Consider the following 58,797-nt stretch of genomic DNA (forward strand, 5'->3'; position numbering starts at 1 on the left):
ATGTTATTTTTGAAGATTCCCACCAAATTTGTAGTATCCTGAATAATCACTTTTCTTCAATTGGGGAAAATCTTGCAAGTAATATTCCTCCCGCAACAAAACACTTTTCTGAATTTTTAGGCCCACCAAATTCTAGCTCAATGTTTCTCGCTCCAACTTATAATCAGGAGATAATTAATATTGTCTCTGATTTTAGTTCTAAAAAAAGTACAGGACATGATGACATCAATAAATTTCTTCTTAAGGGGGTAATATCGTCAATTGCGGATCCCCTAACTCATATTTTCAATCTGTCACTTCTTAACGGCATTGTCCCCGAGAGCATGAAAATTGCAAAAGTCATTCCCTTGTTTAAAAAGGGTGATAAATTAGATGTTAATAATTATCGCCCTATTTCTTTGTTATCTACATTGTCGAAAATACTTGAAAAGATTATTTATAAAAGAACTGTAAATTTTTTCAAATCAAATAATATTCTTTCAAATTCCCAATTTGGATTTAGGGAAAAGCATAGCACCACACATGCTTTATTGAGTTTCATTGAAAAAGCGGCACATTCAATCGATAAATCTTCTCATTTAATTGGTTTGTTCCTGGACTTCTCCAAGGCCTTCGACACCATTAATCATGATATTTTACTTAACAAATTACATCATTATGGAGTGCGTGGGAAGGCCTTGGAGTGGTTCAAAAGCTACCTCTTGAATAGGAAGCAATATGTCTTTTTAAACGGTTGCAATTCTCAAATGAAAAAAAATAATTGTGGAGTTCCCCAGGGTAGTATTTTAGGCCCGATTTTGTTTATAGTTTATATTAATGATTTTTGTAGATCATCAGACGTTCTTTCTTTCATTCTCTTTGCGGACGACTCTAACTTATTTTTTTCACATAAAAATCCTCTTCACCTTGCTAATATAATCAACTCTGAACTAGAAAATGTTACCGAATGGATAAGAGCAAATAAATTGTCACTAAATCTTCAAAAAACAAAATACATGTTGTTTAGCAACTCCATAAATACACTTCCTGTTGATATTATTTTGGATGGAACTCCCTTGGAAAATGTATCCCATATTAAGTTTCTTGGAATAACAGTCGATAATAAGCTCTCATGGAAATTTCACATAGATAACATATGTAAAACTATTTCACGCAACATTGGTATAATTAACAAGCTTAAATTTTGTTTACCATTATCGTCCCTGCTTACATTATATTCATCCCTTATATTGCCTTATTTAAATTATGGAATTTTAGCGTGGGGTAACACACAACAAACACTCTTAGACAAATTACTCCTATTACAAAAGAAGTCTCTACGTATTATATGTCACACGGCATATTTGTCTCATACTGACCCATTATTTTTTTAACATAGAATATTGAAAATTAAGGACTTATATTTGTTTAATCTCGGTCAGTTTATGTATAACTATAACAACAACAACCTCCCAAATGTATTCAATTCAATGTTTCCAAAAAATCAATCCATTCACAACTATCCAACAAGGCGATTGGGTGAATTTCATTTACCACTTTTAAGAACTTTGCGGGCTCAGAACACATTTATATACGATGGACCGAAGTTATGGAACTCACTTCATAATGATATAACGAATGCAAAATCTTTGAACTCTTTTAAGACTAAATTCAAATTATCTCTATTAAAACCTTATAATATACTCCCAAATTAATTTTAATTCATCATTTCTGTCAAGTCATCATCATTATTATGTCAAGTCATCATCATTATTACTTTAAACTAAAATTAAAACATAAAATTATTATCCTTTTTTTATTAAAAAAATCTGACACAAGTCCTTCTCAGATGTGCTCATTATTGTGTCTATCCTCTCCTCTATTTTCTCCTCTCCAGTCCGCTTATCCGCCTTCCTACCGGTTATTTGTTTAACGGCATCAATCACATTTTTCGTGCATTATATTCTTTCCAGGTTATTTTATATATTTTTTCTCCTCTTATACACATCATTGAATCCAGTTTGCTTGAGTCCACGACGGCATGTGTTCTATCTACGTACAGCAGCACCCATCCATCTACTCAGGGCATTCTCCCCCTTTTTCCCTTTTTTTTTCTTCTCAAGTTTTTCTGGGGGGGGGGGGGGTGGGAAGGGTAGATATTTTTAGGACGGGTTGTTTTGTCCTTCACCAAACTGTATATTTTTTATTACTTTGTATTTATTTTGTGAGTATTTCCCTCTCATTTATTCATTCTTTTCTCATTTGATTATCTGTATTTATACTTTGTTATTTTGTTATTTGTTGTGTTATCTATTTCTTGAGGGGCCCACATTGTACAAGCATTGCTTTTTAGTGGGTCCCTCCATTTCCATCTTAATTTAATTTCTATTGAAAAATAGTATATATATTTAAAACCTACAATGTGTTGCCCAAATCGTCTAAGTGTTTTTTTTTTTCACTACATATGTATAATTAATTTTGTTTGCAACGGATACAAATATTTATGTTTTATATATGGTATACAATTTGTTTTTGTTTGATGGAAGTGAAATAAATGAATTTGAATTTGAAATATTTACAATAAATATTTTTTATTGTGGCTTTCAAAGGGGAGAGGGGCCGGGGCACGAGTCAGATGTGCCCCCCTTGATCAATCTGCCAGTGCGCTTAACAAACCTTAAAAATAATCACAGAGCTCTTCCTGCTGAGCATCGCCAGTCCACCCTCATCTTTTTTCCTCTCTGTCCCTGCATGTTTTTTCTTTTTCTTTTACAATAGGCCTAACATTAATTATGAGTTGATCATATTGGAAACTCTAAATTACAAGCTCTGCTTTCATTTTCTCTTCAAATTCTTTTCTTTCTCTGTGTTCGTCTTTAATCTGCAACTTCAAGTAATGACCTATATTTTGGATCCTTCATTTTATGGTATCTGTACCAAGATGACCTTCATTTGGTACATCCATGGTACACAATTATAATCTCATCCTGTTAAACATCTGTTTTTTAAAGCATGTTTAGTTTCTCTCTTTTTTATAATCATGACGCATATTATTCGTGTTAATAATATAAGAAAACTATAAATTACACAAGCACTGCTTCTTGTGTTCTTCTCTAATCTGCAACTTTAAATGATATAACCATTTAAAAAATGTCTATTGAATTATAATTGTATTATTATTGTACTATTGTATCCTTTATGTTTCTTACTTGTCGGATATCAAACTGTAGGCCTTTTATATATTGCAGGATATGAAAATAAACCAAACTGAAACATGAACAGTCGATTCCTAACACTTTCTGTAGTATGCGGGATACCGGGATTATCAACTTTTTTAAAATAGTTTTTCCGACATTTAAAGAAAATCTGTCTTATTTACAGAAAAGTTGAGTATAAACACATTATGAAAAGTCTTTCCACATCATTTCCGTTATATATTGGTGCATTTAAATTCAGAAAAAACGACATATTTCCGTTTCGTTTAATAATTTCATGGAGCAAATTATACAGAAATGGCACTTGTCTGCATTGCAGACGAATGCTAAAGGGACTAGCAAGATGGCGGCAGCCAAGTGACTACGTAGGTGCCATGAGCCTAATTACATCAGGAGGGCTAAAGATATTCGTTCGACCAACCTCATTCGAATTTTTTCAATTTGATATTGCTGATTGACAAAAGTATATGAATATGATTCAAAATCTAACACTGATTCTAGAAATGGTAACTACTGAACTTCCTTTGCCCAAATTGGCAAGATATATCAATGATTTGGAACTATTTTTTGACTGGCGGAAGAATTGGGGCTATTTTACTGTTTCAGGTGATGAATTTGATCCCATCATAGTTATCTTCATAAATGGCGATTTATTTTTAAAATGAGCTGGCTACGATACCCTTCTCTGGTCAGATATGGAATGTCAGATATATATCCTATCCAAAGGTAGTAAACATTCGACCCTCTAATTTCACATTTATTTTTTATGAATTTTTCTTAAGTGCCATTTTAACACACAAGTCTATGGGGAATGTTTTACGCGCGTGACACCTGTACGATCGCGGGCGACACTTCTTCACGCACTATCAGGTTTCCCCTTCCTTTTATTTCCGTGGGCGCTCCATGCACGGAATTTCCGTGGCTCCATATGCCACGGAAATATGCTCCATGCAAGCAAGGTCAAGAGGGATCAAACCAGAGGAACTAACGATAGGCCAGCGATGTCACCCACTCACTATATTCTGAAGTCGGGTTTAACTTAAACCTCGGCTTAAGTCCGGTCTAACTCCAGTCTAAATCTCACTTTAGTTATAGGCCTAAGTATAACTTTAATGTTATTATTTCACTTCCGAATTCAGTTGATGAAATAATATTCAACTTTTAGAGGAGAAGGCGGGGTGGGGTGGAATTGATCTAATGCAGGGGCGGATCCATAACTTCTAAGTCTTCTTCTGAATGATGAACATTTACGATACGACAAACTTGACAAGATTAAAAAAAAGTTTTTTTTCGCTCATGTCCGGCATTTGTGAAAAATGAGGAAAACGTTAAAATGTCATCACTTTCTTATCTTATATCAAATTTTAAAGAAATTTCGAGCGTTATATGCTTGTTTGAAATTACTCTGGGCATATTGATTCAAATCAGCACTTTTTTCTTGATTGGACTTGGCCTTTAAATCTTTCTTTAAGTCTTCAAGGTATCACACAGTGTAAAAAGATCCAAAAAGAGAAGATTTTCAGTTTAGCAGTGAGCGAACGTAATAGTGATAATTCGAATATTCTTACCAGCTATTAGTTAGTTTAAATCCATTATAGCATTACATTTATTAACAGGATGTCCTTAAAGAAATGGTGAAATGAAATGAACGTGGATGGGACCTTAGGGAGGTGTAAAATGTATGAGATAACTAATGCTGCAACTGTTACAACAAAGGCATAGCCTATGAAAAAAAATTATGAAATAAATATGATTTCATGTAAACACTGGAAATTAGAGACAAGGCATCCTTCATGACGGCAAGTATTTAATTACATATTTTCCAAAATATGGCCAAACTTTTGATTCAATAAATTCGCGTTACTTGCAATTAGATTCTTGATACTGATTTTCTTTTCGTTTTTTGCTTAATTGTTCAATTTGTAGTAGATAGATAGGACGGTTATTAGATTTAGCCAGAAATCATTCATTTTGATGTTATAAAATATCGATATATTATAGATATCTCTATCATCATTATCATCATCATGATCATGATCATCATCATAATCATCATCATTATCATCATCACCATCATTATATCTGGTGATAGATGATGAGAAAAATTAGCTATTGGAAGCCAAGGAATGGCGCCATGAAAACATAACACACAAAAAATACATCAGTGTGCTTATATCAGTCTTTTCTTTCTTTCTTGTGTACAAACATTGAATTGAGCTTATTTACACCACAACTTGATTGTCCTCTTGTGCCTAAACCGTACATATATACCAGAACAGTTTAACTTAAGACCTTACTTGAAAATGTATTATTATCACCATCACTGATTACTCACCATCATTATTAGTAGCAGCAGCATCAATTTATTTCGTTATCACCATGGTCATAATCACAATTATTACATTTTGATAACAACCACCAGCACAACCAGCACAATCAGCAACACCACCACCACCATCATCATCGTCATCATCACCACCACCACCACCGTCCACCACCATCATCACCACCGTCATTTTCATCATCATCATCATCATCACCACCACCACTACCACTACCACCGTCATTTTCATCATCATCATCATCACCATCATCAGTCATCATCTTCATCACCACCATTTTCATTGTCATCATTATCATCATCATCAGCAGCAGCAGCACAACCACTATCATCATCATCGTCACCATCCTCACCACCATCATCATCTTCAAAATCATCAGCCTTAATATGTTTGGCAGCATTACGGGTATGAACGTATCGATATTTACAAGTCTTGGAAAAAAGCTCCTCGATTATAATACTTTGAGACATTTTTTTTTTATTTTGGTCCGATTAAAAAAAGCCCTAACCGCTTCAATAATACACCAGCAAATATATTGATATAATATTGATATTCTCTTATCAATCTGATTTGAAATCTGTCTCGGGCATACAATATGGAGAATTTTACCCCTCCCCCCAAAAAAAAATGTGCCAATAAAACCAATTACATAATGAAATAGACACCAACTGTCGACAAAAACCTCTCAGCTATCCATTGTGATTTCACTTGCTTGCATTTTCAAATGAATTGGTGCGCGGTAGAAAGTGTTTGCGAATGGATTGAAAAAATACGCTATTGTCTGACACTTGTGGGGATTAGGCTATGATGGGCTAATGGTTTTAATGTCTTTTCCTCGATCTCTAGTAATTTCTGGTTCACCTTGTTTTAATAACTCTTTTATGCTGCTGGTGACAAATAGCACCAATTATTCACTTACGGTACATCAATGTGAGTTTCAATATTCCTCTGGCGCGTTCAGAGCTATGGTTCAGCAATTCAACGCACAATCTTTTGCTAATTTTGGTGAGTGTGGTTTCGCTTCTTTTTAATAGCTTTCTCTTGGAAGTCATATAACTACAACAATTGACAACACAAAAAAAATAAAAATGGTGGACGATGATAAATATTCAGCAATCGCAAGTGAAGTACTGTCTAATACGTTGAGGGCCGCGGTGGTTGGTGTAATTTACAAATCTTCCGCAGTTTCTGGATGGGCTTGGTTCAAAGGTGATGATGTTGTCTGTGATCCTTCAACATTTCTGTACGGACTTTGATGGGCAGGAGGTTGTGTCTGGTGTGTTGTATCAGAGGTTCTATCAGTTTGCTTTGAGGGTTCCGTTGTCTGGCGTACTTCATCCGTAACCATTGAATGGCTTTTGGTTGTTGGCATGTTGGATAGCGTTGTCTGATGCCTTTCATCTGCAGTTTCGGAGTGACTTAGGTTCGAAGGTTTCGACGTCTGTTCCATATCATTGGCAGTTTCTGTACGGCCTTCTGTTGGTGTTCTAGGGCTTGAATGATTTTCATCATTAATTCCGAGTTGATTGCCGCTGGTGGGCGTTGGGCGGGAAGAAAGTTGAGTCTCTTCGATACCATTATCGTCAAAGAAACTTAATGATGGCCCATCGCTGGCATACAGCGAGTCAAAAGAGGAGTAGTCTAGTGGAGTGTCATCGAGTGCAGACTGTGAAGGGCGATTTGGTTCAGCAGGAGGTTCTGCAGTAATATTTAATTTCAAAAGAAAATGTCACATTATGTATGTGTCAATAATGTGCCCATGTGGAAGGCTTATTATATCAGAGGCATGTGATGCGATGACAGACGCCGACAAAAAGAATGCAATACATGCGATTCCTGAAAAAAAAAGGATCCTTGTTTGTATGTTCTTGTCAGTAAACTGTATTTTGTTTTTATTATTTATTACAATAATGATAAACAATTATCTTGACCCCCAGATACATTATGGCGACCGAGGAAATGAAACAAAATTCTATGGTATTACAAATTATCATCTATTTTTTTTTTAACTGAATATAAACAGCTACAAAATTATCCGTTCAAAGGAGGAGTCCATTCTCGCAGTTCTTTTTTTGTCAGCAAATGGGTTACTGAAGAGTGTCCAAATGTTGTTATACCACAATTCACTCTTTACAGATTTATCATTGCACATGATGTACTATTCCTTTTACTTTGGCTATTATTATATTTTTTTGGCTATTCCATTCGCCTACCGATAGCAGCGATTGGTCAATCGTTCATCCAACTGTGATGAGAAGGGTCTCTCGATATTTGCATGAGACAAAGTAAGTTTTGCTTGGAATATGATTCATGACGGTGATAAAGCACTGTAATCAATAAATAGTTTACCCTCTTTAAATTGCACATGATGCTTGACAAAAGGGTAGTGGCGTGAGCTTGATATTTTTTTCCTGAGACAGAGCCCCACGCCCGAAGAAACGTTACTGCCTTAAAGCTTACCAGTTTGAACGTTCGGGAGATAAACAGGATCTTCATACCAAGAAAAGGAAGAGGATGATAGATCAGTGACATCAGGAGGAGAGTCAATATGATCAGGATCTGGTACCGGTAAATCTTCACGGACAGAAATTTCTAATGAACACAAAAATTAAGAAAATATTAATGTTGGAAACTAAGGCGGAGAGCTGCGAGCACAAGCACAAGTACGAGGCCAGACTGTCCGAGTTCAAGGTCAAGCGAAAGACCTAAGGTCAATTCTCTTGGTAAACTACTTCGGACCTCCAAGGCCGAGGAGACGTCCGAGACCAAGGAGAAATTCAATGCGACATTTGCCCTCGATCGAGGTCGGATTCGAGGTCAAGGATGGCCTCGGGGAACGCAACAGTTCAATCGATCTTCCATCTAAAGTTCTGTTAATTTCTTGTTACAATTCCTATTTCTGGAATATTTCATGACCACCTACGTAACGCCCTCGTCCGGTACCTACCCGAGGCCAAGGAAAAGGACTTTCGACCTGCAAGGCCAATGACTAGACGTGGAGTAGGAGCACAACACTAAAAAAGGTCAAAGTAAGCCATGGGACTATGATTTTAAGTCAATTGAGAAATCCAAACACGCTCCGTGTTTTTTTAATAGTGGAAATGAAAAAGAAATGATTCAAGTCATCAATCATTAACATTAGGCCTCTAATATACCTCGTATTCATATTTTGCCACTCAATAAAATGTAGATCTCATGACGTCTATCAAGTCACATTTTTCTTAGACAGAATCCTGATATGATTAATGATATGATATGAAAGAAGATATGATATGAATATGAAATGATATGAAAGAAGATATTAAATATAACCTTTTTATGAAATGGAAAAAAAAGGAAGAGTGGTATAGATATGCCGCCTTTTCGCAGAACTATGGAAAACATGCAAAGATGGTATGCACATACTATATATATTTAAGAGATTCAAATAATCACCTTCGCATGTTGGTAGTTCGGCGGACCAATGTCCATTTTCCAGGCAGACCAGACTATTGGTAGCCCCTTGTAGAATATAGTCTGCTCGGCAGTGGAATATCCTTATATCTCCAATGTTCCTTCCATAACCATAGACCCCCTCCATCAAAGCATGGTTTGGTGTTGTCAGCTCTGGACACTTGTTAACTACCAGATGGAAAGGCAAACATATCTCATACAGCGATAATAGACCACCTTTGTAAATTATATCACTTTGTTTCATTTATTATTTCATTATTGGAGTTCTCGGAAAAAAAACAGAGCAATTAGGCCTAAGGTATATATTACTCTGAATAAAGTGATATTTCCGTATCTTTTAAAATTATTCATATCATGATAACATTCGTATTAATTCATATTTACTGCTTTAACAAATTATTTGTTTTGTTTTAATTTAACCATATGGTAAATAACATAAGACCAACACAAAACAATTCCAATTGCTGAAAGGATCGCCTTGTCAAGATTCGATGCAATGCTATACACCACGCTCCCGACGGCCTTAATCCACCATCTTCACCCCATCCCAATGCATCTGCCAATTTACCCTCCTATCTGGAGCTGGGATCGATTTAAATTGCTATTTGTGTACAAAAATTTCACAGAATGAGAAAAATGTCATTCCTTTTTAATCTAAAAAGATGGCTTACTTAAGGTTATCGATTGACTTCACACCAGCCCGCGCCTCATTAATTCGATTTAGAATTTCGTGCGCCCAAAATTACCCCGAGTCGGGTACGAGTTGTAGCATTCATGCCTTTTCAAAGGCTGGTGGGACTGTTGGAGTGTCATCATCTGGACATAGGCCTAAATGATAATTGTAACAACGAATGATGAAGTACATTTCCCTACCTCCCCCATGCCCCTTACTAAAAACCTTACTTTTACACATAGGAAGATCTCCTGACCATTTGCCATCGGTACATGTGAGTGTCCTTGATCCAACTAGGCGGTAATCTTCTCCGCATCCAAATGAAACTGTAGTATCGGCTAAAACGATTTCACCGGGTTGATGTCCTGAACTGTATCTCCCATATTCAGGGGCTACAGGAACTTCACATTCAGCAGCTGCAATTGGGAAGTACAGAAATTGATGGTGAGACGCAACATCATGATATGATCACAAGGAAAATCATTGTGTTTCGGTTATGAAATTTTATTAATATTCCGTCTTGCCTTGTCTAATTTATTTTACACTATCTGAATCGTTGTTTTGTATATATAATGATTAAATTGTCATGATTGTATTGATTTTTGTAAAGTGCATAAACATACGAAGCTTGACCCCATTAGTATTTTCAATTATTCTATTGAACAATGTTAATTTCTATTTGTATTTGATAAATCTTAATCATTCACATAAACAAGCGATGCTATCCAGTGAGTTCTTTTTTTAATTTATGTCATTCATATTCTGATTTGTTCCTACTTACTTTGCCAATTTGTTTCAAATGAAGAAGAATAAATTCCATCAATCCATCAATCAATAAAAATTGACAAATTATCATTTTGTAAGAACGTTATTGTGGCTCCCATGTAATTAAACGAAAAAACCTTAGTGGCGTCAACGTTGTTCATGATCATTCCATACGCAGATTCATACTTTATTTCATAATTCTTGCTTGTAATCAATCGTTGTTTTGCTTGTATTAAAGATCAAGTCCACCCCAGAAAAATATTGATTTGAATAAATAGAGAAAACTCAGACAAGCATTATGCTGAAAATTTCATCAAAATCGGATGTAAAATAAGTAAGTTATGACATATTAAATTTTCACTTATTTTTCATAAAATAGTTATATGTCCCTCACTCACTATTCCTTTTGTTCTTTATTGTTTGAATTACACAGTATTTCAATTTTTACAGATTTGACAAGAAGGACCAACTTGACTGAACAAAAAAAAAAGTTAAACAATGGTAATTCCACATGTTAAAGTAGAAATAAAAAATTTGTTTCACAGGACAATGAGGAGAAAATTATAATATTTTATATTTCATATAATAAAATACAAGATAAATAGTGAGTGAGTGATGTCATCAAGTCCCTCATTTGCATACCGACAGGGAATTGGTATAAATGTTTTGTGAAATTAAGCGAGCTTTTACAATTTCGTAACTATCTTATTTTACATCCGATTTTGATGAAATTTTCATTGTTATGCTTGTTGGATTTTCTCTTTTTATTCAAATAAACCTTTTGTTGGGGTGGTCACTTGTCCTTTAAGTATCAAATAAAGAGGTCTTTATTAACCATTATATTTAATTGAGTAAGTGAAATAAGAATCACCTCCAGGTCGTCTTACAGGGCCTACCCCCCCCCCGTGCTAAACCCCAAATCCGCGCCTTAGCAACAACTTCATCTTCGATTTGGCACTTATCTGTTTATAATGTATGCATTATCGGGTGCAAGCGAGAATCGTATGAAAGCCATCTTTTGGGAGAAAAATCAGATATTTTATTTACTGCTTTCAATAAAATTATTTCAATGCTGCCTTCAGTGATTTACCTGACTTTTAACCATCATTCTCGTTAAAAATACTTTTTAAGACAATCATTTATCGCAATCAGTGTTCGTTTGAGTTCCATTTCTCTCGAGATATAGTGATAAGTGCTGACAATAACAACAACAAAAACAAACTGTTTGTGCGTATCCCCTGAACTATTACAAATTTTTCATTTTGATAAAATGCTAAGACAATTTATTGTTTAAAAACAACCATGATGAAACTATAGTCCGTTGCAAGATTTCTTAAGGTTATAGGCAGAGACCTACCTTTAAAGAGCACATAGACGCTGTGAGATAATGGTGACCATGTGCAGGTGTACATGCCGGAAAAATTAGTAGATATTGGTTCCAACCTTTTCCGATGCAATCTGGGGCGGTGCCAATGCTGAAAAAAAAAACGAATTCTTCATACTTTTACTAAAGTAGAATAAAAGTGATAATGATAAAAAGTTGTATAAACAGACCAGTCGTAATGATGTAATCATTAATAATATACACCTGCTATTACAAAAGTTCATTATCCGAACGTGCAGATTGCGGGAAAATAAAACAAGTGGAGCAACTAGCTTAGGGCAATCTCGCCTATAGCAGCAGTGCTGACGTTGATAACGGCTATAGAATAATCATACACAAAAACCATTCATATGAAGATAACATGGATAAAGTACTATGATCATTAAACTTAAATGACATTTGATCTTATGTGACCGAAAACTTGTGCAAGACGATCAGTGATACTTGATTTTCCTTATGTCCACATTTCATGAACTATATCCATAAACTTTCAAAAGTATTATGATGGCAATTCAAAAAATATCCCCAACACGGCCAAAGTTCATTGACCTTGGTCATGTGACCTGAAACTCACGCAGATGTTCACTGACGCTTTATTACTTTTGTGTTCAACTTTCATGAAATAGATCCATATACTTTTAGAATTATTATATTTAAGAAACTTAACCTTCGATGGGGATTTTGATGTTGATCCCCCCCCCCTTGGTGTAAGTTCTTTGACCCTAAATGTCATTTGACCTTGATGTTCGGTTTGATTACCCTGAAGTCCAATAAGTTTCATTAACTAGGTCCATTAAAAAGTGAGAATTTTAATAATTTAAAGTGAGAATTTTTATAATTATTTAGCAAAATTAATATTAGCATTCCTATTTCTTCTGGAATTGTGCCGGAATAATGTAACCTGGATGACAAAAGAGGGTGTTTCAAAAGAGATTCAATCATTAAAAAATAAACCTTCTTCTGGTATAGATGGCATTACTGCTCAAATACTAAAAATGTCTGCACCAGCCATACTTCCATTATTAACTTTTTTTAATCAATAAATCACTACTAGACAGTACGTTCCCACATAAATACAAAATAGCAAAAGTTACTGTATTCCAGTTTACAAATCAGGTGATAAAATTAATCTTGTAACTGTAAACCAATCTCCATTTTATCTTCTATTTGAAAAATTATATAAAGACTAGCTTGTATCCAACCAACTTGTTTGTTTGTATCTATTTCCATATAAAAAATAAAATATATATGCTCAATTTAACATAACGTACAGTTGAAGGATGGCCCATTTCAGCGGTATTAATAAAATACCACTGTTCTTCCATGGGGTCCTTTAAAACATAAATACATGCATATAAAACAAATATACACCAATATAAATAAAACTCAATTGAATGCATGGCAGGAAGGAAAATCACCCAATCCTAACCACCCATTAAAAACTTAATTTGTACATGAAAGAAAATGAAATACTCTGTGTGGAACAGTCCGGATTTATAGAAAGAAACACTCAGCAATGACTTTTGAAAGTCACAGATGACTGGCTCAAGGCAATTGGCGAGGGTCTTTAATGGGGGCAGTATTCATCGACCTGAAAAAGGCCTTCGACACTGGAGGTTGAAATCCTTATGAAGAAGCTAGCGAAGATTGGTGTTTCAGAAGATGCTTTGCACTGGTGTGAGAGTTATTCATATAACCGGAACATATGTACATGTACCGAGAATATTACATAAAAATGATGTCTCAAGTATAGAGTATGGGATTCCGCAGGGTTTAACCCTAGTAACAGGGGTGTGAGTGGTCACAAATAAAAAGATCTGAAAAAAGCTGAAGAGTATTGAAAAAGTCTGAAATAGAAAGAGCTCCCATACTTTTTGTACAGAGGAAAGCCAAATATAAGCTGAAAATCATAACAAAAACATCTGAAATCAGATAAAAATCTGAACTCTCACACCCCTGCCTAGTAATTTAAAGTAATTTAAAGTATACAGTTATACTTCCCTTATTTGATTATGCTGATATTGTATACGAATCATCAAATAAGAAATATACTGAATGTCTTCAAAAAATTAAGAACAGAGCTGGCCGTATTATTTTGAATGCTAAAACGCAAAAATCGAATATCTAGGCCTATAGAGAAATACACCAACGACTTGAATGGAGGTATTACAATTACGAAGAAATATCCATGTATATACAATGGTGTTCAAATCATTGAACGGCCTGGCTCCATTATACTTAGCAGATTCATTTCAATATTGTAACTACTTATATCATTTAAGAACCGTAGGTAATGTAATTTATGCCCAAACCAAATATAGAAAATTGCCGTAGAATGTTTATATGTTGAGGTTCACGCCAATATAAACTCCTCAAAAAAAGTTTGGAAATCTGACTTTGATCGATAATCATTCCTTGGTTCTAGTGAATATCAATGTGCAATTAATATCAATAAATAGATCATTTAAATTTCTTTAAAATGATACCCTACATGATATGAGTATGGTTCACATAGAGGTGCAGTGCTTTGAAATGTGGGGCAAGGTCAAAATTCAAAAGTTGCAAAATGACACCATATTGAAAGTCACTGTTTTTTTCCCCCGTGGTGATGAGTGACTTTCCCAGCCGTTTCTTTTGATTTTGATCGATAATCCCTCCTCGGTTTTAGTAAATATCAATGTGTAACTGATATCAATTTAAATTTCCTTAAAATGATACCCTACATGATATGATTATGGTTCACATGGATGTGCAGTGCCTTGAAATGTGGGGCAAGGTTAAAATTCAAAGGTTGCAAAATGACACAATATTGAAAAGTCACTGTTCTTTTTTCCGTGGTGATGAGTGAGTTTCTCAGCAGTTTCATGCACCTTAACATCAACATTAACATAGAATCAAATACATAACAAACAAACAAACAAACATGCATGGGTATTTCAAACCACGACTCAAACCATCTCCATAGAACCATCACTACATAAACCACAACAAAAAATACAAAGCAGGGGGCTTGATTTGAATGGATTTTCATCTCTACATGTATTGACACAGACAAAAGAATCATGTTCTGTATTGACCCTTCATGACTATTTCTGCTCGTTTTGCAGCTTTTCAATTCAGACCTCATCCAACACTTTTGAATCCTGCTCTTTTCGTGATGGCATGATCATAACAAGCATGGTTTCATTTTAAAGAGAATTAAATGATCTTTTGAATAATGTCAAATATGCATTGTGTAAAATTGGGAGTTGGGAGAAATCAATGGCCAAACTCAAATTTCCTAACTTTTTTTGAGGGGTTTATATAATGACTTACCTTTAGATATGAAATGTATATAAAACTTAACAACATTTATTACTTCTCTGAGCTCTAAGATTTCAAATTACTTTGATCTCTGAGCAACGCGTTGTTTTGACGGGAAGGGGGGGGGGTGTATTTGCTTGAAGCTTGAACTCATAACTTTAACTTTAAATTTTGTTTTATGTCTATGGTCTAGTTTTTATTACTTTAGGTTTTGTTTAACAGTGCTCTTTTGTGCTTGTTAATAATGTTTATAATACAATTTGATCTATTCTATTACGTTCTGGATCCCTAGGCAGAACAGAGGGGTAATAATTACCACTCTGAGTGGGCAATCCAGCCATTCATATGTATTCATTTTATTTTGTAATTATATGTGATGCATTTTGCATGTTTTTATGAATGGAAAATAAATGCAATACAATATGGTACTTTCTTAGTTATGATATCATTTCAAAAACTGAACCTTGGTTAAGATTTGATGTTGACGACGCCGTCGCCGCCGTCGGAAAAGCGGCGCCTATAGTCTCACTCTGCTATGCAGGTGACACAAAAATCAATATAAGAACCTCATTTAGTTTTATTATTTTAATAGAAATGTTCCCCCCCCCCTTGGGAATCCTGAATCCACACCTGGTTCCATATAAGCATGCTTTGAAAAATTAGTATCTGAATATAAAGACGGCCAAAGTCCATTTTTGGCAAAATTTAGTTAAATATGGAAAATTGTTCCTAATAAAATGATTCAGCTTTTTGTATAAAATCAATGATAAATCTGAAATCGTCTCAGAAAATGCCTTAAATAAAGAAGAAAAATTTGGTATGAGTGTAAGAAAATTCCAGGACTTGGGCTTTTCTTGCATTCGTATCATAGCACCCTCTCTCATTTAATACTTCTACTACTTACTTCAGAAGTCTACCATATATGTATATATGAATGTAAGAATGACCCAAGTCCATATAATTAAAAACGACCCATTTCCACCAGACAAAAGGCCCCGCCCACGAGTAACGTGAATATTAGTGTTCGTACAAATATACACTTAAATTTGTTTTATGATGTTCTCTGATGTCATTTGGGCGAATAAACTTTAATTTAAAAAATATAATTTTTTTCCGATTTTTTCGAAATGACCTCCTATGGACTTGGGCCTTTTTATATTCATAAAACTTAAAGGACAAAATGTTAGGCCTACTTAGTCATTACCTTTAAATCTCTATCATTCCTTAGAGGAGTTGTTAATCGAGGCCGTGTAAAGCTAAACCTTGGGATTTTGCAAACAACGTCGAGATGTCTCGTATCTCCTCGATGTACGTACACCACAACTGTACCATTAGGAGCTACCTCACGCCTGGCACCAGCGAATAACACCTTGGTCTGAACCTCTCCTGACAAGAAATATTTGGACCATGATGAAACAAAATATGAAATTAGTTGATAAATTGAAATCCATTTTAGATTAAAATAGTGCACCCTGACTGAAAAACACATTAAAAAACCCGTCAGTAACAATTAACCCTCTTTGTCCGTCCGCATCGGCCTTGACCATAGGCCTATACAGACTCTTACCAAGATAATTTCATAGGACAATTCATTCTAACGTCATACTCATACCGGTGAAAGCAACCCCAAACCGGCCAAATATTTTACCGCTATTCCCATTGACAACCTTCGGTAGTTTGGAGTCGGTTTTGTTGATATGACTGTGTCGCATTGGACAATCATATAAGGTTGTGCATGATCCTGTACAAGACACGCTACCCACCTAAGTTTGTTCGGATCGCCCAAAAATTCCATGACGGCATGGTTACTCACAATTAACGTGGTCAATGGTGTCAAGGTATAATGTATGTTATCTTTTCCCACTTTCTTTAGGCTCTTTTATGTATATATATATATATATAGAGAGAGAGAGAGAGAGGGGGGGGGAGAGAGAGAAAGAGAGAGAACAATGGTAGGCGTAGCTTAAATCAAGGTTCCCCAGAGTTATCTACCCTTTGGAAAAATTGGTGATGCCGAAAATATGTCTCTGCCGGGAATCGAACCCGGGCCCCCAGCTTTGAACGCCGGTGCCTTAACTACTAGACCACAGAGGCGGGTTGGTGGCTAGGGCGACCCCGATCCGATTGACCGTCAGATATACAGATTTTCGACACTATACCAATTATAATTTCCCTTGTCGGGTGAAGGTGGGTTTTGAACAATGACAAGCCGCCATGCCTCAGCTGGATATACAAATGTGTGAATTATACATGTACAACAGCTTTGGCAACTCTTTTATTTAAATATTGTAAAGAAATGAATGAAGAGAACAATGGTAGGCGTAGGCGTTTCCTATGTGGTCTAGTGGTTAAGGCACCGGCGTTCAAAGCTGGGGGCCGGGGTTCGATTCCCGGCAGAGAAATTTTTTTCGGCATCACCAATTTTTCCAAAGGGTAGGTAGATAGCTCTGGGGAACCTTGATTTAAGCTACGCCTACCATAGTTCTCTTCATTCATTTCTTTACAATATTTAAATAAAAGAGTTGCCAAAGCTGTTGTACATGTATAAATTCACACATTTATATATATATATATATATATATATATATATATATATATATATATATAAATATATATATATATATATATATATATATATATATCTATACATATATATACATATACATTTATATATATACATATATATATATATATATATATATATATATATATATATATACACACAACAAAAAAAGTAAATCCCCCCTAAATGAAATTGCTGTAACTTTTGAACGGAATTATTTTGAGATATGATATTTTGTAGGTGGTTTTCTACACTCATTGAGCAACTCCTGGTGAAAAATGAGAGTGAACGGTCATGGATGAGTAAAAAAAAGATTGAATAAAAAATGACCATTTTTGAAAGTCACAAGAGTCGTTTTTCAGATTGTGCAATTACAAAGTTGGGCAAAAGTTGTTTTTAGGTGAATTTTATGGTGTTAAGCGGTTTTACTATCCATCTTTTAGCCAGTCCACACACAATTTTGAGATCGAATGTTAATGGTTCAGTGAGCACAATGTATTACAAGGGCCCCCTCCCCACTTTTTTCGAAAAGCATGTAAAAAAAAAAAACAACAACAACAACATACGATTGTGATTTTGTGCATGGTCAGCCCCCCCCCCTCCCCCACTTTGAAAACCGTTCCGCGGCCCCTGTATTGTGACGTATCATCATTGGGGTTTATGGTAGTATCCTCTACAACTTGTTAGATCATGTTAACATTTGAAAATGTTCTCCCCCGATTATAGGCCCCTCCCCCATTTTAAAATTCTGGATCCACCACTGATTTGTTCACAAATTAAACTGATCATGAGAAATTGTTAGGAAAAGAATACATTTATACAGTATAAAGAGTATTCATTCCTAAGTTTTCGAATGTGCTCGCTCAACCATGTAAATGTGTAAAGTTCGGAAAGTGTGTGGTGATAGAAATGATGGATGATAAAAACTACAGCAATTAAAGTCACATTTGAATCCGAATTTGCCCCCAATATTCACTTTATTACCCTTTAACCCTAATTCTCCCTCAACAATTTTCGCGATATATCTGCTGCGCAAAATTTTTTGACCTCGCCGCGCACTGACTTTTTACTTTCAAGTCTCGCGCAAATTTTGAGACCAAATTTGTGACGCCCGGGTACGCGGTTACGACATTACGCAACATTATGTAAGTGAATGTCAGACCCCAAATTGCTCATAAACGTGATTTCATGTACAAATCCAATGCAGATTGTGTATTAGCCAAAATTCATGAATGTATCATTATTTCTACTTTTACTGATAAACTTAATTAATTTTGCCTTGTTTATGATCAGAATTAATTCTGGAACGATTTCCATCGAAAAAACAATAAAAAACAAAAAGTAAAAAAAACTGAGAAATACATAAGAAATTTTAAAAAACAATAATAAAATACATAAGAAATCGGTCTTGGTACCAAAATGTTTTTCATTCACAATGGTTAGGAATGCTTTAAAGAATATTTTCACAAAAAATAGCATTCTAGGAGCTTTATTTAGTGAATCAGATCAAAAAGTATGATTTCATGAATAAATTAGCATAATTAATTCATATTTAAAAAAATATATGAATTTAGTGAAATTTACCAATGCAACTGCGTAGATTACGTCATTCTCTACCATCATGCAAATTTTCGTTGTGATCGCGCAATCCGCGGCTAAGATCTTAAGGGGGGGGGGGCAAATCCCCCCCCCCCCCGGAATGACAAGAATCAAAAATACCCCGGGAGATTTAGGGTTAAAATGAGTCTGTGACATTGAAAATACCAATTTTCCCACTTTGATGCGTGCTCACTCATCCATAAATAACAAATCGATTTCATTTTCGTACAGAATTCTGCCCATAGGTTGATAAACATTACTGCCAAATGACATTGCTAAAGACAGCCTTGAAAAAAAGTTCCACTATATTGAATAAGGGGTTACTTATTCTTAAACATATGCACCCATAATGTACACAAGTCTATGAAAGAGGAAGTCAAAATTTTAACAAATATGAAATGAGGGTTTATTTCATGGCCGGTTTTTGTTACTTCTGCCAACAGTTATTTCATGAAACTTCGCAAATGGCTTCAGAGTAACACTATCCAAAAGGCACGCACACCAAAATAACCATTCGATACGGCACAGAGTGGGGCCAAGGCCTTGAACTTTCTTCTCATTTGCATAATTTTCGAATGCTGTGTGCTCACTGATGCATTAAACACCAGGATTTTCATACAAATCAAATCGAATGAACTATGCAAGGAGGTTTGTGATACATATCCAGAGTTAAAAATTGCATTTTTTTCAATAACGTAAATAAGAGCTTATCACATTCCACATGTTCATTCAAGCGTGAATGTTTAATCAAACGCCTTTGAATCATTGAAGCATGTTAATTGGTCATGCACATAACGAAAAATTTGATAAAAGATCATTTTTAGTTACCAAAATGAAAAAATACTTGCCTATGATATTTGAAAATCGTATTTTTTGTTTTCAATAAATGTTCATTGAACCGTGAAACGATGAATATTGTTAAAGATACTCTTCCCCAAAAAAACTGTCATCATATTCTATCATTTTTATTGATGAAAATGTGTAAAAAATCCAATTATAGCAAATTTGGACTTTTGTTTATTCAACCGTGAAATTTAGCCCCAAAAATGTATCGTCTTTTAGAAAGTACCGTTTAAAAGCCATCTGACTATTTTTCATGATGAGAATGTGGAATCAGTTCCAATAAAATGGAATCAAAGTCATGATTTTTGGCTTGTGACTTTTGAAAAGTGACATTTTTGCCTTCTGACGGTGCTCACTGAAGCATGACGTAAAATACGTCCATAACATTTACTCAGAGGGTAGCTTATAAAATTATACCTACACGCTCATGTAAAAATATATCAAAAACTCGCATTGGTTCGGAAATTATTGATGTTTGTTCAAGGGGGACTTACCTTTTTGTTGTGTATATTTAATGACTGTACGAAACTGCAGTTACTAAAAAGTGCTCAACTACATGTACATGTAGAAGCTTAATGTAGTATAATAATAGGGTGGAGCGAGTTGCTTAGATTTTAGTTGTACAGACTGTTTCCCCCTGAGGGTTCATCAGTAACAAAATCAAATTTAATGTTGAACTAAAGTACAGCTAAATAGAACAATAACTCAAGTGCAGTCAGGCATACAAACAAAAGACAAAAAGTACGGGGAACTGTTCAAAACTTACCTACACCCGACAAAGGAAATTTAATTGGTGGTGTCAAGGATCTGTTTATCTGACAGTCAATCGGATCGGAGTCGCCTTAGCCGCTAACCTCTCTCTGTGGTCTAGTGGTTAAGGGACCGGCATTCGAAGCTGGGGGCTAGGGTTCGATTCCCGGCAGAGAATTTTTTTTTCGGCATCACCAGATTTTCCAAGTGGCAGATTGCTCTGAGGAACCTTGATTTAAGCTACGCCTACCATTGTTCTCTTCATTCAGCTCTTTCACAATATATTCAAATACAAGAGTTGCCAAAGCTGTTGTACATGTATAAGTTTTCACATTTATATAAACCCCTCAAAAAATGTTTGGAAATCTGTGTTTGGCCATTGATTTCCCCAAACTCCCAATTTCACACAATGCATATTTTACATCATTCAAAAAATCATTTAATTTTTTTTTTTATGAAACCATGCTTGCTATGATCATGCCATTATGAAAAGAGCAGGATTCAAAAGTGTTGGATGAGGTCTGAATTGAAAAGCTGCAAAACGAGCAAAAATAGAATGGAAATCTGTGGTTGGCCATTAATATCTCCCAATTTTACCCAATGCATATTTGACATGTTTGATATTATTCAAAAGATCATTTAATTCTCTTTAAAATGATACCATGCTTGTTATGATCATGCCATCACGAAAAGAGCAGGATTCAAAAGTGTTGGATGAGGTCTGAATTGAAAAGCTGCAAAACGAGCAGAAATAGTCATGAAGGGTCAATACAGAACATGATTCTTTTGTCTGTAGACGGGTCAATATACGACCAAAAATACCCTCACCCGGAACAAATTGCAGCAAATTATTTTTCAACGGCTTTTTTGTATATTTGATCTCAAGAATAACATACTAAAAATCTACTAAAATTCGCATCCGGGAAAGTGGTTATTTTCAAGATGGCGTCCAAGATGGCCGACATTCACTGAAAATGGATACATCTGACTCATTATCCACCCTAGAATCCTATTTCGATTCATATTCCATGGTCTAGGGGGTAAAACAAATGTTGATACAGGTTAGAGTGAATTGTAAACCCTCCAGTGTACCTGGCAAATCCAAGATGGCGCCAAAAATGGCTGCCGTAGGCTGAAAATCCACAATTCATCTAAGTGGCTTTAATTTGGTTTTTATTCAATGGTTTTAAGGGTGAAGTAGTAGATTGGAACAAGTTAAAAGGACAGCCAGTGGTATGGTGTGTCAAAAATCCAAGGAGGTGTCCAAAAATCCAAGATGGCTTCCCAAAATAAAGTTTAAAATGGCTGTTGACAATTGAAATGGACAGAGTTTATTTCATATCCACCTGAGACATAATGATTTTGGTGTCTAGCCCATGTTTTCAATGGTCAAATAAGACACTAAGACAAGGACAGTCAGTGGTCCAGTATGTTCAAAAATCCAAGATGGCTTCCAAAAATGGAGTCTGAAATTGTTGTTGCTACTTAAGAAAAAAACCGACATAGTTTCTCAATATTCAGAAATATGATTTTTGTGTCTATAACATGGTTAAATGGGTCAAATAATACATTGGGACAAGTTATAAGGAAATTCAGTAGTCTGGTATGTGCAAAAATCCGTGATGGATTCCAAAAATTGATTCTGAAATGGCTGCTAATACTTAAAGCGGACATAGCTCATTTCATTTTGGCCTGGGAAATGTTATTTTGATGTCTAAACCACTGGTTTAAAGGGTCATTTCATACATTAGGGCAATTTACACGGACAGTCAGTGGCCTGGTAATTCAAAAAATCTACATTGGCTTCCAAAAATTAATTATAAATTGACTGATGTTACTTAAAGCGGACACAGTGTATTTCATATCGGCTTGGGAGATGCGATTTTGGTGTCTAAACCACTGGTTTCAAGGGTCAAAATAATACATTAGGACAAGTTTTAAGGACAGTCAGTGGTCTGGAATGACCCGAAATCCAACATGGCTTCCAAAAACTAAAATGGCAGCTGATACTTAAAAGTGGCATAGCTCATTTTTTATCCGCCTGTGATATTTGATTTCGGTGTCTAAAATATGGTTTCAAGGGTCAAAATTACGACAAGTCAAGTGACAGTCAGTGGACTAGTATGTCAAAAATTCCAAGTAAGATATTGGGTTAAGTTTAAAGGACAGCCAGGTGTCCAAAAATCGAAGATGGCTTTAAAAACAGGGGTTTAATATGACTGTTGTTACTTGAGGATATTATTTTGGTGTCTACACTAGGGTTTCAAGGGCCAAAAATACTTTGGGACTGGTTACCATGATAATATGCAGTTATCCATTTTTCCTTAAAATCCAAGTTGGCTTCAAAAATGGGTTCCAAAGTGACTGCTGTTACTTAAAATGGACATAGAAATGATGAAATTTTAGAATCCATCATGGATTTTTTTTTGACAAAATGTAATACAAACCATCCTTGTTGCTTGTCCAAATGTATTATTTGATCGTTCATCCCACAATTTAGACCCCGACATCATTTCTTACAGATAGATATTGTAAGAATGGCCATTATTGAGTGATATGAGTCGTTTTAGATGCCTTTTTGAAAAGCCTCTTGGATATTTAGGCAAACTTGACAACTGCATATCAATGTTACCAGTCCAAACGTATTATTTTAACCGTGAGGACTCCGAAATCACATCTCCTTGGTGGATTTTAAATGAACTATGTCCATTTTTTTAATATAAGCAGTCATTTTAGACTTCGATTTTGGAAGCCATCTTGGATTTTGGACATACTGGACCACTGACTGTCCTTTTCACTAATTTTCTGACTTTTAAACCCATGGTATAGACATCAAAATCATATGCCCTTGACGGATATTACATGAACTATGTCCATTTGTAAATACCAGCGGCTAATTTACACTATTTTTTAAACCACCATGGAATTTTTTACATACTTGACCACCCATCGTCCTTGTAACTTATCCCAATGTATTTAACCATGGTATAGGCACACAAATCATATTCCCGGATATTGAACAAACTATGTTGGTTTTGTTTAAGTAGCAACAGCATATTCTGCTCCATTTTTGGAAGCCATCTTGGATTTGTGAACATACAGGACCACTGACTGTCCTTGTAACTTGTTCCAATGTATTATTTGACCATTTAAACCATCTTTTAGACACCAAAATCATATTTCCCAGGTGGATATGTTATGAGCTATGTCTATTTAAGTATTAACAACCATTTTAAACTCAATTTTTGAAAGCCGTCTTGGATTTTTGGACATTATAATTATAGCCTAATAACTTGTCCCGATGTACTACTTCACCATTAAAACCATTGAATGGAAGCCAAATTAAAGCCACTTAAGTTAGTAATGGATGAATTGTGGATTTTTTTTAGACTACGGCAGCCATTTTGGGCGAAATCTTGGATTTTCCTGGTACCCTAGAATGCTAATATTCACTCTAACAAGTATCAATATATTCGTTCACCCACTGGACCATGAAATATGAACCGAAGTAGGACTGTAGGGTGGATAATGAGTGAGTTATATCCATTTTTAGTGAATGGCGGCCATCTTGGACGCCATCTTGAAAATAACTACTTTCCCGTATGCGGATTTTTGTAGATTTTTAGTATGTTTTTCCTGAGGTCAAATACTGCCAGAAACAGTTGAAAAATCATTTGTTGCAATTTGTTCCAGGTCTAATCATATATTGACCCGACTGTGTCAGTAGAGATGAAAATCCATTCAAATCTTGGACGCCATCTTGAAAATAACTACTTTCCCGTATGCGGATTTTGGTAGATTTTTAGTATGTTTTTCCTGAGGTCAAATACTGCCAGAAACAGTTGAAAAATCATTTGTTGCAATTTGTTCCAGGTCAAATCATATATTGACCCGACTGTGTCAGTAGAGATGAAAATCCATTTAAATCAAGCCCCTGCTTCTGTAGTGATGGTTCTGTGAGATAACATGGTTTGAGTCGTGGTTTGAAATACTCATGCATGTTTGTTTGTTTGTTACGTGTTTGCTTGTGCAGAGGGGTGTTTGATTCCATGTTAATGTTGACGTTGAGGTGCATGAAAATAATTAAGAGAAACCGCTGAGAAACTCACTCATCACCACTGAAAAAAAGCCTGTGACTTACAATATTATGTCATTTTGCAAATTTTGAATGTTGATCTTGCCACACATTTTAAGGCACTGCACCTCCATGTGAACCATAATCATATCATGTAGGGTACTATTTTAAAGAAAATTAAATGAGCTATTCATTGTTATTAATTACACATTGATATTTACTAAAACGATGATGAATTATCGATCAAAATCAAAAGAAACCGCTGAGAAACTCACTCATTACCACGAAAAAAAAGAACAGTGAATTTCAATATTGTGTCATTTTGCAACTTTTGCATTTTGACCTTGCCCCACATTTCAAGACGCTGCACCTCCATGTGAACCATAATCATATCATGTAGGGTATCATTTTAAAGAAAATTAAATGTTCTATTTTTTGATCCTATTAACGCATTGATATTTACTAAAACCGAGGAGGGATTACCTATCAAAGAGAGATTTCTAAACTTTTTTTGAGGAGTTTATATATATATATATATATATATATATATATGTGTGTGTGTGTGAGGGTGTGTGTGTGTGGGGGGTGTGGGGGTGTGAAACATTTGTCAATCCGTACGTGTCAACTAGCAACTTCTGATAATATGTTTTAACAAATATTTGGTGTTAAAAGGGATTTGAATCGTATACTCACGGCATTCTGGTTCTTGTCCTATCCACTGTCCTTGGCAAGTTCGTCGTTGATCACCGAACAACATTTTCTTTCCAGGATCTTTGCATCGAGCAATCAAGAATGATCCGTCCGGTAAGACATGGTTCGAATAATATATGGTGACTGGCTTCCTCGCGTCTCCATTTACAAACTGACGAACATCCCACCTATTTCGCGGGACTGAACAAGGTTTTTCTAGAAGATACAAATTAGAATATCAGGAATTGTGAAAACATGATAATCAAGCATGCATCTGTTTAAAGGATAGGCCTAAAGAGCATTGCTTTGCGATGGATCTTGTGTTACATGTCTGAAAGGTCAAGTCCACCCCGAAAAAAATGTTGATAGGAATAAAAACAGAAAATACAAGAAGCGTAACATTGAACAATTTATCAAAATCGGATGTAAAAAAAAGGATGACATTTTGAAGTTTAAAAACAGTTAAATGCACATCTTGGTTGGTATGCAAATTCGTGGACTGATGGCATCACCAACTCCCTATTTCTTTTCTATCTTGATATATGAATTTTCTCCTAATCATTCTGCGAATCAAAGACTTATTCCTCTTTGAATATATGCGCCGTGTAGGATTCATTTCTGGGTCGCACTGCGATACCGCCTTAAAAGTATTCTTTTATTTATCTTTTGAAATTTTCAGTTTTATTTAATAAGGGTGATCTCATCAATTACAAAAACTACTATCCTTGAGGGTCCTGACAAAAAAATCAATATATAAAATATTTACAAAGAATACATTAATCAAAATGGCATGTACAGGCATCAAAGTATTACCAAAAACAAATTCATATGATAAACATTAAAATACAATCAAATATTACAATTGAATTGCAAAAAAAGGTTACCGTATAAAGTTAAGACAAGAGGACAAATTAAGGCAATTGGAAATAACCAAAGACGACGCTGTTGTGAAAATACAAATTTAATGGCAAACAACAGGAGGGCTTCGTCGAAAAATGTAAACCGGAACAGTAATTTCTTCTCAAGTTTAGGAGCTGACAAAGAAATTGCATGTAAGTCGTTTGTCCAGAGTCAAGGGATGAACAGTTGTTTTGATTCACTGATATTTTCGACAAAGAATTCTTTGGCTGTTCATTGTTAAAAGGGGCTTTGACATTTCATTTTATGTTCTTGAATCCGTCGTGCGACGTAAGAGAAACCTCCGCTTTGGGTGGGGAAAGGCAAACTTTCGCCAACTTCAGCGAAGCTGGTGACATTTTTAATAGCGAGGGTGACGTGACAGAGTGTTCTATGAGGCGCCTGGCTAGACGCATGAAATTCCCGCACAGCAAAAACTGTGGTGTTAACCGGTGTACATAAAGGACCACACCAGTCATTTTACTCCGGTGTTAAATTGACTCCCTAACCTATAGGGTTAGGGAGTCGAGTCGAGTCGAGTTGTTGTGCTATGCTGTTTCATTTTCGATTTTGGACTATCTTTTGGATTTATATAGGAATTAGGATTTATACCTTGGATCCTTTTGGATTTTGCTATTGCTAATTTTGGGGAAATTCGGATTGCAGAAGGGTAAGCTGACATTTTTGGGCCTTTCACGCACTCTGCACTTAGATATAGCGAGGGTTTGAATTTCCCGCCAAACCACAATGGCGGGCGCCACTAACGTGGCGGAGAATCTAGCTCACCGCAAGCCTCCAGAAGAGGAGGGAGGTTTTCAAGTAATAAGAAAACTAAAATTAGCCAAGAAAAGAATGAGAGAAGGTAGTTTAAGTGATGTTGAAGAGCTGGCAGCGGATACCGATTTTGGCACACCGCCGTCAACTCCTTTCAAAACAGGAATAAATGCCCCAAAAGCAGACCTCCTAAAGGTACTCTTAGTACCCATTGATAGAAATAAAAACCTTAGTGTAGTTAATGAACTAACTGTCAAGAAGGATATTGGAAAGGCTTGCAGGTCTCCCCCTGACTTCATTAAGTTTGTACGAGGTGGGAAGGGTCTCTTAGTAAAGTGTAAAAATGACAAGCAACGTAAAGCCTTAACTCAGATACCAGAGATTGGCAATATTCCAGTCAAAATAGAGGAAAAAACCTATGCCTCGAAAGGGGTCATATTTGGAATTTCTCTAGAAACTTCTGAGGAAGATATTCTGAAGGAGCTAGAACAAAGCAGAGTAGTGAAGGTTGAGAGAATGAAGAAACGAATTGAGGGTGATTTGAAGCCCCTAAAGACAGTAATATTGTTCTTCTCTACCCCCCAAATAAGTTCCAGAACATGTTGAATTTTGCTTCCAGAAAATAAGAGTCAAGGAATACATTCCACCAGCACCCAGGTGCTTTAAATGCCAAAGATACGGGCATTTAGCAAGTGGATGTAGTGCTAAGGAAAGGTGCCCCAGATGTGGCCTAGGACATTCGGTAGAAAATTGCGAACTGGAGCGACAACATTTCAAATGTGTAAATTGCAATGGTAATCATTCGGCTGCTTATAAAGGTTGTGAGGCATCAAAAGAAGCACAAGAAGTGCAGCAAATTAAAGTACAAAATCGCATCTCATATGCGCAAGCAGTGAGACTACGCTCCGAACAAAACGAGGAAATTAAGCAGGGAAAACGTTTTGTAAACAAGGCAGAAATTAAAAAAGTAACAAATCCAATTAATAGAATAAACACTCAGAAAGGAAATGCAGTTTCTGATCAAACCGAAATGGAAATCGTCTCGGATTCGCAATTTTCTACCAAAACAGAGGTGACAAGTAAAATGTCTGAGAATGTAGGCCAAACGCATAGTAATTTCTTGAAAGGTGCTTCAGACATCACACTTATTTCTTTCTTTATTAGACTAATCAGAATAGTAACAAAGCCTGACTGTAATCCATTTGATGAAATAACACATATTTTGAAAGATACTCTGGGTTTACATCCCACAGACGTTGATTTACAGTCGATTCGCAGCCTATTCTACTAGTCTGATCACCCTCGTGGCATTCAGCATTCTCCAGTGGAATGCACAGGGTCTTGAATGCCACGGGGATGAGCTTATTAGATTTTTGAATCAACAAAAAGACCCTTAGAAATTATTTGTGTACAAGAAACTTGGTTAGAAGAGGGGAGGGTCTTACAGATACCAGACTATATATGTGAATATAGGAATAGAAAAGGAGGGTCCCGAGGGGGTTGCGCTATATACGTCCATTCCTCACTAAACTACAAAGGTGTTTTTAAACACGATGATCTGGAGATCATATCATTAGAAATTTTATTGGATGATGAGATTTTAAATGTAGTTAATTTCTACAACCCGTGCAGCAAACTTAGCACAGATTCGCTGAATGAACTTTTAAAAAATGTGAGGGGGAAAAACTTTGTAATATTGGGAGACTTTAATGCCCATAATACATTATGGGGCAGTAAAAAAACAGATGCTAATGGCAAAGTAGTGGAAGAATTTGCAAACGAGAGAAATCTTGTTATCTTAAATGATGGAAGTGCCACTAGAGTAGACTACCACACGGGTAATTTTTCTTGTTTGGATCTAACATTAGCCCCTCCTTGTACAGCGAACAAAACAACGTGGCAGGTCCTGAACAACAGCTTTGGAAGTGACCATTATCCATTGTTAAGCCAGTTGAACATACTGAAAGGGAATGGTACGCAAACAAAGATCGACCACTCCCAGTCTATCAGTTCAATGTTATCCACAAAGAATGTAAATTGGGATGAATTTAGGCGGCAAACTGATGAGCAGTGGAATACCTTACAGAAAGGAGGCAAGGTCATAGAGTTCGATTCTTTCATGGAATCAATTAAGATTACCCTGGAAAATTTGAAAGGACATCGAGCTACCAAGAATATTAAGAAAAACCCAGTACCATGGTGGAATAAAGAATGTTCCTCTAAAATAAAGGAGAGAAATAGAGTAAGGAGCAAATTGAAAAGTTATGTAATACCCCCTCCAGATTTATTGGAGGATTTTAAGAAGAAAAGATCTATTGCCCAGAAAACTTTAAGGCAAGCCAAAAGAGTTTACTGGGAAAAGTACTGTCAAGACATTGATCGTTTTACTCCTTTATCCGAGATCTGGAATATGATTAAAAGGATCAATAATGATGGTATTTCGCCCAGGAAAAACATTGTTCTCATGCGAGAGAATAGTTCCGTTGTTACTGGCAATGACGTTGCGGATACTTTCGCCAACCACTTTAAAAACATAAACGATAGTTTTAAGGGCAAAGTTTTTACCCCTGAACAAATAGATATTGTTAAAAAATATGAGGACATCATATCATCATTTGGTGATGCTAAGGGTAGTAGTGTCCTTAATGAACCCTTTACCATGTACGAATTGAGAATATCTTTAAAAAAATGTAAAAAGTCTTCTCCAGGTAAAGATGGTGTTGGGTATGAAGTATATAAAAATCTCTCACACAAAGGGAGAGTGATAATGTTAACTATACTTAATAGAATATGGGAAACAGGAATTGTTCCCCTCCAATGTAAGCATTGCGTCATAGTCCCAATATTGAAACCACACAAGGAAGCTACAGACGTTTCTTCCTACAGGCCTATCGCTCTTAATGACTGTTTCATCAAAATAGTTGAGAAAATCATCAAAGAAAGAATGGTATGGTTCACGGAAAAACATAGTTTGTTACCATCTTGCCACAGTGCTTTTAGAAAGGCAAGAAGCACAAAAGACAATATAACCCAACTTGAAAATGACATTCAAAAAAGTATTGGGAATAAAGAACATACCCTGGCCGTTTTCTTTGACATGGAGAAGGCTTATGATAGACTATGGAAGGAAGGCTTGATTTATAAACTTAATAAACTTGGTTTCCAAGGCAACATGGTCAAGTTCTTATGGAACTATTTAAGCGGGCGCTCTTTCCAGGTCAGGGCAAATAAGTACCTCTCAGTTATACAGGACATAGATGAAGGGCTACCGCAGGGTAGTTCCCTAAGTCCCGTCCTTTTCAATTTAATGTTGTCGGACATACCAATGGACGAATCTGTCAATATTTCTATATACGCAGACGACTGTGTTGTATGGAAAAGTGGAAAAAACATTGATTTTCTAAAAAGAAAAGTACAAACCTATGTGAATATCCTAAATGAGTGGTTCAACAGATGGGGTTTTACCCTTTCTAAAGAAAAATCTGTTACTTTGCTTTTTAGTAACACTAACAAATGTGTACAGATTGAATTAGATGAGGTCCCCTTACCACAAAAGGACGAACATCTATTTTTAGGAGTAGTACTGGATAGAAAGTTAACCTGGAGACCACATATAAATATGATTGTAACAAGAGCAAAAAGGAAAATAAATATAATGAAAAGACTAGTGGGAACTAAGTGGGGAAGTAGTTATAAAAGCCTTTTGACTTTTTATAAAGTGATCATTAGGCCATTGTTGGATTATGCAGCAGAAGCATATGATTCAGCTCATGATCATGTGAAGAACTTCTTGTTGACTATTCAATACCAGGCTTTAAAATTGTGCACAGGGGCGTTGCCGGGTACCTCCCTGGAATCCTTACAGGTAGATACTGGTGAATTACCACTCGATCTGAGAAGATACATGCTTAGCAAGGTTTACAAAGCAAAAATAAGACAAAACGCCAAACACCCACTCCAATCTTCATTGAAGAACTGTTGGCAATTTGAATACGAAAAAAATAAGAAAGCACGAAAACCTTTTGGTTTGAGAGTTTTGGAAGATGAGATATACTACACAACTGAATCTTTTCAGTCTTATACACCCTTGCCTCCTTGGCATCTCTCTCCACCAGAAGTGTCATTGAAGCTGCATGAGCTTGTATCCAAAAGTGATAACGTTTTTTATCAATATAACACAACTGTGGAGTATATTAATACAAAGTGGAGAGAGAATCTCCATATTTACACTGATGGTTCTAGAGACCCAGTGCACGGCAATGCCTCTGCTTGTTTTTACGTGCCTGCTATGCGGGTAATTGAATGTAAAAGAATGCAAAATTTTACATCATCGTATAGATCAGAATTGGTCGCCATTGTTCTGGCATTGCAGTGGTTGGAAAATTTGAATGTTTATAATAAAGTGGTAATTTTTACCGATTCTCTGAGTGCTATCGAAGCAGTGAAGGAAAACAACGATGATAATTTCGTTAGAGAAATCATAAATACCGCTACTTGTCTAAAATATAAAGGTATATTGATTTGCTTAGAGTGGATTCCTTCTCACTGTGGGGTTAATGGAAACGAAACGGCTGACTTCTATGCAAAGGCAGCCCTAAAACAAGAAATAGAGATAAATAATGGTTTGAATATCCAAGAAACAAAAAAGATTGTAAGAGTCCTTGCAAGAAATGAATGGCAGAAGAGATGGGACAAGTCAACTTCAGAATTAAGAAAATACCAGAAAGTTGTATCAGAAAAAACACCCTTTGATTATCTCTGCACAGACAAAAGTGGTGAAAAAATGATCCACAGATTACGTTTGGGAGGTTTGGGTTTGAATGACTTCCTTTTTAAGACGGGAAGACACACAACTGGAAAGTGTGATTTCTGCAATGAAAGAGAAACGATTTACCACTTCTTATATGTTTGCCCTAGATTTATAATTCAACGAGCCCTATTACTTGCTGAATTAAATGTTAACAATATATCTGATGCGGAACGTAAAGTGGAGAATCTCGCAGTAAAGACCCAAAGTGCACTTATCAGATATTTCAAAAGGACTTATAGATTTCAATATGGTTGCCAGGATGGCAACCATTACAACAGGGTGTAGTCAAGACTTCGTAACCATAATACTTTTTCTGAGCAAGGTGTATATATAATATTATTCATCGATCTTGGGGGGTAATTGTTTATGATGTAATCGATGATGTTTTCACCTAAATAGTCTATGTGTGCACCTTTCTTGTCACTTTCACTTTATCATATGGCCCTTGAATGTCAGTATTTACTCTACTGTAAATGTTTTTTTTTTGTTTGTTAAAAAGTTATATAAAAAAATGTTGATATTGATCTGATCGATTTGACATAAATTTTCACCTGCGGAATTTTAAATGGAGTTCTACGAGGTATCGGATAGAGCGCCACCTGCTCACGTTTGAGAGACATAGGGAGTACAATTTGTTTGTACGCCTGAGACGCCCTCGAAATGTACCTCGAGCGGGCTTGTCAGGATAACGTACTAATACAGGGCAGGAGAGGTGGTCTTGCACGATTTCCTAGGAACTTTTCTTTCCTATCTTTCCTTTACTTTTTTTAACTGATATAGATTGAACAAAGAAATTATTCTTTTTGAAAAAAAAGGGAAAGCAAATTTACAAGGCAACAATAGTCAAAACTGACTAGTTTGCCTATTTAAAATAACAACAACAACAACAACAACACCTATAGGTGTTATTACAACACCTTTGGTTGTTATATTTACACTCTTTGGTGTTATGTTCAATCTCTAGGGTGTAATTTTAACACCTCAGGGTGTGGTCCTCTATTAACACCAACTGGTGTCAGTTTTAACACCACAGTTTTTACAGTGCGGGCTCGATCCTCGGCAACAAAGGAATTCATTCAATTGACTTTGCTGTTTTATCCTATAATCAAATAAATGGAAATTTTGTTCGTAATCTTTGTAGCTATGTGTGTAAAAAAAAGTAACATGTGAAGATTATAAAGAGACTCAAGCCTCTGTAACATTTTTCTATTTTAATTCTACAGTTGCTACTTGAAAAATTGTTTTAGCAGTTGTAGTCATTGTAATCATGATTATCATACGCATCTCACTAAACAAATTTAGCGAGCGCGAAGCGCGAGCTGAACAAATTATATTCAAATCAGAAAAAGGGACATTTTAAGGACTGAATTCGGGAATTCATGAAGAGCAGACATATCTCACCAATCCACTAAAGCGGGAGTATGCACTGATTGAAAATGTTCTATATTCACACCTAAAGAGGGGGCAATCACCAAAGGTAGTCATGAAAAAGAAGAATATGTCACTCCACAAAACAATAATAACTTGAATTGCAAGGAAATATATTTGATGTACATTATGTTGAAAACGGCATGTTTAAGCAAAACATGATTATATATCTCGTTAAACCAACAATGCGAGCACCAGGAAAGATGAGCACATAGGCCCTGAGCAAATTATATTTCATGAATATTCATTAGATAGACTGATGATGTCAAATCCCCACTTTCCTTTTGCTTAAGTTATTGCATGGAATCATAATTGTTTCATTTTTTCATACACGTGTAAATAATGTGTCTCCTTTGTGATGAAATAAGTTACAGCAATGAATATCTAATGCACTAAATCAGTTATCAATCCAATGTTTTCGGTTCTTGGTAGAAATACTTTGAATAAACCTATAATTTCATATAATAAAATACAAAAGAAGAAGTGGGGATATGACACCATGAAGTTGCTTATTGGTATTCATGAAGACATGCCTAGAACTGTTTCACCATAATAATGCAAATCTTTAAAATGCCAAAACTATGTTATTTCTAGTTCGATTTTGATCACATTTTCAGTATTTGGTCTGTCTGATTTGTTTTCTTTATCATATCTAAATCATATTATTTCCAGCCCAGATCATCCATTTACGGAGCGTCACGCCATATGTACTTAAAGATTCTAGGCCAACTTCTTTCCTAAAAATGAGAAAATTTTTCATTTTTTCCATTGACTTTGTAATTCAATCCATAGATCAACATTAAGAAAACAGATACTACCAATTTATAGAACTTTACAGATTAATGTTCAGACACGTGTTATATGACACATATGTTGGTAGTTTTGTTAAACATCAATCAATATAATTCAATCAATCGATATTTAGATACACTGGGTGAAAAGAAAAAGGAAAATGTTTCTGAGCCAAAGACTCTCTGTCCCCTTCTGTAAATCTTCCTGCAAACACTAAAATCAAGTTTTAGGCAAATAAAAGTTCTTTATGTTTTTTACCATGAATATTAGTCTATATTAAGACAAATAAATGTTAAACGCAAACAAATTACATACCACACCGAGGCCATGCTGGGATCCATACTCCGTTCGAGCATTGTGACGTCACAGAATGTTGCGGGACCGCACCGGTATCACAACTGATTGATACTTCAACCTCGTACCCGTTCGGGATTCCCTCGGACCAGAACCCTCCGGCTCCCCTTACCGTGTACCGCCCTAAACGGCTTGTTTCAGGCATGCATGGCGAGGTACCAACTAGGGACGATAATATTTAAATATATACCGATGAAAAGAAATCCATCTTTAAAATAAAATACCGACATGACCGATGGCTTTTCAGGCTCTGATGTACTGCTGAAGATTAGTCAGCTAAATATTGTCATATGTCTACATAATTAAGGAAATAATATATGGACTTTTAACAGTGATTAATAAAAAAAATGAATTGGTTGAGCACCCCCCCCCCCCCCCCCCGGCCTTCGTCATTTTTCTGGTCCCGCGACGTACAAAAAATACGTCGAGTTCTTTTCCGGTTATGGACAAAGGTGCTTAGACGTAGTATGTCTTTTTTATATGAACACCGCCTATTTCTATCTGCAGTAATTCCAAAACTATTTCAACGTATTAATCCATAAATAACGAGAATGAATTATTTAAAAAAAATGCATTATATATGACTTAAAAGTTTGTGTTTTTTTGTTTGGTATAAATATTACAACTTTTTCATATCCTAAAGGACTGGGCCAAAATCTAGTGATATCGGGGTGTTGACGAAAAGAGTATGATCATAGGCCTTAATTTTCTTCGTGTTACAGTGAAAAACTTAGCACGTTGTTTAAGCCTGTCACTCTAACAACAGGTTGTTTAAACTTTTTTTTTATTGTTAAAACTTAAAAAAAAAACTTGTTTAAAAAGTTTAAACAGTTGTTTAAAAAGTCTAAACATTTGTTTAAAAATTTTAAACAGTAGTTGTTGGAGTGACAGGCTTAAACAACGTCCTTAAAATTTTAAACAGCATTTTACAGTGAGCAATACGTATTCGACATACTATTAGGGCATACCCTAGGCAAAAGTCCAAGTCGATATAGGGGGGGGGGGTACCTTTAAATGTGGAAAATAAGTTTTGATGGATATTTGTATCAAATAAATAGGTAGGATCATCATTTTCAAGAGAGGACTCCCCCGCGCCTCTGGTTTGTACGGACGGACATTCGTTATTTACGGCGTGCGAGGAAACAATCAGCTTATTATTTTTTTTTTCTACCACCACACTTTCGGCTCAGCACCCACCCCTACTTTAATTTGACCTAGGTGAGAACTAAAGAAAAAAGAACATTTCTTACCGCAAATTGATGCAAAAAATAGTTGAATGTAGATACAACTATAAACAATGGTGTCAACTCTGCTCATTCCCATATTGACCAAGTAGCATGAACACTTGAATGCGAAATGTAAGGTATAGTTTGAGGCAGTTAAGGTGTGTCGTGTTGGATATATCAACTGTATTTATTTGTGTTTAACTTCCTTTCCGGAAGTGTATTTGAAGATCACCTTTCAGGTCCTGGACACTTTCCGATTCTTTGAGGAAATGAAAGGAAATTCGAACCCATATGACGCATGCATTCAACAAAATGTTTATATAAAAACAGATTAAGAATACAAATTATCTGGTTTAGCTCTTATTCTAAGAGTTAAAGTGATTTTTGTGCCATTAACTAAGGAAGAATTACTGAAACAACAAAAATTGTCCTTTATACGCAATAAAAACTGAGTTCCAAGAGAAACTGATTAAATTTGACAAGGGCACTACACATCATTCACTTTTCTTCATCGAAGGTAAAAAAAATTACAAGAGAAAGACCAATGAAAATGGGATGGAATTAAACCTTCTTAGTTTATTACACATTCATTCACGGGCACGTTTTAGTGATTGGCTCAATCATTCAGAAGCTAAATGAATTATGATAAGAACTTAAAATTGACTGGAACAATTGCACAGCCACTCATGGATCCGCGGGGGATGCCATGGAAAGCGGTGGATAATCTGAAAACAAAGGGTATCTATATTTAGTACTTCAAACAGCCGCACAAGTAGCCAAAAAGAAAAACACCCAAAGCACCATGGTCTTCGTCTAATGAGGGCTACTGATGTGGAATATTGTATAGCTAAATAGAAATTACGATAAATTTTCTCTGCTAGATTCGAGTCTAGTACAGTCAGTCCTTGGTCGAAATGCCCGAAGAAACCATAGCATTCATAGTAGTAGCTGCATTCTATTGCTTTCAATTGTGTTTCTGGAGACCATATACATGATATACGAGAGAGAGAGAGAGAGAGAGAGAGAGGGGGGGGGGGGGAGTCAAATCACAAGAACATGTAATGTGCAGTGCGCCTTCTTGGTTTGCACTAGGTTGAATTCAAATACTTTATTTAGATATTCGTTTTAATACCGTGCGTATCAAAAAAAGTTTACACTTAAAACAAATCCTGTAAAATTATACATTTGTAATATCCTGAAGATTTTTCCACATTTTAACATTTGGTAGAGATTCATTCAACAAATTACGATATAACTGTCGAAAATATTTCCGCTTGACTGAGCACCACTTACTTTTTTAAAGTTAGTGAAAGATGATTTGCGCAGAACTTTGAAATAGTTATGTGAAGAAAGGAAGACATTAATCATGAAGAACACGTGGAATTTAACTAGTAAAATTGATTTGAAGATTTCTTTTACCTTTTTTTATACTTGTTTCCTTGCCCAAAACACTTCGAAGAGTGCATTGCGCCCCACCCCACACCCCCATACACCGAGGCCATCGTGACGATATTTGCTTCACACTGAGCTGGGATTTACATGAAATGGCCTAGGCCTGATTTTCATTATGTTAATCATTGTCAAGCTTGGGAAAAGTGTGGAGAAACAAGGCATTAAATGAAAAATGAAATGTAAACCCCACTTTAAATGATAAGAACTTAGTGAAAAAATGCTGGAGATGTCTGATATAAAGTTTTGTTCAGATTTAGTTATGTCCTCAGATCCAGCTGGCACTAAAAGGTTACATGTTGTGCTTACTAAGTGTTGAAATTTCAATTTGGGTGGCAAAATTGTTACAAAATGCTTGAATGTATCCGTTTATTTCAATTGACTAAAAGTTCAAGGGAAATGTATAAAAAATGTTTCGCAGGGTAAGTTTGATTTTGCCCTTTCCCCTTGACACAGGATGAAAACGAGCATTTCTGCGCAAAAAGATTTCTGCGAGCTTCACAAAAATGGACAATGCTCACTGAAGCGTAACATTCTGTCAAAACTTTTATTTTCATTGGATAAATGAGACCCGAACCTAAGATTATATGTGAAAAATAGTCCACCCGTTGTATATTTTTTAATTCCCAGGGCTTTTTCAAAGTGTAAACTTTTTTTGATACGCACTGTATATTATCTTCATCCTATTTTGTCATTATCATACAGATGAAATAAAAGGAAGTTATGGTGTATTATGAAAGACAGAGTGAAAGCACCTTTAACTTATCTTAACTTGTCTCACATAGGCAGTGGCGTAGCTACGGGGGGGGGGGGGGTGGGGGCACGTGCCCCCCCCCCCCCCCTGAGATTTGGTGTGCCCTCCAGTCGGCGATCAGTCGGGTCGTCTGCGACTGGCTTGCGACTGAGTGAGGGGAGATGTGACGTCACAGCTCTTGTCAGCTTGATAGTCACAGTACAGCTTTGGTCACAGACGTAGAGATATATACAGACCAGTCAGAGACAAGTCGCAAGGAAAATCGTAAGGATTCGACAGATTTGACATGTCGAATCCTTATGACTCGACTGAATCGCAAGCTCAGTTCAACTTTCAGCCAATTAGATAGGAGAGTTGGGAGAGTTGGGAGAGTTGCACGACGCGTATATGATACACAATGCGCATACGCATCAGTAAGCGCAATTTCTCAGTTGCTATGGCAAAAAGCAAAAAGCGCATGCGTCAGTCGCAAGGTGTGCGGTGTCGTGGCTAATGACTACCAACGAACGTAGAGGGCAGCAACACACAAGCGTGTTGCTCTAGATCTAAGGAAGGTCAAATCCGCTCGAATTTTGTGACCACTCTAAAAAATAAGGTGGGTTTTGGGGAACTTTGTAGAGTTGATTTTTTTTCATTTGTTAATTTTAGATATTTCTTAATGAAAAACTTTTAGATCGGTTATTCTGGGTAATAATATAAAAAATATTACTACTATTTTTGAAGAAAATATTTTACCTTAAATAATCATGATTTTGACATTTTTCCTCATTTTGGAATATTAAGTCTATGACGAGGATACCTCTGGTCTGTTATTTTCTTCTGCTAAATTTCGCTGCACCACTAATAAATGCATAGACAACCACCGTAATAATCGAGGTCATTTTTCTGGCCTGGGTGCGCCGAGTCTGGGCCGGTCGTGTAGCTAGCTAGTGACGCTGATGATGCGCTGGGGCTTCAGGCGACTCGTCATAGATCTTCTAGCAACTTAGACAATGACGTCTAATTTGCCTGGCCTGATTTGAAGGGTAATGGCTTCAGGGCTGATGTTTATCAACGATGATTGTTCAAGGTTAGATTTCAAATTTTAAATGTCATTTGACTTTTAAGTCTATAAATCTGAAATAAAGGTGCTGTATCCCCGAAATCCGGGTCTAAATTTCAACTCCGAGTCCGAGACCATGGCATGGACGGCGAAAAACAACAACCCATGCATCGGATGCATTGCATTGGCTGCGCGCAGTGCTGCAGCTGCACTGTGATGATGGGAGAAAACAACGAACGTAGAGGGCAGCAACACGCTTGTGTCAAGGCCCTATATAAACAAGGTTGCGACACCGGAAGTAGCCGTCATTTGCTCATGGAGCTTTTGAATAGTTCCAAACTCACCGAAGTTTGTGTACAAAGTCAATGGGAGAGATTTTTCGACAGCAAATTTCAGGTAATTACAATTGTTATTAAGAAAAACAAAATTATAGTTTTTAAAGAGAATTTTATGTGCTTCATTTTGATATGATTGGTTTGCAATAATTTTGAATTTTAACATGCTTTTTTACTAATTTTTAATAGTTCCAAGGCGTAAACATGACAGTAAAGATACGGTATGGGACTGGCAACTGTAGCCGGCAGTGCGGCTGGCTTAGTAGCCCGATATACGCTGTGGTTGTGTTTCCTGACGGGCCGGGTTGGGTGTCCGGACTCACGACATCTCCTTTAATTTTGAAAAGTTTACAAAAAATACAAGCAATGTCTTTGATTTTTTTAAAGCTCAGAATGTAAGAAAATATTATAAAGAACAAATAATGATGGTGATAAGCATTATTCAAGCTGTATTTTTTGCTTTATTTTGCTGAGAAGTTAGATAAAATTAAAAAAAACAAGTCAGTGAGATAAACAACAGCAAGCCTAAACTTCTACAATACAAATACAAGGCTTCATTTTTCAGTGTCCGGACACCAAACCCCTCATCGATGTTCCACAGATCCAAAACAAATTTCCTGAAAATGAATCCCAAATTTTCTGAAATTCATAGACAATTCCTGGAATTTTCCATTTTGATTTTTAATGAAAATCTGGCAATATTAATAATTAATACAGTGAGCCTAAATTTGGTCCAAGAAGTGACCAAAATCAAAAAATAATTTTTTTTTGTTCATCATGTCCTCTTGAAAAATAGGAACAAAATTACGAAATGACGAGCGCAGAAAATTTTGAGCTCCGACGACGGAGCCTATGTCTGGATCCGGAGGAAGATCTAATGTTAGATCTAAATCTTTGTAAAATATTACATGAATATTTTAAAGTTGCTACGGTAAATTGTCATTTAATTGTAATCATGGGCGGATCCAGGATTTTCCAAAAGGGGAGGCACATTTTCCTGAGGAAAAAATTGACATGCAAAAATAAAAGGTACTTCACGTTCAAAGGGGGGGGGGCACACTTCTGCATTTCTACATTACTACAATTTTTGGATTTCCCTGAATTTCCTGGAATTTTTTTCATTTCTGGAACCTTTCCTGGAAAAAGTAAAAATTTCTCGAATTGCGGGAAGAGTGGAAGCACCCCATCCTCTTGCACTCTCCAACCACTCTTTCTGTCTTGAGTCTATGCAACATTCATGTACAATGCACACTCAAAAAGACAGATCCATTCAGTTATTTGTTTTCATTCTAGACTTAGAAATCTTTTTTTTTTATTCACAAGAGCGCTCAAAAACTTTTAATTTTGAGCATATTTTTGTGAGGCCCTCTGTGACTGATGCAGATCTTCATCTCCACAGACTCTCTTTTTAATCTCTTTTTAATTAGAAAAAAATCATAAATTTCAAGAATTTAATTTAGTTTTGTGCCAAGGCATTTTTTTATGATGATGAATTCACTGTATGGTCAAAATTGACTATTCCAAAATATCAAGTATTCATCCAGTCTAGATCAAGAGAAAATTGACAATCTTGTTGACAATCTTGTTCACCACACAGGTTACTAACTGTGGACAAGGTTATCACAACCTTGTGATAAAAGTGGTGTTAGCTTAGCACTGCATTTTTTAAAAGTGGTTTAAGACCACATGGATGTTATCACAACCTTGTAGTATTGGACAAGTGCCCCTATCATACCACTAGTTGCATGTCCGGACAGGTTGGGTATCTAGACCAAAAATTTCTTCGACTAGGCCAAGTAATTTGAAATGGTTTGGAATTAAAATCAATTCTTTGTAGTTTTTCAAAGAAACTTTAAAGGCCTAATTTAGCATACATGCACATGTAGACCTCTACTCTGTTGATATGTATGGTGTGATAACTAAGTAATTACAAAAGCCAATGATAATACGTGCTTAGTTGACAAGATAATCATTGATGCACCAAACTTATCTAAGTTAGATCTAAATTTGGTTTTTTATTCAATTTGATTGTGGAAAATAAAATAGGCCCTACATGTAATTGCTGCCGATTGATCTGTTTTGGATGAGAGGAACTACTGGATAAGCCAGTATGCTGTAATAAGATGTGATTATATTACATACATGTAGGGCTACATTGTGCAGTCAATCTTTCTTATTTCCTTGAAATGTTCTCCTTTAAATCTTTCATCATGTATCATTCCGCCTGTCTTCTGACCGCATTTTGTGCAATGTTGGATGAGTTCGACTCTCATGAAGTTCCAAATTTAAATTAAGAACTTTCATTGGTGGCAACAGCATAAAATGAGGGTCAATCTCTCACTCTCTACCTATTGTTTCTTTTATTTCATATTTAGTGTACATGTAATGATAATATAGTTGGATCATGCATTAATTTAGATAGCTGTAAAGAGGTTGTTTTATTAAGCAAATACATTTTAATGCCAATATGAACTTTATATGGCATTGGATGGGTGAGGAGGTGCCATGGCCACATTAGTTTAGTCTGCAGGCACAGACTGAATGAAACTTGTTCTAAGTGTGGCTCCACGTAAGGACTAGCACATACAAAACTTGCTGTCTGAGCGAGAGGGCTTTCAGTACACAAGGCATGAGTAGGACGACAAGAACACACTTGTCGCAACGTCAAGATTGGGTGGTCCTTTTCAGGACCAACATTTGCCCAAGAAAGATACATGATGACCATGAAACCTACTACACTATCTCAGATGTTTTTTGCTACACTATTCTTTTTTGCCATGGAAACTTCCAGAACAACATCTGAGATGGTGCAGAGATTGAAGATTTTTGGTCTAGAAAATGTGCAAAGTATTGGCAGTGCAGAAATGAAAGTAATATTTAAAAAAAAAGGAAGCTACATGCAAACCTATTGGATTACTAAACTCATTTGTCCATGTACTGACACCATGAAAGCATTTAGGGTTATCATAGACTTGGTGGTCAATGATGTTCGAATATGCCTCGTGAGAATTGAACTCACCCAGTACACAACAAAGAGTTTGTAGCCAAATTGGTACTAGGCTAGACAGGAATAACCATTTCTAGGGATTTATTTAACAATTTCTGACATTTTACTAAGTGAGAGAAGCCAACACAGTTCAGCAAAACAACCAAATACAGATACTAAAGCTTTTGGTCTAGTACTGTACTAGGCCTACTTGGGTATTTCACTTTCCTTCGGAATAGTTTTACATCACGGTGGCAACTATAAGGATAACCCTGGCCTGTATCATATATGAAAATAAAATAAAGCATGTTGATCTCGAGAGCAACGAGGTACATGTATGTAAGGCATTGAAATGGTATAAAATCCAAAGAACACCATGGTATGTTTTTACAGGGCATAAAGGGTAGAAATATTAAGAACGCTATGAAAAATTCTGTAGCGATAGGAATATATGGGGAAACTAGCACTAGCCTTATTCTGGTGACAACTGACAAGACCACTTATCCAATGTAAAATTTTATATAAGTAACCTAACGTTATCCTGTAAACCTTGTGCTGTGTGGTGATTGAAATGAATAAATATTTACTTTCTTTTTTATGTTCTTTTGATCTAAACTGGATAAAGCACTTCACTATTTGGTACAGTCCTGGTTGTAAATTCATTTTATGCATTGGCCCCAAGCCCCCAAAATGAATTGAATTCTTGAAATTAATTTTGTTCTTATTAAAAATAAGGTTAGTAGAATTGAATATTTGCATTCTGCACAGCACTTATCTCACTTTCCATCAATTAATAGGCAATATATGTTTCATCTTCAAAATCTAAATTCACAAGCTTGATTCAAATTGTCATAGTTGATTTTAATATCAAATGAACATAATTCCCAATTAAGGATACCAATAATCTTTCTTATAACATGTTTGCATACATTTTTTGCCTGTACATTTTGTCATGTTTATTTCAACTCACTGCATGTAGATCTAGATCTAACGTTAGATCTATTTGGTATTATCAATAGATCTAGTAACATTTTTTGCTGTACTTTTTGTTAATAGGGCCACATGGAAAACCACCAAGTTGATGATATGTGCCGCCCTGTGGCCTATTTAAACATGTTAAATATCAGAAATAAAATAAAAAATAAATAAATTAAGGGCCCACTCAGTAAAACTCAAGCTAAAGACAAGCACAAAGATATGCTCAAATCATTCATGTTTTTGAGTGCTCTGGTAAAAAAAAATCAAATTCAGCTAAATTTACAACGGCGCAAAATCTACAATAAGAATTTAGGACATGAAACTAGCTTTATGGCACCACATGACATTCCGGTACATACTCACCTCTCGCTCTCCAAACGACCCGTGGGGGGCCATAAAACCTTACATCCAGCCCGACAGTTCCGGGGAAAATTAGTGCAGCGTCCCGCTCGCTACCAGCAGCAGTGAACATTCGCGGCTTGCGACGAACTCGGTTGCCATTTTTCAAATCAACGATATTTCACGGATTTTGTTATAAGATTGTACAAATTTGATAAATTTAGGTGGTCGCTAATGTATTGATATGGATGTGCAGTGTACAAATGAATTTCTAACGTCGATTTCCGATATAATTATAAAAAATGATTCAAAATTTTGCACGCATTTGCAATGGTAGCAGTCGACAAAAAGGCCCGGTTGGAACTATTCGAGATCCTTCAAATTTGACCTTTGACCCCTCTTGTCGCAACCTTGTTTATATAGGGCCTTGGCTTGTGTGTTTAAGGAAGGTCAACTCGATACGCGCATGCAGCTGAGCTGCGCGCGTATTTTATTGTTCATGCCAACGAAATCAAATGCCGATCTAATACAACAACAAATTAGTAGCGATCAAAAAACGAATATGAAAGAATATGACTACAACAATATCAAAGATAACTTTAAAAATATGTTGAGGAATATACATACATATAAAAACATACTTTGATATTTAAAACTTTACAAATATAAGTTTCAGGAAACTAAAATCATTACCAAATCGGTGATTGTTGTTGTCAGCGATTTCACCAGACGGCTGTATTAGGTGATTTGCGTCGAGACGATTTTGTGACCACTCGCAAAGCATTTCGGGATTGAATATAACCACCTTATTTTCTCTGAGCTCTTCGCTGAACCCATCATCACAGTGCAGCTGCAGCGCAGCGCGCAGCCAATGCAATGCATCCGATGCATGGGTTGTTTTTTCGCCGTCCATGCCATGGTCTCGGACTCAGAGTTGAAATTTAGACCCGGATTTCGGGGATACAGCGCCTTTATTTCAGATTTATAGACTTAAAAGTCAAATGACATTTAAAATTTGAAATCTAACCTTGAACAATCATCGTTGATAAACATCAGCCCTGAAGCCATTACACATCAAATCAGGCCAGGCAAATTAGACGTCATTGTCTAAGTTGCTAGATCTATGACGAGTCGCCTGAAGCCCCAGCGCATCATCAACGTCACTAGCTAGCTGCGCGACCGGCCCAAACTCGGCGCACACAGGCCAAAAAAATGACCTCGATTATTACGGTGGTTGTCTATGCATTTATTAGTGGTGCAGCGAAATTCAGCAGAAGAAAGTAAGAGATATGAGGTATCCTCGTCACAGGCTTAATATTCCAAAATGAGGAAAAATGTCAAAATCATGATTATTTAAGCTAAATATTTTCTTTAAAGATAAAAGTAATATTTTTAATATTTATACTCAGAATAACCGATCTAATAATTGTTCATTAAAAAATATTTGAAATTAACAAATGAAAAAAAATCAACTCGACAAATTTCCCAAAACCCCACCTTATTTTTTAAAGTGGTCACAAAATTCGAGCGGAGTTGACCTTCCTTAGAGCAACACGCTTGTGTGTTGCTGCCCTCTACGTTCGTTGGGAGAAAATAAGGTGGTCATATTCAATCCCGAAATGCTTTGCGAGTGGTCACAAAATCGTCTCGACGCAAATCACCTAATAGGCCTACAGCCGTCTGGTGAAATCGCTGATAACAACAATCACCGATTTGATAATGAATTTAGTTTCTAAAACTTATATTTATAAAGTTTTAAATATTAACGTATGTTTTTAATGTATGTATATTCTCCAACTGAACTTTTTAATGTTATCTTTGATATCGTTGTACTCATATTCTTTCATATTGTTTTCGTGATCGCTACTTGTATTTGATCGGTGTTTGATTTCGTTGGCATGAATAATAAAATGTGCGCGCAGCTCAGCTGCATGCGCGTATTGAGTTGACCTTCCTTAGAGCAACACGCTTGTCAGAGTTATCAATAGACAGAGTGGCGAAACCGGAAGTGTGCTCTGATTGGTCCGATATTTCATGGAGCCCCAATTAGTTCCCTCTGGCATATTTTCTGCGCTTGTGATCTTCTGCTTGGTGCATGCCTCCGGAAATTTCAATAAACTACACGTTTTCTCACATTTAGTGATTAAATACCTCGACACTTTCAACTCATGGATATATTTTCTAGACGCCAATGTGAGTATTTTAACATATAAAGTTACCTTTTTGTAGATACATCTGGTGTTATTTTGCATAAATCGGCTTCCAAAATGATGTCGAAAAAAGTGTTTGGTAAGAGAGAAAAATTGCATTTTTTCAAGTTTTGTGTAATCATGTTTTGCACAAATTACCTCAACGTGTTGAAAATAGTGTTTTACAATGACTGTCAAGGTTGAATGCTCTTTTAACAAGTTGTTTCATGTTATTTTGGGGGAAATCCATTTATTTTCTACCAAAAACAGTTCATAAAATTTAGCATATGGGACTACCCTTCATAAGACCCTAGCCAAAGATAAGGAGCTGCGCCGCCGGAGCTTTCGGCGGCGGAAACCTTAGCCCACTCTATAGGCTGTAGGCGGTTAATTGCAGGGATTGCGCCACCAACTCAACGGGTGAAGGCACTTTTCAACTTAGTCTAAGTTATATTAGACAGGAATAACCGTCTTTTCTGGGATTTTTAAAAACAATTCCTGACATTTTACTATAATCCCCATTAATGTATTGGTGAGTGAGCCAACACAGTTCAGCGGAACATCCAAAATACAGAGACTGAAGCTTTTGGTCTAAAGTTAGATCTAACTTACTACTAGTCTTAATCTGAATTTTACTAATATATAGATGGAAATATCCCATTAGAGAGGAAAGTATCCCTATATATATTTAGACTATTTTGTTATTAAGGCCAAAGTGTTAAAACTCCTGATTTTAGAAAACCTGTATGCCTAGGTCTAATTTAGACCCTAAGACTAGAGTTAATATTAAGACTGAAGGCAGCACTGCATGCAGTGCAGTTGAGTTGTTACATTAAAAGTTTTAATCTAGCAAAGGAACTGCAGTGCTCGAGTCTATTTACTCTAGCTGGACTAGGGTCTAGTGAAGATCTATAGTAGATGTAGACATAGTCTAGGCCTAGTAGATAAAAAAAAATCCAAGTCCAAGACCAGAGCTTACCTATCAAGACAGCCAGTGATTCAATTAAGATTACTTTATTAATGCAAACAGAAGAAATGATGATTCAAAGTGCTTTGACCTGTGTCCTCACAAGCAATAATGGATCTACATCTACATGTACAAATATCAGATTTGCTGCATGCATGGACCTAGTAGGTCCATGCTGCATGTAACCCACCTGTGCTAGGGGGGGGGGGGGTGATTGTCATGAGTTCATCTAGCTAAAATTATGTTAGTACAAGTTCAGGGCCTATACTGACAGTACTCACTACTGTACCTTTATTCACTCATAGAGTATGTTAGCTTTGTGTGATTAATTCAATATGTGTTAACGTATGTATATGCTTTGACCTTATGACAAAAATGGCACAGGTCTAATAGTCACATTATGGATTATCTGCTGGTTATTGTACTTGCTCACTAATTTTGTTATCATAATGGCATGTGCTTTCAAAGGTCATGCAATTAAGGTAATGACTTCAGTGACTACAAGTTTTAAGCATCAACTTTGGAAACGACTAGCTGAACAGAGTCCCGGGAACAGAAATTAATACATTTAAAGGTGATTTCTGATAAGTCATAGACTGTAATCAATAATTATCATTGTTTTCTGGGGTTGCCACGCAGTCAAGCTTAGCTTAAAGTTAAGTGGCAACCCCTGCAACCTTTTAAAATCATATTTGGTTTATTTGAAGATTCATGTCATTTGTATTTTCTGATGTTATGTTTTATTTATTGTAATTATTGTATTATAATTTTGTTTTGGAAAAATGAATAAATAAATAAATGAAATGAAATAAATGAAATGAAAAATATCAATATGTATTAATATAAAATGCAATTTGTTCAATGTTTTGCTTGTCAGTTATCCGTATATTATTATTGTGTTTTCTTTGTTAATGTGTTTAGGAAAAAGTGTTGCAGAAACCAATAAATGAAATGAAATGAAATATCTCAGCTGAAAATGTTTTAAAACAATTTATCAAGGAATGAATGCAAGATCGAACTTAAGTAAAATATATGTTCATTCCCCTTTGTAATAATTGTGCAATTTTGAAAGAATGAACAACTTTACATTGATATCAATTTTATGTATAATTGGTTTTTTATTTTCATAAATTTGTCGTTTCCACAAATGCATCATGTCATTGGGACTATTGTATTACATTTTCAATAAAATTTCCTTGTCATCACCTTATGTTGCAGGATGTACATTTTTATTTCCATATACCCATCTGTTTTTTTTAGGTTATATCAAAATGCATTTCCATATAGTGTCTGTTATTCAAATTTAAATTCATTAATAAAAAATCTAGTTTATTTAAAATCGATTCAACAGCCTGAATGTCTAATTCACTGCATGTGATAATGTAAATGGGAAAATTGAAAAAATAAATTGTTCACCCTTATTCTTTTCACCAAGATGTGATTTTCCAATTGAAATTTATTTTCATTTTTATTTTCATTCTAAATAGGCTTATATATAGGATGTGCACGCGCAAATCAAAGTTATTTATGATTATAATCAGTTGAGCTTTAGTGGATGTGAAGGAGGGAGTGGCATAACACAATATTACAAACAAAGTATTGTTTGGATCCACCTTCTTGTGCATAGAGAAATATATTTCTTACATGGAAATCACTTATGATGTCTTATTGTTTTCTCTTTCAGATAAATCCTATCAGGTTATATGCAGTCTAGTTATTTTGTCTCTCATTTTCAATATTCGTCCTTGATCCTGTTAAAGCTATAAGCTTTCCATCTTAAATATGCATTACAAGCGTTTAATTAGTTGAGACTCTGTTTTTCTTTTTTTTTTCTTTTTTTCATTACACAGTATTACACCACAACATAGAAAGGAAGAGAGAAATTGGAGAACAGAAGAGAGAGAGAGAGAGAGAGACCCAGAGATGAGAGGGACAAAGAGAGTGATAGATAAAGGGAGGGGTATATTCACAACTAAAAGATTATTGACAGTTTCCACCATTTGCCAGAACTGTCAGATTAAATCAATCAGAGGAAATGGAAAGAACATTTTTGTTATGTGACAACTATTGCCAATCAGCAAATTCATAATCAAGTGAAATCACGATTACTATAGGAAAATAAAAAAGTGCCGAAAATACACTGTAAAAAATAATGAGTACAATTTTACCACCATGATGGTAATTATGTGTCCAACCTATTTTGGAAAGTATTTTACCATGTTTACCCAATGCGGGAAGCATATTGTCCAGTGAGGTTAAAAAATAATCAGCAATTACTTTAGAATGGGCAAAAAAAATCATCACACTGGATAAATAAAAATGCCCCAAAGAAATGCCAGATGTTAGATGGACACATAATTACCCTCACACATGGCTTACTTTTCACCATTTTTTTCTATAGAGTGTTAGAATGTAAGAGTTTATTATATAGATAATAATTTCAGAATGAGCCAAGATGATTTCACTTAGAATAAAAACATGGCAGCCGCTGATGAAAGTTAGGATATGAACAACTATAGATTACATTTCTGGTTGATAGCCCCTATACTTTTTATTAAAATAGTTCAAACAAAGACGAGAAATTAAGTAATTATACCCCTTATTTTTCGATTGATAAAAAGTTGATATAACGCTTGGGTCCTTTTCCTCGTATTAAAAAGAAGATAGTTTCAAGTTTAAAAATTTATTTGGATCATTCTCAATATTACAAATAATAATTTTGATAGTGATGATTAGGGGGGGGGGCAACAACTGCCTCAACTTTGTTTAGTTAAAAAAAGAAGATAGAGAGAAAGAAAGCAGGATATTCTCCGCCCTGATGATGATGGTAATTATAACGATGACAATGATTTTTAGTGGATCCCCCTCATTTCCATTTATGCTCTATATTATACTGTTTTTCTGTTTTTTACGAAGTAAGAATGCCCTTCTGTAAAATTGTACTTGATTTGTATTACTTTATATTACTTTGTATTATGTTTTAATAATAATAATAATAATAATAATATTTTACTTATATAGCGCATAATATTCGTGATCTCTATGCGCTTAACAAATCAATTATTTATTACATAAGAAATAAAGCAAATTGTTAATATGGTTTTAATTAAATCAAAATATTATTCTACATTAAACTAAGTATTGTGCTACATTGTAATATACATTAAATTTACATTACACTGCATTATATTCGCTAACACATGATAATATATTACATGACATATCATTACATGGTATTAATTTGGTACTGAACATATTGAGTAAAACTACAGTATATTAAACTATATTACGCTACAACAAATTGAATGGAAATGAAATAAAAGAATTGAATTTAATTGAATTGAATTGAATGATCATAACAAAAAATATTGATTTCAATGATAATAATTAATAGTGACAATATTGATCGTCATATTAATAGTAATAGTAATGAAAACAACAATAAAACAAAAAATAATTTAACAGTAACATTCCCCTTTTCGTTATACAAAACATCAAGATAAATGGTTAATTTTAATGTGACATAAAAAAGGGTAAGGTTGGTTAAATTTTTGCATAAAAATATTCGGACTGTCGAAATTATTCGAGATCATGAAATTCGATCTGAGTACAATGTTCCTATTTCCATTATTGATTGACAGTCAGTGCAGTGAAAATAGTGTAAGCTAGGAGTTGCCACCTGGGCCAGTCCCCCTAAATCACCACAGATCAATAGCCCATTTTGTCAGGGGACTATATTAAATTATGCTCTAATTTTAATAAAACATATCATTTGAAAAGTCAAAATATATGCTTTTTCTTTATATTTTGTGATCACTGTACTTTTTTTTTGCTCCTTAATTGTTTATTTTCCACGTACGATACCGATAGTGCGATTACAAAATTTCAATGCAGTGATTCAGAAAAAAGAAAACAGGCCGGCAGTGACCAGACGTCCCGTATTTCCCGGGATGGTCCCATATTTTGCTCCTTTGTCCGACAAACCCCTCCCGGGACGTCTATTTGTCCCGTATTTCAGTATATTGAACAAAATGTAGTTAAAACATTTAAAAGTGACGAATGTTCATCAAATAACCAACACATAATCGATTACTAAACTTTTGCAAGTTTTTTCTTTTAGTTTTTAAAATTTTTAAATATATTAAAAACACACCATATATGATTATTATTTTTGTCAGATGGTTGTTTTTGTTTGCTGGAAGTTTGAATTTTTTCCTCTTTCTTTCTTTTTATCCTTCTTTCTTCATTTTTCTATACTTCGCGCTGCGGACACTTTTTTGTTCCATCTATTTTTATTTCTTATCTTTCTTTCATGATCCTTTCTCTCGCTGTGTCATTCATTTTTCTTTCGTTCCTTCTTTCTCTTATTTGCATTCTTTATCAAATTTCCTTTTTATCATTTCCTTCCTTCTTTCTTTCTTTAAACTGTCTTTGCTTCCTTCTCCATTTCTCTCCTTTTTTCTCCTTCCATTATTTTCTCTTTTTTTGTATTCTTTCCTCCCGCTCTTTTCCCCCTAATTCTTTCATTCTTTATTTTTTCCCTTCTAATTCCTTTCCCTTATTCTTTCTTTCCCTTCCATCCTTCTTCCTTCCTTCCTTCCTTCCTTCCCTAGCTTCCCGATCCCTTCCTGTTTTTCTTCTTTTATTGTTTCATTCTTTCAAAGAATGAAGGAAACATTTCTCTTTCCTTCATTCCGCTCCTTTTTCTTACTTTTTTTTTCTTTCTCTCCTTTATTTCGTCTTTCACACATTTGTTCATCTTCCCTTCCTTTCTTTTTCTTTCTTTCTATATTCATTTCAAAGAATGACGGAAACCTTTTTCTCTCTTTTATTCTCTTTTATTCTTTTTTATCCTTCTTTTATTCCAATTTTTTTTTCCTTTTTCCTTCATTTTTTATTTCTTTATTCTCAATATATTTTCCTTCTTTCGTATTTTCTTTCTCTCCTTCATTCTTTCGTTCACCCTTCCTTCCCATTCTTTATATTTTTTCACAAGTCTATAACACTGTGTAGCCTTCTATGTTGATTTTTTTTTGTCGATTGTCCCGTATTTCATTTTGTGAAATCTGGTCACCCTGCTGCCCCCTTCCCCCGAGTTTTCCAGTCCATTATGTCTTCAGCATCACCTTGTTAATTTTTCGTGTTTCCATATTCCTTATTTGCCTATTTTCCTCTTTATTTTCATTTTTCATTCATCGAATAAATCAAGTCTCTATAATTCATCACATTAATTTTCAATAAAAAAGTGGAATTCATCTTGAATAATATTAATGATTATGCCAGACAACCGAAATGGGGGATTATCATGAAGCTCTAAACCAAAGAGAAGAAATTACATTAGATTCATTATCATTTCTTCCGGATCTAGGCTAGTTTGTCGAAAATCAATTATGATAATAGCAATGATTGCCAAATCATTGCATGTGCGCGCAGAGGGAACTAATCAGCCCCCCATGGCTGACCTTTGACCGCGCGTATCCTGTTTTCAGTGCGCGTGTCGCCACTCTGTCTATTGATAACTCTGACGCTTGTGTGTTGCTGCCCTCTACGTTCGTTGAAGACTACCTTGCGATTCATCTCCCCTCACTCAGTCGCAACTCAGTCGCCGACCAGTCGGGTCGTTGTTCGGTGGCCTTAATACGCGCATTCATTGGTTGGAACTCAAGTTTTGTTGAGATTTTGCGTTACGTTTGATCGTTATTTGTATGCAACTGGCCCTAGACCGAGTTTGCACAAGGGGTATGTCTCTATCGACTAAATTATCTTTGTCTAATTCATAAAACAAAAGGTACAATAATTACAGGACACAATATATGAACCATATAGGTTTAAAGAATAAGTTATGACTTGTATTTAGCCGTAAATGATATAGTGATAGTTCATCATGTTCAAGGACCATTTTGCAACTGATTTTGTTGATAGCAATGCTCACAAAGTTGATTTAACGTTTTAGATTCACGGGGTTCAGTATAACAGCACGAGGAATACTACTGCAAGAAAGACAAGTAATGCGAAATCACTATTTACGCAAGTGATTGGCCGGAGTGATTGGCTTTCATACATATTTACACTTCGTTATTTACATTCATAAACCGATTAACTAAAAACAGAACTTGACAATGAAAAAAAAAATTGTGTTTTCCATACTTGCACATTAAACATAAGGTATCATTATTAGTGAAAATGTATTTTCAAATTATTCAATTGTGACGTAATGCACCAATACGGAATGTCACGTCAAAACCTCATGTGCTTCCTCATTCCATTGCGAAAAAGTGGAAGTATTGGTGCATTGTGAATTGATGACTATCATGACGTAGATGTGGACGTCATCCGAATGTCCAATCACAGGTTTCGAATCAATCACGGTCAGATTTTCATAAAATACAAAATTGTTATAATAGAGTTTGTATTTACTCGTCGTATAATTTCCGTCTGTGCAAAAAACCTTGGGAGGTAAGGTCTTTGGTCGCAACATGCAATAACAGTTTAATATCATTCCATTCCAAGTTATCATTGTTATCGCGCAAAACAAGGATCACTGTGGTCGACTTCCAAAGGGTGCGTCTCACGGAAGGAAACTGATTAAAACACATGACGATATCCTATGGAAATGACGATTAAATATTTACTGTTCATTCGTCCGGTGTTGAGTTACCATCGTACGTGTATTCATACAGACGTTTAACAAAGTCAACGTGGACAAGATAGTTCTAAGGAGGAAAGGAAAACTGTCATAAGATTTCAAAAATACACATTGTGCTCAGATTAACAATTGAGAGGTATATAAAGTATCTTAATGTTTAGAGATAAAACAAACATAATGTGATAAGATAATAGAGTCACAAACTTTAATCCTTTGAAGAGAATTATGATAGCTTCATGTTCATTTTTTGCAAAATTGTAGATAATCGGAAAAATTGCAAATTCACTTTCAAAGAAGAGATTAATAAGCATCATAATGAAAAATTATTTGTCTTTATTGTTGAGAGATCGTATAGAGTTAGAAACAAACAAAATCAAAACAAATAAAGAAATAAATATTGAGTTGTGGAAAAGGGTCCTCGGAGGATTGTAATTCCTTTTTAAATCAATTCATTGTTTTCGTATTTCGACAAGCTGTATATTTTTTCCTTGTCTGTACCTTAAATTATAGTATACAGTGTGTTTGTTTCTTTCATTTGAATAAAATAAATTTTGTAATAGCCTGTAATTTTTATGTGGATTTGATATGTAATAAATGAGACCAGAAATGGTATAAAGCGAAAAAATAAGCATCACAATGAGAAACTACAGGGAAAAAAAAACAGGGAGAAAAAAAATGAGATAGACATGAAAGATAATATAAAAATTGTAATTATCTGAAATGTATATGATTAATATCTAATTTCTTTGAAATAACAGTAATTTTATCAAAAGGTAGAAAAAAAAGAAATATTTGTAAAATGTAAAGATAGAGAGAGAAAGAGGGAGAGGCGGTGACAGAGTGAGCTTGTGAGGGTGCGTGCCAGTATGTGCATGAGACAAAGAGAGAGAGAGGTAGACGCTGAAAGGGTGAGATAGGGTGTGTGTGTCTTTGTGCGAATGAGAGAGAGCGCGAAAGTGTTTGGGAGTGGTTCCGAACCCTTTTTTTTTGGGGGGGGGGTTGCTTATGTTCGTCATTCTTTTAGGTTGATAATTGCCACGAGAATTATATATATATATATGTATATATGTGTGTGAGGGTGTGTGTGTGTGTGTGAGTGTGTGCATAAATATATGTACATATATATATATATATACATATATATATATAAATATATACAGTGCGTCCCACAAAATAAGAAAACCCAGATTTAGCGATGGTTTATCATGACTTAATAATAAATACAATAGACAAATGGCCTATCATTGGAAAGCTGTCTCTCCTTTGATCGGATACAAGGTAGAAGATTTCTCATTCACGCATAAGTAAAAATAATTTGAAGAAATGATACCAAGCAGTCATGTCATGACATGTTGAAGTATATGTGTATTTTTAAATTGTGCGCTTGCGCGTGTCCTTGTACGTAGACTAGTTAGAACAACACGAGTTCGTAAAATCACAGCAGTTTGCTTCATTCGATTGATCACAAGATTTCCTTAGTTTTCACGCTTTATGCTATGCAAGGTATGTTGAGATTTGCTCAAAAACTTTTGTAGATTTAATGAGAATGTGTAGTTTATTAATATCTTTGTATTCCTCTTTTAAATACCTTGTTGAAGAGATTTAGGTTTAGATTATACTTTGAAAATCCATCACACTTTCCAACGAAGGACCTTGCGTATCTTGAATACACGCGGAAGTTCTCTGCGGTCGATATCTTCAAAATATTGTCTTGTGACACGCAATTCTTAAGATGTACTCATGATTATGACTCTACGAATTTAGAGTATTTTTCTTAAATCCAAGTTTATAGGATTTATTGTTGTTTAACATATTTACAAGCCAGTTTAGTTATGCACTATTTTTCGTACTCATTTGATGTGGTATGGTCACAAACTTACGTGCGAGTTGGCTCGCGGATTGATATTTCCAGGAATTTCGGTGTGATCCGCCGCCCGGAGTTTACACGTGTTATAGCAGGGTTTCATGACGTTGTTTATCTTTCAGTAGTATTGATAGTTAATGTTGTCTTACAGTTAATTCTTGTCACTTAGAACTGATGTCTTTAAAATTACATTGCTTGCACAAAATTCGTGAAATAATAATTCAATCACCACTAATATTGATAATTGTTTTCAAGTGAATTTTATTGATTCAGAAGGGAAACAAAACAATAGGAATTTTCTGTTACAGTTTTAGAGATTAAAATGATTAAATCTATACCTTTTGTTATTTTGAAGACAAATATATTTTTCACAGATGTTTGTTGCTAGATAATTATGATATCTTTTCATATAGGGTAGATTTGTTGGAATTGGGAAACAATGATATTAAGACTGAATTAGGAAAGTTTCATTAATTCTCTCTTATTACTTTCAGTTAAATTCTACCTTTGACAGCAAAATGGTTAAAGGGCATGATTGATTATTCCTTATGTCTTTAATTAATATTTTGGGAAAGAATGATGATACATGTACAGAAATGCTTTCTTTACTAAGATATGTTTATCCTTTATTGTTTATTTACAGGAATCTCACACAGTTGTTGAATAACTGAACACTACAATGTTATTAGACATAATCTAATAAATGGGAGCATAAAGTTCACAGACGCCTTCCTTGTAGTTCATTGCAACAACGTGTCAGAACTTACGAATTCGTGACAAGTCATTTGGCGGGGGTATCTGAATTTCAAAGAGATAATCACATGCTTAAAAATGTCAATATCTGCTCTTTAATTTGATACCTCGATCTCTGAAAATGGTCGAGAAAAAACAAAGTTCTCTTCCTTCGAAACAGTGCTTGTATTTCCAACCTGTTTTCATCGGGTTCCCATCATAGCTATCGCATGGTTACCAAAAGATTTCATGCGAGGCTGATCGTCAACAAAACGGAGTGTCGAGTAAGTCTTTAAAAAGCTAACCTATAAAACCTCTTCATGTTATAAAATTATTGAAATTAAAGCTTTGTTACAAATAAACTGAACCTTGTTATTTTTTGGCCATTTTCTGTGATTGAGGTATCAAATTTAAGAGCAGATATCAAACATTTTAAAAATGTGGGTTTTTTTAACCCAGATACCACCGCCAAGTAACTTTTTGGTACCCTCTCTTCGAATCGTTTTTTTTTTCTCACTCAGGTGTGAATAAGGAATTATCTAATTTATTACAGACGAAAGAGGAGGCTTTTTTTGTTATTAACTTATGATAAATCATAGACAAGTATCAATTTCGTTTATATATATGTATTTATAAACCCCTCAAAAAGTTTGGAGATCTGAGTTTGGCCATTAAATTCTCCCAACTCCCAATTTTACACAATGCATATTTGACATCATTCAAAAGATCGTTGAATTCTCTTTAATATGATACCATGTCTGTTATGATCTTGCCATCACTAAAAGAGCAGGATTCAAAAGTATTGGATGAAGTCTGAATTAAAAAGCTGCAAAACGAAAAAAAAAAAAAGGTTTGTAAATCTGAGTTTGGCCATTAATTTCTCCCAACTCCCAATATTACACAATGCATGTTTGACATCATTCAAAAGATCATTTAATTCTCCTTAAAATGATTCCGTGCTTGTTACGTACGATCATGCCATCACGAAAAGACCAGGATTCAAAAGTGTAGGATGAGGTATGGGTTGAAAAGCTGCAAAACGAGCAGAAAAAGTCATGAAGGGTCAATAAAGAACATGATTCTTTTGTCTGTGTCAATAGAGATGAAATCCATTCAAATCAAGCCCCTGCTTCTTCATTTTTTATGTTTTGTTGTGGTTTATGTAGTGATGGTTCTGTGAGATAACATGGTTTGAGTCGTGGTTTGAAATACCCATGCATGTTTGTTTGTTATGTGTTTGCTTGTGCAGAGGCGTGTTTGATTCCATGTTAATGTTGATGTTAACTCATGAAAACAAAAGAAACCGCTGAGAAACTCACTCATCGCCACGGAAAAAAAAACAGGGACTTTCAATATTGTGTCATTTTGCAACTTTTGAATTTTGACCTTGCCCCACCTTTCAAGGCACTGTACCTCCATGTTAACCATAATCATATCATGTACGGTATCATTTTAAAGAAAATTAAATGATCTATTCATTGACATCAATTACACATTGACATTTACTAAAACCGAGGAGGGATTATCGATCAAAGTCAGATTTCCAAACTTTTTATGAGGAGTTTATATAAACTGTATATATATATATGAAGAGTTTAGTTCCAAAAGGGGTTAGGTCCACTTTGGACCATTCCGAGAAAAACCTCGTTTTTTATTATCACTTATTGCAATATTCTTATGAGAAACTAACTTGTCATGATGTACTACCCTATCATGTGAACATAAATTTGGGTATAAAAGAAATCTACCTGTCTTCAATTTTTTTCTATATATTAAAAAAAAATTATCATTGTGGACCTAACCCCTTTTGCAACTAAACTTAAATGAATCCAATCTCTTTTGAAAAAAAAAGTGATTTTTCTTTGCCACTTTCATTCACGTTTTCATTTGAATCTCAAATTGTCTTTGGTATCATCAGAGTGACTAAAAATTTAGAGGTTTATAAACAAAAAACAATAAATTTATGAAAAATGGACCCAACCCCTTTTGACAAATGAGTTCTTCAGAAGATTTTAGTTGCAAAAGGGGTTAGGTCCACTCCAAGAAAATAATTTTTGTAATTCTCCCATATTGCAATATTCGTATGCGAAACTGAATTTTCATGATACCCTACCATGAGAACATAAAATTGGGTATAAGAAACATTTACCAGTCTTCATATTTTTTTAGATATTCTTTTTCCAAAAAAAATCTGTGTGGACCTAACCCCTTTTGCAACTAAACTGAAATGGACCTAACCCCTTTTGCAACTAAACTGAAATGGACCTAACCCCTTTTGAAAAAAAAAAGATTTTTCTTTGCCATTTTAGTTCACTTTTTAATAGGAATTTCAACGTTTCTTTGGTATCATCTTATAGAGCTACTAAAAATCCATACATTAAGACATAAAAATCAAATTTGATGAAAAATGGACCTAACCACTTTTGCAAGTGAGCTCTATATATATATATGTATATATATGTATATATATATATATATTCATCATGTATATCAATATTCATTAAAATTATTCGAAATCAAAATGATATATTTCGCAAGACACATCAACAACTACATAAAAGTAAATAAAAGGTAAAATAATTTGTTAAGTCCGAAAAATTG

The 58,797-nt window shown here is 35.2% G+C and overlaps 1 protein-coding gene across 1 annotated transcript; it reads right to left on the bottom strand.

The window, feature by feature from the left end:
* Positions 1-5,983: 5,983 nt before the first annotated feature.
* On the bottom strand, positions 5,984-36,098 carry LOC129267262 (sushi, von Willebrand factor type A, EGF and pentraxin domain-containing protein 1-like). Its single transcript, XM_064103537.1, has 9 exons — positions 35,940-36,098; positions 34,651-34,851; positions 25,638-25,850; positions 16,319-16,500; positions 11,785-11,902; positions 9,893-10,078; positions 8,972-9,157; positions 7,997-8,128; positions 5,984-7,234 (listed from the first exon to the last, which is right to left on the bottom strand). The coding sequence occupies exons 1-9, from the start codon at positions 36,010-36,012 to the stop codon at positions 6,705-6,707; spliced, it is 1,821 nt and encodes a 606-aa protein (XP_063959607.1). The 5' UTR covers positions 36,013-36,098; the 3' UTR covers positions 5,984-6,704.
* Positions 36,099-58,797: the final 22,699 nt, after the last annotated feature.

This window comes from Lytechinus pictus, chromosome 8, assembly GCF_037042905.1.
Source record: "Lytechinus pictus isolate F3 Inbred chromosome 8, Lp3.0, whole genome shotgun sequence".
In the NCBI taxonomy this organism is placed as follows: Eukaryota; Metazoa; Echinodermata; class Echinoidea; order Temnopleuroida; family Toxopneustidae; genus Lytechinus; species Lytechinus pictus.

Coding starts and splice junctions, on each gene's coding strand:
- LOC129267262 (XM_064103537.1), bottom strand. CDS start 36,012: ATGGGAATGAGCAGAGTTGACACCATTGTTTATAGTTGTATCTACATT. Junction 16,501..25,637: donor AGGACAAGAACCAGAATGCC/GTGAGTATACGA, acceptor ATTTCTTGTCAG/GAGAGGTTCAGACCAAGGTG. Junction 8,129..8,971: donor CGAACTACCAACATGCGAAG/GTGATTATTTGA, acceptor TGTGTTCATTAG/AAATTTCTGTCCGTGAAGAT.